Source organism: Akebia trifoliata, chromosome 7 (genome assembly GCF_017979445.1).
Source record: "Akebia trifoliata isolate Shusen 1 chromosome 7, ASM1797944v1, whole genome shotgun sequence".
NCBI classification, from domain to species: Eukaryota; Viridiplantae; Streptophyta; class Magnoliopsida; order Ranunculales; family Lardizabalaceae; genus Akebia; species Akebia trifoliata.
In genome coordinates this window covers 10,465,570-10,537,658 of record NC_141381.1, presented here as the reverse complement: position 1 = coordinate 10,537,658, position 72,089 = coordinate 10,465,570, and the positions used below count along the sequence as shown (strand labels likewise).

The 72,089-nt window shown below is 36.4% G+C and overlaps 2 protein-coding genes and 1 pseudogene across 12 annotated transcripts; all 3 read left to right on the top strand.

The window, feature by feature from the left end:
* Positions 1 to 12,644: 12,644 nt before the first annotated feature.
* OEP16-3 (Mitochondrial import inner membrane translocase subunit Tim17/Tim22/Tim23 family protein) lies at positions 12,645 to 24,167 on the top strand. 3 transcript variants are annotated; one of them, XM_086447370.1, is made up of 3 exons: positions 12,645 to 12,803; positions 22,431 to 22,770; positions 23,757 to 24,167. In XM_086447370.1, the coding sequence occupies exons 2-3, from the start codon at positions 22,440 to 22,442 to the stop codon at positions 23,900 to 23,902; spliced, it is 477 nt and encodes a 158-aa protein (XP_086303496.1). In that variant the 5' UTR covers positions 12,645 to 12,803; positions 22,431 to 22,439; the 3' UTR covers positions 23,903 to 24,167. The 3 variants fall into 3 exon arrangements, with proteins under 3 accessions (XP_086303496.1, XP_086303498.1, XP_086303497.1); XM_086447372.1 differs by having other exon boundaries at positions 12,652 to 12,803; positions 22,453 to 22,770; XM_086447371.1 differs by having other exon boundaries at positions 12,664 to 12,803; positions 22,390 to 22,770.
* On the top strand, positions 12,810 to 22,382 carry LOC147398210 (UDP-glycosyltransferase 92A1-like; annotated as a pseudogene).
* A 2,606-nt stretch (positions 24,168 to 26,773) lies between the features above and the next one.
* Positions 26,774 to 38,603, top strand: LOC147398208 (FAM133-like protein). Of its 9 annotated transcripts, none has more exons than XM_086447365.1 (5): positions 26,774 to 26,936; positions 35,478 to 35,619; positions 35,756 to 35,847; positions 36,174 to 36,332; positions 37,622 to 38,603. In XM_086447365.1, the coding sequence occupies exon 5, from the start codon at positions 37,650 to 37,652 to the stop codon at positions 38,433 to 38,435; it is 786 nt and encodes a 261-aa protein (XP_086303491.1). In that variant the 5' UTR covers positions 26,774 to 26,936; positions 35,478 to 35,619; positions 35,756 to 35,847; positions 36,174 to 36,332; positions 37,622 to 37,649; the 3' UTR covers positions 38,436 to 38,603. The 9 variants fall into 9 exon arrangements, with proteins under 9 accessions (XP_086303491.1, XP_086303493.1, XP_086303495.1 ...); XM_086447367.1 differs by having other exon boundaries at positions 35,478 to 35,632; XM_086447369.1 differs by lacking the exon at positions 35,478 to 35,619.
* The last annotated feature ends 33,486 nt before the right edge of the window (positions 38,604 to 72,089 follow it).

The following is a 72,089-nucleotide window of genomic DNA, read 5'->3' as shown; positions in this document are numbered from 1 at the left end:
TCCAGATTCTTTTCAGATCCGATCATTCTTGGAATCGATCATTTCTCTTCCAGATTCATTATCTTCCAGATTTATTCATTCTCCGGTTCGTTCTAATCAGTTTTCTCCAAATTCGTTCATTCTTTCCCAAAATTCATTCATTCCTCTGCCAGTTTTGCTCAATTTTCGCCAAGGGTTATCTTGGATTTTGCTCAGTTGCCGCCAAGGGTTATCTTGGATTTTGCTCAGTTGCCGCCAAGGGTTATCTTGGATTTTGCTTAATTGCCGCCAATGGTTATCTTGGATTTTGCTCAGTTTCCGCCAAGGGTTATCTTGGATTTTGCTTAGTTACCGCCAAGGGTTAACTTGGATTTTGCTCAGTTGCCGCCAAGGGTTATCTTGGATTTTGCTCAGTTTCCGCCAAGGGTTATCTTGGATTTTGCTCAGTTGCCACCAAGGGTTATCTTGGATTTTGCTCAGTTACCGCCAAAGGTTAACTTGGATTTTGCTCAGTTGCCGCCAAGGGTTATCTTGGATTTTGCTCAGTTACCGCCAAGGGTTTTCTTGGAATTATGCTCAGATGCCGCCAAGGGTTTTCTTGGAATTATGCTCAGATGCCGCCGAGGGTTTTCTCAGAACTATGCTCAGATGCTGCCGAGGGTTTTCTCGGAACTATGCTCAGTTACCGCCGAGGGTTTTCTCGGAACTATGCTCAGTTACCGCCGAGGGTTTTCTTGGAACTATGCTCAGATGCTGCCGAGGGTTTTCTCGGAACTATGCTCAGATGCCGCCAAGGGTTTTCTCGGAACTATGCTCAGATGCCGCCGAGGGTTTTCTCTGAACTATGCTCAGATGTCGCCGAGGGTTTTCTCGGAACTATGTTCCAGATACCGCCGAGGGTTTTCTCGGAACTATGCTCAGTTACCGCCGAGGGTTTTCTCGGAACTATGCTCAGATGCCGCCGAGGGTTTTCTCAGAATTATGCTCAGTTTATGCTCAGATTATATTCAAATTATGCTTAGTTTATATTCAAATTATGCTCAGTTTATACTCAGATTTTACTCAAATTTATCTCGGATTTTAAATCACACACTTGCACAGTTGTTATATCAGTCAAGGATAATTTTTTAAATTCAAGGATCTGACACTGCCAGTGAGAGCTCACGCTCAAGGACCTGACAACCTTTTAATTCGGGGAGAGCTTTACCCTCAAGGATCCGAACACCCCGACGGATTGCTAAATCAGGCTGCAAAATGAACTGTCACTAGCTTTGGCATTCAGATATCGCACTATCTACCAAAATAGATTTGCTATCTAGTTTGCTTCAACCCTCTGCCAAAGAGGGGCATCTGTAGACACCCCATTTTTGCATCCGCCTGATTAATCAACTTGTCAACCCGATCGCAATGATTCCCAATGATGGATGTGTATTCCATTGCTTTATTTTGTTACCAGATGTGTTTCAGAAATCCGGATGAGGTATCTCGAACTGACAAAACCTTAGAAACCACGCTACACTAGGAAAATACGATCCTAGAAACATAGAAATCATCATCTTGCAAACAAAAAGAAGCTTTACGATAAAAATCACTAAAAATTGACCAAATTACCAAAAACCCCTAACCTCAAAACAATCCTAGAGCCTACGTTACGCTTAGGTAAACTCTCTCGAACACATAAAATAACAAATCGAAACCAAATAAATCATTTCACCAATTTTAACAGAATTTGACAAAATTACGAAAATGCCCCTCATAAAGTTTACGACCATTTCACAGAAAAAATTTCATAAATGATACAAACTAATATTTTCATTGAATTTCTTACGAAAAACTGATTCTAAAACATCCTAGAACATTAAAAACCGACTTAAAACGTGAAAAGTCCTCTCCGGGGGTAAAACGATAATTTCACAATTTTCATAATTAAAAATTTTGAAATTAATAAATAAAACATTAAATAATTAAAGTGAAACATTAATGAAATTAATTTAAAATTTTGAACCGAAGAAATCGATCAATCGGGCTTTCAAGTAAAATTGTTGAGGGTTCGTAAGATATTTCTTTAAGGACCCCTCCATTTGGGGGTCCAGAGAATTAAAGAAATAATAGAGGGGGTTCTCAGACTGAAGTCAAGGTATTAAAGTCAATCAAGTGAGACTGAAGTCAAAATTAAAGTCAATTAAGCAAGACTGAAGTCAAGATATTAAAAGTCAATCAATTAAGACTAAAGTCAAAACATTAAAAGTCAATCAAATAAGACCAAAAGTCATAATAGAGTTCTAATTAAATAATAACTCAATCAAATAGAGTTCTAACTAAAAAACAATTCTACCTAAAACAATTCTAATTAAAATACAATTCTACCTAAAATAAGTCTAACTAAAACATAACTCTAAATTAAAAGAACTCTAATCAAATACTAACTCTATCCAAATCAACCCCTAAAAGCATCTATAAATAGAGGTGCTCACACCCTATTTTCATATCAAATCATAAACCCTAAGAGAAGTAGGTCTAGAAGCCCCCATAGCATCCCATAAACCCTAGTTTTGGAGCCCCAACTCCTTACCTAACATCCCTCCTTCAATTTTAGCCTAGAAAACACCTAAAAGTCTTCCAAAAATATCCCAAAATCCACAACAAACTTGAAGAGTTTAAATCCAAAAATAAGGAGATACCTTGCCTCGGAGATCCGAAATCAAATCCGGAGACAAAAGAAGCAAGAGAGTACGGTACAAGGAGTTGTTTTTGTCAGATCTGAGGGAACAAAATCCTTGTTATCGGAAAGGTATAAAAAATTTTATTTTTATTTTTATCTAGGTTTTTAGCAATGTGATTTATTTGGGAAGTTAGTAGAGACCGGCTTTGACCGGGCGGGGTTGGTGCCTAACACCTTCCAACCCCGTAACGTGATCCCCGGACTCTTTTTCTCTTTCGTAGATTAGTTTGCCTTTTTTAGAGTCAGTTTGGTTCCTAGACCTTAACAACTTGGTGGCGACTCCCAAACCTCAAGGGTCAAAAGCGGATCCGCGCACCCCGCGGATCGAGGGCGCTTTCAACTATCTGAGTAAAATCCAAGAAAGCCCTCGGTGGTAACTGGCTGAGCATAATCCAAGAAAGCCCTCGGTGGCAACTGACTGAGCATAATCCGAGAAACCCCATGGCGGTAACTAGTTGAGCATAATCCGATAAAACCATCGGTGGCAACTGACTAAGTAAAATTCGAGAAAACCCTCGACGTTAACTGGCTGAGCATAATCCGAGAAAATCCTCGGTGGCTACTAGCTGAGCATAATCCGGAAAAGCCCTTAGCAGCATCTGAGCAAAATCCAAGAAACCCTCAGCGGTATCTGAGCAAAATCCGAGATAGCCCTCGGCGGTATCTGAGCAGAACTGAGTAAGATTCAAAAAAACCCTCGACGGTATCTGAGTAAAATTTGAGATAAACCTCGGTGAAAACTGAATAAAATCAGAGATAACCATCGGTGGCATTTGAGCAAAATCCAAGATATCCCTCGACGGCATCTGAGTAAAATCCGAGATAACCCTCGGTGACAACTGAATAAAATCAGAGATAACCATCGGTGGCATTTGAGCAAAATCCAAGAAAAGCCTTGGCGACAACTGAGCAAAATTCAAAATAACCCTCGACGACATCTGAGTAAAATCCGAAATAATCCTTGGCAACAACTAAGCAAAATCTGAGAAAACCCTCGGTGGCATCTGAGCAAAATCCGAGATAACCCTCGGCGGCATCTGAGCAAAATCAAAGAAAAACCTTAGCGACAACTGAGCAAAATCCGAGAAACCCTCGGCGGTATCTAAGCAAAATTCAAGATAACCCTCGGCGACATCTGAGCAAAATCTGAGAAACACTCAGTGGTATCTGAGCAAAATCCGAGAAACTCTCGGCGGTATCTGAGCAAAATCCAAGATAGCCCTCGGAGGCATCTAAACAAAATCCGAGACAACCCTCGACGGTATTTGAGCAAAATCCGAAAAACCCTCGACGACATCTGAGCAAAATCTAAGAAAGTCCTTGACGGCATCTGAGCAAAATCCGAGATAACCCTCGGCGGTATCTGAGAAAGAATGAGTAAATCTAGGAAAGAATAGATGAATCTAAAAAAGAATGAATAAATCTAAGAAATAATGGATGAATCTGAGAAAGAATGAATAAATTTGGAAAAGAATGGATGAATCTTGGGAAAGAATGAATGAATCTGGGAGAGAAAGAATGCCCTATCTATGGTTCTAGGTGAAAGAGTAATGAGCTATTCTCTGGGCAAAACCAAATATGAGATCAGAAACGCTTTTGTTTGAACCTTAAGATTTTTTTAAAAATTTTAGGAATTTTTTTACTTCTTTGTACCTCAAGGATTTTCAAAAAACTGCTATCAAGAGGGTAACCTTAAATTCGGGATTCCCATTATCCTTTAGGATTAACATTGATCAAGCTTGAGAACAAAATATCCCTAGTTTGATAGGAAGCACTACATTGAAGATAATTGAACACAATTTTTTTTTTAAAGAATGCCCCTAGTGTAAAGGGAAAAATTACACGCTATAGAAAAAAAAGAGAAGTGCTCGTTGTTTTGAAGATTTGAAATCTTTGATTACTGCAAGCGCAATAATGATTTAACTTTTAACTTTGACTTTTTATATTGAGGATTTTGAGTCTGGCTCAACAAAATATTTTCTTTTAAGATTCATCATAGAATTCACCCTTCTTCCTTTTATTTCATTTGGGAAAGCAAAAATTTTCAGATCAATCGTAGACAAGATACTTGTGGCATCTGAGTCATTGTCTAGCTTAAGCTAAGTGTTGAACTTGATCATTCGAACTTTAAATGTTTCGGCTCAGATTGCCTTTTAGCTTTTCAACTCTATGGAGATTTTCTTCCATTTTTCTTTGTTGCTCTAACTTTTGCCTAGATTGTCCTTTCAAATTTTCAAACTAGCGAGTGGAATCGCCTCGACCCGTTTTCACTAAATAGTGGATAGGGGTTCGATTTATTAAATGGGGGGTTTTGAAATAAAGGAGTCGCCACCTAGTTTAGGTCTAGGAACCATAAATAACTCCAAACGGATATGGATCGGTCCACGGATCAAATATATGGGTAAGGGGTCAGATTACGGGTTTTGGAAGGTATTAGGCATCGAACCTGCCCGATCAACATGATCAGTCTCTACTACGATCTAAAATCATCCTATGGTCAACATACAAAGACTACAGTCAAGGTCACAGTCCAATCATCATCATCAATTTATGTTGGGTTTGCCAAACAAATCCTATGGCTAAAATTGTCACAATTATTACATGATCATTCTTTGAATTCCATAAAATATGGAAAGGTTTGAAAAAGTCCTGATTAGCTCCATGATTTAAAATCAATTAAGAAATTCCACCTGCAAGTATTTCTCAAATTGTCCAAAATAGAAATTGTCAAATTAGAGCTTAGGACCTCCAAGTTGGAATCTGAAGTTTCCCAAATTAGAATTCAAAAAAAATATGTGTTAAATTTCCAAATTAGAAATTTCAAAAGATACATTTTCCAAAATAAAAAATTTCAAAAAATGTAAATTTCTGAATTAGAAACTCCAAACTTTCCATAAATGTAAACCTTCTAAATATAAGGATGCAGAACCTTCTAAATTAAGAAATTGATAAAATATGAAATTCCTAAAATGGAAATTTATAAGTATGTGTATTTCCCAAAATAGAAAATTATGCAACCTCCTATTAGAAGGTTTCCAAATATGAATTTTCCAATAAACTGCAAATAATTTCTAAAAGGAGAATTGTATGAAAATGAATTCCCAAATTGGAAAGTTATGGATTTGCTAAGAATCACCAAATTGAAAAATTGCCAAAAACAAAGAATTCAAGTTATCACTTTTACCAAATTGGAGATTGATACATATCATTGCATAAAATTTCCAAATTTGGAAGAAAAACCCACATTCAACCAATTCTCAACATAATCAAATGGGCATGCATTCATGATTTTCGATTCTTCCAAAACAACTATTATTCAACGACATGCATGTTTATCAAGTCAAGAAATACCCTAACCACATGGAATAGCCTTAAAATAATGCGAGGATCTTGAACATCATCATAAGTCATACCAATTTAATTTGAGCATCATGATTGTGACATTTTAACATAAAAATTCCCTAATCCTATCAACATGCAAAAATAAATGTAAAGAAACTCCTAATCCTATCAATATACAAAAATGAATAAAACACCTAGAAACTTACATAAAACAAACTAAAGGATAAAAACATTCTCCTAGCCCTATCGGCATGCAAAAAGAAAATAAAAAATATATACAAAATAAATATTTTCCCACCCTATTGATATGCAAAAACAAAGGAAAACGTGAAGAACACCTAACCATTCTTTTAATCCTAAAACATACCGAAAACAAATAAAATAAAAAATGGAAAAACTATAGAAAACGATATAATACACCTATCAACATGCAAAATAGATTATAAAAAAAAAACACGTAAAAACTCCCTTCTAAGCTCATCGATATGCCACAATATACAAATACGAAAAAAATTCATCTTGACTCTACCCATACACTAAAAAGCATGCCACGAAAAATGAGAAGAAAGCGCGAACGAAAATAAAAACGAACCCAAGATAAACTCACCTATAGAAAAAATAAAAATAAAAAAATGACGAGAGTCGATTCCTTCAGATATGCAAGTACTTGCGTGCACTGTGGTAGTGGAGATGTGAGTGCTGGAGAGAGGAGTTGTTACGGCTTCCTAAGGAGAGAAAAGGTGTTGGAAAATAAGACTCAAAGCTGTCGTTGTAAGAGCTGCTGGAGCTGGGCTGTTGAAAGCAGTTGCAGCAGTGAATTTAGGATGATGGGTTGATGTAGAAAACGTGACAGAGAGGGCCGGAACGTTGTGCTACTGATCCAAGATTGAGTTGGGCAGAGACGTGGGCTGAGAATAATGTGAGCTAGCTACAGCAAGGTTGGAGGCTGGTAGAGGTTACTGTCTTAGATGGATCACGTTGGCTGCAATGGAATGAAGGAGATAGAGTGGGGCAGCAAGATGCCTTTTTTCTTTCTTCTCCTTCTCCCTCTTCTTTTGTTGCTGTCCAAAACAAAGAAAGGAGAAATCGGAGAGAAAAATTGTAGAGAGACATTGGGGAGAGGGCTGGTTGAAGGGAGATGAAGATTGAGAAAGGGCTGGGAGATGCAAAGGTTGTTAGAGTAATAAGTTGAAGAGGGCAGTAAGGACGTGAGTGGCAGATTTAATAAGGAAGAAGAAGTGGAGAAATGCCATATTTTTAAGAGAGGAAACCCCTTATCATGTTTGAGTAACAAAGGTTGGTTGTTTTGCAGAACGTGAGGGGTGAGAGTTGGGGCATTAATGGAGTGGGCTGTGTTACAAGTAAGTGGAGAGGATGAAGTGCAGTGGAAGGGATGGAGTGCAGCAAAGAGAGAGGCTGTGAGGAGAAGACATGGAGACTTCACAAGGAGGAGAGTGATCAGCCTGTAGAGGAGAGAGCCATTGGAAAAGAAGATGTAGCAAGGAGAGAGACGTGCACAGAGCCAAAGGACGTTCGAGAGAGGAACCGGAAGAAGGAAACGTCCTTCTTCTATATACAACCCAAAACCTTCTAATTTTCCTTTCTTTTTTAACGTGTTTTTTTCTTTCTTTTTTGCTTTGAATTCCTTTGGGAGAATAATGGAGGGGCGATCCCCCGCTACTCGTAACGCATTAGTAGTCCCCTATGGTCGATTGGTTTTAGCTTTGATTTTTTATTTCTTGTTGATTGGATTCGTTTTGCACGATCGGTTGGATTTTTATTCGTTTTGATTGGTCAATTATTTAAGAATTTTGGTTTTGAATTTTGAGTTTTTTTAATTTGATTTTTCATTTTAGTGTGTTATGTAATTTTTAATTTAAGTTGATTTGATTTTGGTTTTCTTGGTTGATCGATTAAATTTGGTTACTTAAATTTTTATTATTTGATTTAATTTCAATTGCTTGATTTTAAATTTGAATTTAATTTTTTTATTTCATTAGATTTTAAATTTTAATTGTTTAATTTTTACTTTGATTTTTATTAGGTTAAATTTTAATTGTTTAATTTTGAATTTGATTTTTATTAGACTTTAAATTTTAATTGTTTAATTTTGAATCAGATTTTAATTGTTTAATTTTAAGTTTTAATTGTTTAATTTTTTAATTTTATTTAAATTTTTATTATATTTTCCTAAGGATCGAGATCTCTAAGTTGAGTTTGGAGGTCGATGGGCATTTCGGTCATTTTTACGACTTTTCTTAAATTTCTCTGTTTTTATCGATTTGGGTCTCGTTAGGCTTGAAATCATGTTCTGAGTGCAATGGAGGTACTTTCGAGGTCTTTCGAAGGTCCAAAATTTATAAAGAGTATTTTTGTCATTTTATCGATTTTTGTGAATTTTTACGAATTCTAACGTGGGATTTCTTTCAGTTCCAATGTGATTATTTCTATGTTTCAAAGTCGTATTTTCCTAGTGTGGCGAGGTCTCTAGGTTATCGAACTGTATAGCAAACCTAAGTGTACGTGCTTGCTAAATCGAGTATAACGTGTGGCGATCCTAAGCGTGCGTAAATTTCTATGTTGAGTCGTAACGAGTAGGGGAGATGAAAAGAGTGGAAACGGAGGAAATCAGGGACAATACTCACAAGCCTTCGAGTTCTTTACGATCATCATTAGGAATTCACGATAACCGGAAGATGAATTGTCGAATTAGGTAGATGCAAAAATAGGGTGTCTACAGCGAGCATGCTCTAGCTTTTGCTTAGATCGCCTTTTCAGGTTTTTGATCTAGCGTGCTTTCTTTTCTTTTTTTTCTTTTCTCTGATTGTTGTCAAGGCCGCCGTCTTTTCGGATTTTCAACCTCGTGAGCTTGCCTTAATTTTTGCCTAAGTCGCCCTTTCAGGTTTTCAACTTAGCAGGCTTTTTTCTTTACTCTAATTGTTGCCAAGACCGTCCTTTCGGATTTTCAACCTTGCGAGCTTGCCTTAATTTTTGCCTAAGTCACCCTTTCAGATTTTCAATTTAGTAGGCTTCTTTTCTTTTTGAACTTTTGGAGTTACTATCTGATCATGCTTTACTACCTTCCTTGACTTTTCCACACAGTACTTAGGAGGACTTTCATGGGTAAGCTTAGGATTGGGTATAAAAGAAAGTGAATTCTAAGGCTTAAAAACCCAAATGCCCCTTGTGTGGCATTTCTCTTAAATTTTCTATTTTTCTTTGAATTTTCTTCCCTATTTTAAAGATATTTCTTTTTTACCTTTTTTTGTGTGGAGGAATATATATATTTTTTTATTTTAATGTGGTTGGGCCTAAAGTAATTTCTCAAGTTGCCTACGTACCCCAACATTTTGGGATCAGACCAAAACGTAGTTCGAATTTTTCCCTCCCCTGGGTTGGGTGATCGAGCTGAGAAAGAAAAAAATTTATTTATTTTTTCAAAAAAAGGCTACAAAGGGTTGACAAAGAAGATATTAAACTGGGTATACTTGACTGTTGAAGAGCCAATTCATAAGGATGAGTATTATGAAGAGGCCCATGAGGAAAAACATATTGATTAGTAGCAACCTCCTTCAATTGGAGATGCATGAAAGTTTTGTGATATTTTTGTCTTCTATTTTAAGAGACCTATGTCAGGGCATTTCATGTCGTTGTATTCAATGCTATTTAATTAGTATGTCATTTATGTTAGTCTAATGATGTTGGATCATGGTTGTTTAAATTTTTTTCCACTCCATTATAATTTTTGAACATAAATTGTCTCTATTATTATATATTATCATGGGTTGGGGTAGATTATCATGTCTTGAGGTCTAATAGAGAAATCTTTGGGATTCATGTTGGATCAACAAGGCGTGACATTTTCCATTGGTTTATAAGAGAAGACCTTAAGTCAATGAGGTATATCATCAATTTCAAAACACAAGTGGTATCTCAAATATTTATTAAATTGTTAAGGGGCATGTGAAAAACTATTTAAAAATTGGACCAGTCATTTCACAAACCCGGCCATGTAATTGGTTAAACCAGTTGAATCGATAGAATAAAATGGACCAATTAATTTTTCTAAAATTTGATTTTTTTTTCCAGTTGTGTTGACCCGTAGAAGCTAGCGGTTCTTGTCCAACCACTATCTACTCCACTTTCTCTCATTATAATAGTAAACATAAAGGTAATGGAAAATTACTTAAAGGACTCTAGAAGAGAGATTTATTTCTAAATAGTCCATAAGTTTTTGTACGATAGCTTGATATGACATTTACTAAACTTTTTATTTCTTAATGGTCCTTCATTATTGGTGAACTCACCACTTTTTTTATTTATTGTCGAATTCGACGCTTTTTTTTTATTTAGTGTTAAGTTCAAAATCTTTACTATCAAACTCACCACTATTTACAGTCGAATTCACAACTTTTTATTTCTTGTTGCATGACGTGAAAAAAGCCCATATTTGATGACCCAAGGCCATTGAATTTCATAAATTTGACTGACCAAGGCATTGAATTTTTTATTTAGAATTTTTTTTCAATGAGTCGAAATCGTCAAATTAATGGAGGATGTTTAGAAATTTGATGGCTCTAAGCCATCGAATTGGGGAACATTAAAAGTGTCAACGACCTTTGGCCGTCAAAATTCGGTTTGTACGTCGAATTTTCTGGTCAAATTTTCCAATTTTCATGTAGTGTTGAACTCAACGTTTTTTATTTACTGGCAAATTCACCACTTTAAAAATAAAAAGTAATGAACTCAACACTAGTAAAATACATCCATTTTCAATTTTTGAGGTATTTTTTTTACTAAAATACATGAAAAGATTGACTAAAAACTTGAGATAACGACTTGTTTAGATGATTTCAACCCAAAAGAATCATTCTTGGTCGATTTTCATAATAAATAAAAAAACTAAAAAAAGGATGAAAAACTCTTAGGGTATGTTTGATTGCATGGAAAGTCACTTTCCATGGATTTTGAAATCCATGGAAAATTAGTTGTGGAAAATAGGTAGGATTGGAAAATCAAATTCCATTGTTTGATTTCACTTGGATAAAATCATGGAAAAATATGAGAAAAAAGAAGAAGAAGAGAAGGAGGAAGAAGATGAGAGGAGGGGGAGAGGAAGAAGAAGATGACGAGGAAGAGGGAGGGGGGAGGATGTGGTGACGGTGGCGACGGCGATGGCAACGGTGGCGGCGACAGCGACGGCAACGGTGGCAGCTGTGACGATGGCGACGGTGACGGCGGCGATGATGGTGACGACGGAGGTAAGTGAGGAAGATGGGGGGAGAATGTAGTGGTAGTGGTGGCGGAGGAGGTGAGGGATGGAGAAGAAGAAAAAGAGAGAAGGTGGTCGGAGAGGGAGCCAACGGCGACGACGATGGTGACGACGACGATGACAACGACGGCGAGGTAAGTGTAATGGTGGTGGTGGTGATGGTGGTGGTGGTAGTAGTGGTGGTAGGGAAGAATTGAGGATGGAAAATATGGGTGGATTTCATTTTCCCACCCATATGGGTGGGAAAGTGAAATCCATGATTTAGTGGACTTTTTGAATGGGGTGGAAAATGAATTTCCATTTCCATGTGCAATCAAACACTTGAAAAATGTCATTTTCCATGGAAATTGATTTTCCACCCTATTTTCCATGTGCAATCAAACATACCCTTAGTTTTTTACATAATCTTGAAAATGACTTCTTACTTCTTAAATCCTTTTTGACAGGTTGGAGTATCTAAAACTTGATTCAGATGTCAAAAATCCAATTTTTTTGGATGAGAATGATGAGTTCGAACGGTTAGGACATTCAATCGTGAGAAATGTGAGAGATGAGGCCAGGTAGGTTAAGAAAAGAAAAGTTTAACTAAATGGACTATTAAGAGACGACATAAAACTTAGGGACAACGTAAAAAAAATTTCCCAAGTCAAACTCGATTTAGTACAAGTCAACGACGTTACTAATTTTGACTTCTGAGAGTAAATCACTCGGTGGCTTAACGTCCATTTCAACTCCCCCGAGTCGTCACTAGGTTTCACAACTATAATTCTAGAAGAATCAGAGCGCGCATCAAGCACATGGTTTTAAAACTCGTCTGAGACTGAGATGTATCGCCTAAGTTAACTCAGTATCAGGGTTGAATGATACCAACTCACAAACTTATTTGATACATCCACGTATCGTAAGATAAGCAAGACGTCTCAAACGGGATTTTTCAAAATCTCGTCCGTGACAAACGATACCTAACAACAATAAATAAATTGCGAGACAAATGATATGTATTAGACAAGATTTTCAAAATCTTGTCCGAGTTAAACGAGACAAACGAGTTAAAAGTTTTCACCTTTATATTCTTTCATCAAAATCAATTTTTTTCATCTTTTAAACCAAGTGAACAAAAAAAGTAAGATTTTAGGGGGAAACTTCATCTTCTTCATCCAATTTAATAGGGAATCATTTTTGAATTTTTTCAGAAATTTTCAGATTTTTTAAATGGTTAAAAACCATTGTCTCAGTATCGAATGAGACAAGACGTATCGTCCGAGTTAACTCGGTATCTGGGCTGAACGAGACGAGACGCGAAACCGAGTTTAAAAATCATTCAAGCATTCCATTTATCTCTCGTATTTAAGTCGAGAAGAAAGAGAGGGGAAACTAGGGAACCACCCCAAGTCCCCAACACGAGACAGAAGAGGAGAAAGTAAGGTCAAAAGAGTGATCTGTTCCAGCCCCTCATAATATATCTCTCTCGATTTCTTACGCACACAGGTAGATCTATTCTTCTAACCTTCTTTCAGAATTTTCATTTCGAAATTTGATCTCGTCTTTCTTGTTTTTTATACTATTTCAATCTATCTATCTAAGGTTTCATTTTCATAGTTTGAATTTCGAGTTTCTTTTAATTAAATTTTGTTCGTCTCCTTGTTTTCTTGGCTGAAAGTTCGCGTTTTGAAGTTCTAATTCATGGTCTTTTTCTTTAAATCTAGGGTTTCCTTTTTCATAGCTTGAATAAAAAGTTTCTTTTAATGAAATTTTGTTCATTGCCTTGTTTCTGTTGTGTGTCTTGCTACTTTCAGCAATTTGGAAATAAAAAGATGGTTACTTCGAGGGTAACCTGCCTCCTTAGATAGATTTTACTCTGGAGAAAAACAACTTGCTTTTTTACATTCACAGAAACAGATTAAATACACCATTCCTGCACTTCCTACTAACAACTAAACCAACATTACAACCCACTAACTACATAACTCCTAGACCACAACCTATGCAACTGACCACTAATTTCTCTACAGAAACCCACAACCTTTAACTACCTAACTGAATAAAACCGTCACATTTCCATACACCCTGAAGCACCAGATCCAACTTGCATGTAACATGCCTTACCCCTCGGAAAAAAAAACCCTGTCCTCAAGGTTTATGTCAGGGAATTGTTCACACAACTTGTAGTAGGACTCCCATGTGGCATCGTCTTCCTCCAATCCTTGCCACTTGATCAAGACTTCAGTAGCAGCTTGGTTCCCCCTTTTTATCATACGCCGGTCTAAAATCTTATCTGGTTTAGGCTGAACGATTCCATCATCATTTACAATGGGTAGAGTCGGTTGTACTTGGACATTGTTTCCCAAATTTCTCTTCAAACACGAGATATGGAATATGGGAAGAATCTTTGCTACTTCGGGAAGCTTCAAATGATAGGCCACCAGTCCTATTTCTCTAATAATTTGGAAGGGCCCAAAGTGCCTTGGTGATTATTTAAGAGTCTTTTGTAAAGCTAGGGATCGTTGGCGATAAGGTTGGAGGCAGAGGAAGACCCAATCACCTATTTCAAAGGAGCGCTCTGTTCGATGCCTATCCGCCAATTGTTTCATCTTCTGTTGAGCTTTTTGAAGGTTCTCCTTGAGGATTTATAGGATCTGATCCCTGCTTTTCAGGACCTGCTCCACAACCTGCACCTTAGTGGTACCTCTGATATAAGATAGTAAACGGGGAGGAGGCACCCCATATCTTGCCTCAAATGGTGTTAGACCTGTGGCTAAATGTGTATTGGTGTTATATTAATACTCAGCTAAGGAAACCCATCGATACCACTCATTGGGTCGTGTGCTACAGAAACTCCTTGAGTAGTTCTCAAGACACTTGTTTTCAACTACTAACATCATAACTTCAAACCCTTTTGAATCCACCTCACGGGAGTTCATGAACACATTAAGAGCTCGAAAATTGGGTAAGTTGTATGTGCAACCCATTTGTGAAATTGAGCATCCGATTATTAGAATTCTTCACAATTGGCATGGTTATTAGGATTCTACTCTTAATTTAGATGATTTTTCACAATTAGAATAATTTTTTTGTTTTCCATTAGGATTATTTATTTGAAATTATATAACAATTTAAGTGGCTCTAGGAAGCCCAAGCAACTTCTATGAAATATAGCATATCCCAAGGAGGTTGTTTGACTCACCTACTAAGTGAGTCAACCTGTTTATTTGCTTCTTTGATCCCTGAACCTATCAACTGATCCCATTTCATCTCAAGTTGTTACCCTAACACTAAAACCTTAATTGATTCTTCGATAGAAAATAGCTAATAAATTTTGAATCAAAGAACACTTTTGCAACTAAAACACGAAATCCTAAGGCATTAACAACTTAAATAGTAAAAATCACCAACGATCAAAACAAGAAGAAGTCTTAAAAAGAAAAATAGATTAAATTTTTTTAAAAAAATCCATAAACTTACAGAGAAAACCAGAAGATCGAAAAGAGAGCGCTTTTGAAGGATTTGGGGGAAAAAAGGGCTTTGGCCACTACAAGAGATGAGAGCTCGATCTATTGAGAATTTTGCTTGATAGATGTGTTAAGAACCCAATTGGGTCTAACCTGATTCAAGCAGTTGTTCTCAAGGCCGGAGCCAAGGGTGTAGAGCTGATAATGGGCCGGGTGTGGGTCGGAGGAAGCTATATCCATATCCTTATCCAACTCTATATCCGGTTATCCGCATCCAACTTTTTACCCACTTTTGCTAAGGATATCCATATTCGACTATTTATCTAATTTTTTAAAGGATATCCGTATTTAATTTGTACTCAAATTTCAAATGGATATTCAAGTCGGGTATATATGCCTCATTGTGAAGATGATGGAAAAAACCTTAATTATGGGTTATACATATATTTTATTATGAATTTATCGTATTAAATTCAGATACAGGATAAGACACATTGCTATCTGACCTTAAAAATATCTGGATAAAATAATTACAGATAAATTTATCCGAATTTATAATCGTATAAAAAAATTGTACGTATGCTTGAATAACTTTGGTAGGATGAGTTGATTAAGTTGATATTATCCAACCCATTGCTAGCCCTACAAATGTAGGCGAGACTCAAGAGGGGACAACTCGGTCGAAAAATCTAGAGTGATCCCTCAATAGTTTGATGAATATTAAAGAACCCCCTTTGTTTTAATTTCAAATTAATAATATGCCCCTCTGGCCAATTTCATCAAAAAAATCCAAAGTTGTAAAGATACCTTTCAAATTTGGATCATTTAAAGATATTTTTGTGTTTACAAACTGATGACATGCCTCACCTATTCCAATTAAATTTTCTCAATTTTTTAAAGATACCCTTTCACATTTTGATCAATATTACATATACCTCATGTACTTTGAAACTGATGACATGCCCCCTTATTCTTAGGATTGCAACCTCAGTGGGTTGGAGGGTAAACCCTGGCTCAACCTAAGTAGTAGAATCCACAACCCAAGCTCAACTCAAACCCTGGTGATGATCTAAAAGCACTCTTCATTCTCTGAAAAAAAATAAAAAAAATAAAAAAAATAAAAAAAAACGGTGTTCTAACATAGAAATCTCAAATGGAGATGCTCTTACAATGACACCATCCAATCCATATTTCTTTTCTTTTATTTGGATACACACTTTTCTTATTGAGGAAAATTCCTTAACCTCATCTTCACATGGCTTCCAAAAAAACAAAAAAACAAAAAACAAAAAACAAAAAAAAAAAAAAAAAAAAGAAAACAAAAAACAAAAAACAAAAAACCATAATAGGATAAATATAAATTAAAAATGATTTTTTTTTTTTACCATTCAAATTTAATTTTAAAGTCTTGGATTAAAAAAAAAGGTACTTTTTTCTAATCTGAGCTAGACCAAGAAACATAGAGGGTTGTGGTCTTACTTGGCCGATATAGAAAGTGAAACACTTACCTTATTAACAGTGTAAGATTTTAAGCCTTACTAAGGGTTGTTTTGCTCAAATGAATTATCACATCAACAATCCTACAATATAGTCCTCTAAATTTCATCAAACAACTCAAATAAAAAAAATAAAAATCCTTTAAAGGTTGATTCAAGGTTTCGAAAACGGACGAGTACCGAACTTCCACATTACTTTCAAACTTAAAATTAAAATTCATAAAATTTTGTCCTTTACAACCTTGAAGCATCAGATTATGTTGTCAACAACAAATTTCATGATCTACCTCGAGATACAAGAAACAAGATTGAAAATAATTTTTATTGATTTGATAAAAATAGGAGTACAAATCTCAGTACATTTGTTTTAGAGAGCGTTTTCCTCTTATTAACAATCAAATACAAAAATATGTTGTAGATTTCTTATCTTTAGACTTTACGATTGATCAACTAAGAAGTAGACTTTTTGATTTGCAGAAGAATGGTTGGGATGTTTGATTTCTGTCGAGGTTTTCTATAGATTTCCTTCTATTTGGGTTCTGCGCTTGATCGACTGAGAATGATTTCTTGACTTTCGGGAAAGGACTTTAGGACTTGATCTTCTCTTTAATTAGAGTCTAAGTATCTCTTGAAGAACCTTATTTTATCTCTAGAGGAGGATTTGAGAACTTATAGAGAGAGAGCTTTTATCTTCTAAGATAAAGTGATCTCGGTCTCTTACCAATGAGGGAGACTTTGGTATTTATAGACTTGTGATAATTTAATTTTTCAACTATACCTCGACTTAATGAGTTTTGATTAGTTGGTATAAAGGTTAACTTCGTCCAATTTTAATTTTGAGGACTCTATGGATTATTGATGGGTCAAAGTCATTTATTTAAGTTTAAGGCCCAATATTTAATGTGGATCACCTAGATTTGTTTAGATCATGAGTTTTATTTGTGATAGTCCAAGTCCAAATCATATGAGGTCCATCCCAATCAATGGGTCCCCATTTTAGATGTGTAGGCCAAACTTTGATTTTAGGCGCTTTCGGATATAGTCATGCTAGAGTGTCCTCAAGCTAGAACCTCATATTGCACTTCATAACATGAAGGTGTATAGGAACCGTAGATACTTTTCATCAAAATATGCGTGGAAAAGCATCTATGGTTCCTATCCACTTTCACGTCATGAATTGCGATATGAGGTTCTAGCTTGAGGTCACTTCAATTATTCTTTAATTTAGAAAATTGTAAGGTCTCCGACATTTATTTTAATTTTAATTTTTATACGCCAAGGTGAGTCCAAGAATTCTTAGTAAAGATGAAATCCTTACTAACTTAGTAAGGCTAATTGGACTTCACCCATACTAAAGGTGAGAGCGTGACTCACTTGGCCCTTTATAGGCAGACAATGTGGGCCCCAATTCGGCACAAATTACAAATTCCAGTTCAACCCCGCTCATCTATTTCGTCATCGTGCCCTAACTACTCCCTCTTTTAAACCCTCACAACCCATCGAAACATCGATGTATGATAAACAAAAGTCAGATGGAGAAGCCTAAAGTAGTGGTTCTCTTTCTATTCATGGCGCAAGGCCACACCAACCCTTTCCTTGACCTTACCCGATTCTTGGCGTAAAGAACCCTATCACTATCGTGAGCACCCTCGTTAACATCTTTAACCTACGCCCATGTTTCATCTCCTACTCCACCATTAATTTTGCACAACTCCCTTTCCTGGAAACTATACAAAACATCGACACCCTTACAAACCAATCAACAATCTCAACCTTCTATCATAACTCAGAGGCCCACCTCAAACCTTCTTTCCACTGTTTGATCTCTCAGATCACTCAATCTAACGGTGGATGTCCTCCCATCTGTATTATATCCGATATGTTCTTAGGTTTCACAGTTGATGTCACACAGCTTTGGATCACGACACATGCCTCTTTACAGTTTTGGACCTTACGCTATGTCCATCTACAACTCCATTTGGACTCATTTCCTACATAAGCTAACATGCGCCGATGTGTTAACTTTACCTGATCTCCCAAACGTCACAAATCATCGATTCCAACTGTCCAGCAATATGAAAGCTTCAAACCCAAACAATCCATCATCTCTGTTTGTTAAACAAGCTTTGTACTATAAACAGTCCGACGGTAGTCTCTGGAACATAGTCGAAGTGATCGAAAAATTGGGAGAAATTTTTTGGAAAATCTGTTTGCGCAATTGGGCCTTTGCTTCCAGTTTCAGCTCAAGAGTACTATAGAGGAGGGTAGGAACCTGGGTTGTCACCGCTAACGTGCACCGAATGGCTTAACCTAAACCCATCAAAATCGTTTCTTTACGTCTCATTTGGATCTTAGAACAACATCCCAATCGCACAAATGAAGGAATTAGCAAAAAAGTTACAGCAAAGTGGGAAGAGTTTCATATGGATTCTTCGAAATCCAATTGGATTCGATTTTAAAGAGGAATTTAAATTTGAATGGCTGCCAGATGGGTTCTTGGAATCAAAGTTTTATTTAGGTTTTGATTCTGGGATAAACTTGAAGATGACGGATTTCTAGGATAATCTTGTCTTCAATCATAAGGTTTTATCTTTAACAACCTTCAAATCTTAAGAAGATATGATTTAGGAGAAGTAGAAAAATGGATTTTTGTGTTAAAAAAACAAAGATTTACTACAAGACATTGAATATGATGGTTTGAAGATAAGATTGAATAGTTTAAAATTTGTTTTGAATAATTTATCTTAGAAATTAACAACTTGGAAATGCCAGATTTTGTGGGAGAAAAATCATGAGGTTTTGAATAGATGTTAAAGACATGGACATTTAGGTCATTTTATGTGAATCTCTCATATAAAACCTACCTTTGTAGGGCTAGCAATGGGTTAGATAATATCCATTTAACTGACTCATCCTACCAGAGTTATTCAGGTATGGGTACTATTTTTTTTATTCGAGTATGAATTCGTATAAATTTATCTGGATATTTTTAGGGTCAGATAGTGATGTGTTCTATCCGGTATTTGAATTTAATACGGTAAATTCATTATAAAATATATGTATAATCCATAATTAAGGTTTTTTCTATCATCTTCACAATGAGGCATATATACCCGACTTGGATATCCATTTGAAATTTGGGCACAAATCAGAAACGGATATCCTTTAAAAAATTAGATAAATAGTTGGATATGGATATCCTTAGCAAAAGTGGGTAAAAAGTTGGATGCGGATAACCAGATATAGAGTTGGATAATGATATAGATATAGCTTCATCCGACCCACACCCGACCCATTGTCAGCCCTATACCCTTGGCTCCGGCCCCGAGTCCAACCGTTTGAATCGGGTTGGACTCGATCTGATTCTTAACACATCTACCGGGCCAAATTCTCAATAGATTGAGCTCTCATCTCTTGCAGTGGCCGAAGCCCCTTTTTTTCCCCAAATCCTTCAAAGAGGGATGAGATGGGATCCAAAGTTATTCCTGAAGTCTATGGTAAACTCCAAGCCTATATTAAAGATGATGCATATGGGAGGACTTCCTTTTGGTCTGTTGATATGGGAGATTGTATAATATAAAGAGGTTGGAAGTGGGTCTCGGAGGCACGTTAGAAGTTAGAGATGGTGGATTGGGTGGTGAAGGCATTTGTTCAAACCTAACCAATTCACCAAAAGCATCTATGTGTAGCAACATTACTGACTCCCATCTAAAAGTATAATTCTTGAAGAAAAGATATCAGAATTCTTTGAAAAATCTTGGACCAGAAGAACATGAGAACTTTAATAATGACAAAATAACATGAAGAAAAAAAAAATGAACCTATAGCTAAGTTACTTCCAATGGTGTTGTATTTGTCGCAAACAAGTTCAAATTCTACAAAATACTCCCCTTAAAGTCGTGGGTTGCCTAAAATAATGATCAGAAGTGGACGGATACTGAAGAAATTGGACCATACCAGGGATGTTAGATGGCAATGAATGAGGAGGTGATTAACTGGTTCACTACTTGTTTACATTGCGAGGTCTAACATGGTCAATCATCCATCTTCTTTGTCAATTTGGGCTTGAAAAAGTAATTATTTAGGGGAATTCAGGATTGGTTTCTTGGTGCATAACATATAAAAATCTATGAAATTTCCCAAACTATTAGTGGAGTGCAACGAAATGTAGACCTCAACCTTGGGATGGCAAATGAAATTTAAAGAGTCTGGAGTGAACTTTTCAGATTGGATTGCTAGGAAAGATGTATTTGAAGAGTTCTTTTTTGTAACATCTATTATCCCCACCATCTGATATAGTTAATATTTTGTATGGTGTTTTTTTTGGAGGGTAATTGGGGGTTTAAGTGGACCTCTAACCGACTAAATTAATAAGATAAAGCATTACAGTCTAACATAGCTTTGCCCCTGGCATCCTCTCTAATGATACTATTTAGTATGTTGTGTAAGAGAACTGCGACCCTGCATTCTTCCTAATAAAAAAATAGAAAGAAAAAAGAAAGAAAGAGAAGCAAGAGCAAAAATTGGGTACTACATAGCCTATCAAAAAAAGAAAAAAAGAGGTTTATTTTTTATGAGTATAAATTTAATTGAAACCAAAACAGGAGGATGAAAGGTCCTCCAAGAATACAAGAAAGCAAAATAGAGATAAAACAAAAGAAAAAACAGAGGCAGAAAACACTGCCAACCACAAGGAGTGAAGCTCAAGCCATATAAGCACAAAATCCTTGAAGAACAACAGTTCATACTCTATGTTCAATTTGCACCAATAGAAAAGAAGCTCCAGAATCTCCAAAATCGATAGTGTGGATCAAAATTCAAATTTAAATTTTGATTGTGTTGTCGTAGTTAGACTAAATTTTAGTAATGTAAGGTCCTGCAGGGAGTGTTTGTACTAGCAATTGTAACCAAATTATTCAACTTATTGGAAATTTATGACTAGATTGCGACTTTCTTTCTTCACTGATTTCATCACTGCTTTTTCAATAAGTCACGATTTTTACGAGTGACTAAATCACAAATTTTACTATTAAATCAGGAAAAGAAAATTTTTACCTTGGTGACCATTTTATCGATGAAGCATCAGATAATTAGGATGCATTGATTTTGATGATTATAACCAATTGTTGAACCCTAACTTGGACTCATGATTGTAATCTCTTTATACTTCAGGCAATATGAACCTTGAATACGCTGTAGGCCGTGGTTACTTCTTGTTGATGCATAGATGATATTAATATGGGGTTTGGTGATTTCATACTGTAATTTAACATGAGATTTGATGATATAATATGAGAACACCACTTAGTAGGAACAGTTGTATGGCCCTAATTCTAGCTCAATTTTTTTTTTTTTCCTTTTTTTCCTCAATATTTTTCGGATTTTACCAAATTTGCCCTTTCTGACTTATTATAAAATCCCAACTTGGTGACTGATTGACTATTATGCATACTAGAGAACGCTTGGTCAGAGTTTCATTTGAGATTTCTTGTTGTAACTTTTAAGTAACCATTCAAAATTTTCATAGCTATAAAATATGCAGAAATTCGTCTTTCGATTCAGTATGCTGATGTTATCTTTGCTCCAGTTATGGTTAATGAATGAATTTTTTTCATGTTATGTGTTTCACCAGATTCATTGGTGTCTGATTACTAGGAATTTTATTGATATTGGTATTCATTGGATAGTTTTGAATAAAGACCCTTGGATTCTTTTAGTTTTGTGTTTACTTTGTTCGCAATATGTCACCACTTGTGCATTATATGTTGAAAAACTGGATCGAGGGCCGTATCAGGTTGATGGCCAGTGTAAAATGATGTTAAATCTTTAAATTGATCTGAAATTGTTGATTTGGCAGAGTAGTATGTTGGGTAGGATTGAATTCATGTTCTGACTGCAACATTTGTTGACCTGTGTAAATTTTTTTTGCTGGTGTTTAATTTAAGGGAGAAAGTTTCTAGTGTGTCCCTCCAGAGCTCTTCACTTAATCTATTTTTAGTTTCAATGCTTACTTATGAAAAAAAATTTAGTTTCAATCAATTTCCCAAATTGACTGTAATTATTTATTTGGCTAGTTTTACTCATTTTCCTTAATTTGATTTTAAATTTATTTCTACCTTGCAAATAAAGATTCTATTCATATGGTTATACTTTGATCACTTTGAAATTAGTCGAGAACCATGGATCCTTCAGAGCTCAGATATTTGGAGAATGATGATACCCCGGCCATGAAAACATTCAAGGGTGCTACTATGGGTTTGGCTGTTGGGACTATTTGGGGCACAGTTCTTGCCACTTGGTATGATGTGCCTCGTGTGGAGAGAAATGTTGCTCTTCCGGGTCTTCTAAGGACCTTAAAGATGATGGGTAATCATGGGCTGACCTTCGCCGCAATTGGAGGGGTTTATATAGGTGTGGAGCAGTTGATGCAGAACTACAGGATGAAGAGAGACTTCTTCAATGGTGCTGTTGGCGGTTTTGTTGCTGGGGCTTCTGTTTTGGGTTTCAAAGGTATGGACTTCTGGTTTCTATGTTTTTCTTTAATAATTCTTCTAACTACTTAAACAGGTTTTTTGTTTGCTTCCCCCCCCTCTAGTTAATAATTATTGTGCTTGTGGTTCAAAATATTGGAATGTATCGGTATAGGCCAAGACCGATATGAAACATTGACCCTGAAACATGGAATGTTTCGGAATAGGCTGACACCTTATCAGTTTTTTTATTAACCGAAACATTCAATTGATACGATATTTTAAACCAGATTGTGCTTTTAATTGTCAAATTTTTTTAGGAAAATGTTTGGATAAGTTTCGATAACACTGGATATCATGACAACTGCTTTGTCTATTGACCCATATGCGTTTCTCTCTTAAATTCGTTCAGCCTTCTTTTGTGAATTATTCCTGATAAAAGAGGTTTTGGCAATTATTTGGCCCGGGGGGGGGGGGGGGTTCAGCTCAGTTTAACTCTCAGAAGAATTAGAGAAGTTTCAAACAAACAAGAAAAATTAAAAGTAAGGGATTTTTTTTGGGGATTATACGAATGATATTTTTGGGTTCCTCCCCCAGAACCCATCGACTTCAATCTCTCTAAACACAATGTCTTGTTCTTGTTCTGGATTAGTAGCGTCTCATTGTATTTAATGTGTGTTTGGGAGTAGATTAATCAGAAAATGTCTTATCCTAACTTGACAAGTACCGTAGGATATCGTATTTAATGTGCAGATCTCTAACAAAAGGAGAGTTCAGATCAACTTTAATGTCTTGTCTTATTATGCAATCCTCTTAGACCGAGCTGGAATCTTGAGGTTGGGGGGATTCGTTGGCTAATCCTTTCCCTTATTCGGATTCTAGAAATGAATTTGTTAGACACACCAAAATCATGTCGTTGAAATTCATTATCTTGGTTTGTATTGCCTTCCAGATATTGTTTCTTAAAATCACAAATTTTTGTAGTCAAATATATTGAATTTGGGTTTTGGCCAATTTTTTTTACAGCAAGGAGCATTCCGATGGCAATCGCAGCTGGAGCCTCTTTGGCCGTCACTTCTGCAGCTTTGGACATCGGTGGTCAGACAACGAGAATGGACAACGGCAAAGAGTACTACCCTTACACCATGGAGAAAAGGCCCTCTGTTAAATAACTTGCTTTAAAAAAGATTTTTGAGGGGATGTCTTTTAGGAGAACTATCGGCGTGCTTGTGAGCTACCGTTCTCTTCCTGTTCAGAGATTTAAGGATACTGTTTTCTCTTGTTAATGTGTTTTCTTTCCTGTTTTCACAGCCTGAAAGGAAAGGTAGAATGAAATCTGGTTTCTCATTTGAAATTATTTCTTGAACACGGTTGTACTAATTCGAATGTTTCTGTAGTTTATTCGCATAAAGGATGGAGAAGCGTGAAGTTGATTTATGAGCTGCTTGATTAAAAACAAGGGTGATTTTGCCAAAATGGTAAAGATCGTAAAATTGCTGCACCAGTCTGATTTTCCAAAAAAAACAAAAAAAACAAAAAAAATTACCAAAATTGTAAATGATTTTTTTTTTTGTTTCTTCTAAAATGTTAAGGTTTCTAAAGCCGAATAAGTCAAAATTGTAAATAATTCACCCGATGTCCATGCTGACCCAATCTGGTTTGGTTCGGTCAATTTTTATTATTGCCCAAACCCTAGCTAATTGTGCCCAAACTTAACCCAAGTTCGGGTTGAAACCAAGAGGTTCGGGTTTGGTCTTCCCAAGTTGCAACCCTAATAAAATCGATTATACGTAAAGACTTACTCTCATTCAAGGCCCTTTAAAACAGGGAAGCAGATCCCAGATCCCCTGTGATGCTTTTCTCCTGTAGTTCATGTGTAATTTCAACTTTGCCCCGAAATCACTTTTAAGACATTTTAAAATTTCAAAGTTTTCTCAGTTTCTTGACCAGTTTTTCCTGCAGAAAAAAATAAATAAAAAGCGGGTTTGATCATTAAAAAAATAGAATCCCCCAATCAGATGTGACGTTGACAATTATTAGAGGGTATTTTTGGGATCCTCATCTTTCAACACTCGTGGCAATATCTTATTCACAAATGAAAAATAGAACAATGAATCTTCAAAGCAAAACAATGGACTCTCATACAGCTGTGATTTCTCCATCCAAGAAAAAGGGTCCAACTTTGAAGCCGACATTCCGTTTCAAATTTTGAAGAAACCTCTTTGTTATAAGACAGGTGGGGGGCGTTTTCAATTTATTCCATGCATTTCTGTCAAAATTTGAAACACCTTGAAATGTCACGTGTAATTAGGGGTGTTAATGGATACCCATTTAATCGAATTCGAACTGGAATTGGAATCGAAAATCCTGAATCCAAATCCCTTTTTATTAGAATCGATTAGAGCATAATCTAAAATGAAATTGAACCGATAGAAATTGAAATCGGAATTGAAGTCAAATTACGGTTATTCAGAACCGATTTATTTTGTCATTTATTTACATACTACATAATATTTAAGGTATTTTTATTTTAAAATAAATGCATGTTATATATAATTTTTCAATTTTCGTATAAATTATCGATTGAAACTTAAAATGAGTCAATCTTCTAAAAAATTATTACTTTTAACAAAGATAAATTTTTTTTACTTTTGAAATAAATTATAAATTTATATATTTAATATAGTAAATTACAATTAAGTTAATAATTTTGTTGATAATATATTAATTTTTTGAAGGAATTTTTTTTGTTATAATGGTTTGAAATATATATTTTTTCTCATTTGATTTTGAAAATCGGAATCGATGTGTATTTGTGATTTTTTCTGGTTTCGGTTCTGATTTCGATTTCATTTATTTTAAAATCGGACCCAGAATTGACAAGAAACCGACTAATATTAATAGTTAAGATTTTAAATTTCTTAGGAATCAAACCGGAACCGCCCATTGACAACCTTACGTGGAATCAGAGAGGGTTTCTTCAAAATTTTGAAGCGGACTGGAGGCTTCAAAGTTTTTTCCCTAAAGAAGCTAGGCCAGGCCACAACAGTACAGTACGAGAGAGAACTCAACAACTTTAGGCTGCTTTTTAAAGTAAGACTTAATGGTCTACTTAGTACAGCAAAATTTGATCCACCACTTACCACACAAATTCCACGTGGCTCAAAAATTGATTATTTATCCAAATGAAGTATTCTTCATCTTGGGCTTGGAACATACCTAGGAGTCTCACTAAACCCATCATTTTGGAGAAAATTACTTAATCAATCCCAATTTATGATTTCTTTCTAAATGACCCCTATACTCTATTTAGGTAACTAGATAGTCCATTTAATAAGTTTTTTTTTTTAATTTCTTAACGTCTACTCACTAACCCCTTTCGTGTGTTAATGATTGTCGAGAAGGATAATTCAAATTTTTGATATTAACTATGATCCAATCGTCTAGATAAACCTTTGCATCAAAATCAGTGATTATAAATCATTTGAATATGAATCATTGAGATGATGATTCAAATTGTTAAGATCAATAATTCAATTTTTGGAGATCGATGATTTGAATGATTGATCTTGATAATTTGTATTTGACATTTTATCAAGTAAGGAATATTTTGAGATCATCCATTTTATGTAAATCACTTTCGACAAGATTACAATTTTTGGATTGAGATGATTTTGGGTGAGGATTATTTTCTCATAAATTTTTTGGATTGAGCTGATTTTTGATGGTGATGATCTCTTCGTCATAGACATCATCCTCACCAAAATCAGTTTAATCCAAATAATTTATTCCGCATAGAACAAAACACGTTATAGATATTTGAGTAGATGTATGTGTACACAGGTACTGATCCAGTATTTAAGTCAAGAAGAAAGAGTAGGCCCCACTCGGTTTAGAACAGTCAACGACGTTACTGATTCTGACTTCTGAGCGTAAACTCCACTCGGCGGCTCCGCGTCCGTTTCGACTCTCCCGAGTCGTCACCGGGTTTCACATAAATAATTCTAGAAGAATCGGAACGCGCATCAAGCATTCCATTTATTTCTCCTACTTAAGTCGAGAAGAAAGAGAGGGGAAACTAGAGAAGAAAGCAAACCCCAACACGAAACAGAAGAGGAGAAAGTAGGGCAAAAGAGAGTCTTCGAAGAACAGATCTGCCCTTGCAGCCCCTCATAATATATCTCTCTCGATTTCTTACGCACACAGGTAGATCTATTCTTCTAACCTTCTTTCAGAATTTTCATTTCGAAATTTGATCTCGTCTTTCTTGTTTTTTTTATACTATTTCAATCTATCTATCTAGGGTTTCATTTTCATAGTTTGAATTTCGAGTTTCTTTTAATTAAATATTGTCCATCTCCTTGTTTTCTTGGCTGAAAGTTAGCGCTTTGCAGTTCTAATTCACAGTCTTTTTCTTTAAATCTAGGGTTTCCTTTTTCATAGTTTGAATTAAAAGTTCCTTTTAATGGAATTTTGTTCATTGCCTTGTTTTCTGTTGTGTGCCTTGTTACTTTCAGCAATTTGGAAATAAAAAGATGGTTACTTCGAGGGTAACCTGCCTCCTTAGATAGATTTGACTCTGGAGAAAAACAGCTTGCATTTTTTACATTCACAGAAACAGATTAAATACACCCCTTCCTCCACTTCCTACTAGCAACTAAACCCACATTACAACCCACTAACTACATAACTCCTACACCACAACCTACACAACTGACCACTAATTTCTCTACAGAAACCCACAACCTATAACTACCTAACTGAATAAAACCATCACATTTCCATACACCCTGAAGCACCAGATCCAACTTGCACGTAACATGCATTACCCCTCGGAAAAAAAAACCCTGTCTTCAAGTTTTATGTCAGGGAATTGTTCACACAACTTGTAGTAGGATTCCCATGTGGCATCCTCCTCTAATCCTTGCCACTTGATCAGGACTTCAGTAGCAGCTTGGTTCCCCCTTTTTACCATACACCGGTTTAAAATCATTTTTGGTTTAGGCTGAACGATTCCATCATCATTTACAATGGGTAGAGTCGGTTGTACCTGGACATTGTTTCCCAAATTTCTCTTCAAACACGAGACATGGAATATGAAATGAATCTTTGCTCATTCGGGAAGTTTCAAATTATAGGCCACCAGTCCTATTTCTCTAATAATTTGGAAGGGCCCAAAGTACCTTGGTGATAATTTAAGAGTCTTTCGTAAAGCTAGGGACTGTTGCTGATAAGGTTGGAGGCGGAGGAAGACCCAATCACCTATTTCAAAGGAGTGCTCTGTTCGATGCCTATCCGCCAATTGTTTCATCCTCTGTTGAGCTTTCCGTCAATTATTAGGGACTGTTGGTGATAAGGTTGGAGGCGGAGGAAGACCCAATCACCTATTTCAAAGGAGCGCTCTGTTCGATGCCTATCCGCGTCAATTGTTTCATCCTCTGTTGAGCTTCTTGAAGGTTCTCCTTGAGGATTTGTAGGATCTGATCCTTGCTTTTCAAGACCTACTTCACAACCTGCACCTTAGTGGTACCTCTAATATAAGATAGTAAACAGGGGAGGAGGCACCCCATATATTGCTTCAAATGGTGTCAGACTTGTGGCTAAATGTGTAGTAGTGTTATACCAATACTTAGCTAAGGAAACCCATTGATACCACTGCCTGGGTCGTGTGCTACAGAAGTTTCTTAAGTAGTTCTCAAGACATTTGTTAACAATCTCCGTCTGACCATCGGTTTGGGGATGGTAAGCTGAACTCATATTCAAATCACTACCTTGCAATTTGAAGAATTCCTGTTAAAATGTACTCGTAAAAGTCAGATCTCGATCGCTAACAATTGATGCGGGTATGTCATGTAACTTAAAGACATGGTTGAGGAAGAGTTTATCCACCATCGCTGCAGTATAAGGATGTGAGAGAGGAATAAAATGCACGTACTTTGATAGTCGATCAACCACTACCATGATGACGTTCATGCTATGAGATGAAGGCAAGCCATCAATGAAGTCCATTGAGATATCTGTCCAGATACGAGAAGGGATAGGAAGGGGCTGAAGTAAACCTGTAGGTGCACATTTTCAGCCTTGTGACGCTAGCAATTGTCACATTCTTGTACATGTCTTCTCACATCACCCTTCAATCCAGGCCAATAAAAATCAGCCTTCATCCGTTGTAAGGTCTTGTGAAATCTCGACTATCCCTCAATTGGACTGTTATGTAGTTTGTTAAGGAGTTTTTCTTTAAGAGATGAATGAGGACTTAGATAGAGTCTACCTTTGTAGCATAGAAGTCCGTTATGTTCCGTAAAACTAGTGGGGTCCAATGATCCTTGTTTTAGTTGTTGCGGCCCTTCTTGAATATCAGAATTTTTAGTATATTCAGCCTTTAGTTCATCCAACCAGGTGGCAATGGGGATGGAAATAACCTTAATCTCACCATCTTCGTCCCTACGGTATAGTGCATTAGCAACCTTATCGAGATGACCACTTCGGTACTCTTCAATGAAGTCATACCCAATGAGCTTAGATACCTATTGTTGTTGTGAAGGTGTTCCCATTCGCTGTTCTAAGAGGTACTTGAGGCTTTGATGATCTGTTTTTATTATAAATCTCCTTTCGAATAAGTAAGGTCTCCATTTTTTGACTGCCATCACCAAAGCTAATAGTTCCTTTTCGTAAGTTGAGAAAAATGAATATTTCCCCTTCAATGCTTGGTTGTAGAATGCAATAGGCCTTCTTTTTGCATGAGTACAACATCAATACCTGAACCTGACGCGTCACACTCAATGATAAAGGTCTTATTGAAGTTTGGAAGTGCCAAAACAGGTGGGCAAGTTACTGCTTCTTGGAGCCTTGCAAAAGCTTCTTGGGACTTCGGAGTCTAATGAAAAGAGTTCTTTAGCATGTCTCGGTGAGAGGCTTGGCAATTTTTCCATAAACCCTCACAAATTTTTTGTAATAGCCCGTGAGATCCAAAAAACCCCTTAAAAGACTTGAGAGATGAGGGTAACGACCATTCCAACATGGCAGATATTTTACTAGGGTCCAATGCTACACCACACTTAGAAATTATGTGACCAAGTAATTGATTTCTTCACATCCAAACCTGCACTTAGATTCCTTGGCAAATTGATGGTGAGAATGAACACCCCCAACATTACGTCGAGGTGCGTTAAATGATCATTCCATGAGTGGCTATAAATTAGACTTTGAAAGGTGGAAGGCGTGTTTGTGAGGCCGGAAGGCATTACAAGAAACTCATAATGTCCTTCATGAGTTTTGAATGTTGTTTTTTGGAATGTCGTCTGGGTGTACCTTGATTTGGTGATAGCCTGAATGCAAATCCAATTTTGAGAACACCTCTGCTCCATGCAATTCATCTAACAATTCGTCAATGATCGGAATAGGAAACTTGTCTTTGATTATTGATTGGTTTAGTGCATGGTAATCCATGCATAAACACCACGTACCATCGTTCTTCCTTACCAACAACACAAGGGAGGAAAATGGACTATGGCTGGGGTGTATTATGCTTAAATGCAACATCTCGTGAACCATTTTTTCAATTTCCCCCTTTTGATAATGGGGATATCGATAGGGTCTAACGCTTATGGGCTTACTTCCTTCTTTTAGCAAAATTTTGTGGTCTTGCGAACGTTGTGGTGGTAACCTAGTTGGTTCACCGAAAACATCTTTGAATTTGTCAAGGATGGCTTGGATACACGTGTCTAGAGGAACACTCAGACTAATCTTCGTCATGCAGCAGATTTGAAGAAGCAAACTATACTTCCCTTCCTTGTTAACCTTTTGCAAGTTCCCTTCATCTAAGAACTCCATATCTTTAGTAGATTCACCCTTTAACTTACATTACTTCCCACCATAGTTGAACTCCATTGTTAGAAGCAAGACATCCCAAGTTATGGGGCCAAGTGTTTGAAGCCATTGTGCTCTCAATGCCGCTTCACAGCCCCCCAACCATAAAAAATAGAATTCAGCCTCTATCGAGACACGCTGCAAAGCTAATCCCACGCCCATACATCTGTCTTCACAAGGAAGTTTCTCACCATTGGCAATTACCACCTTCAAAATTGCCACCTTTTATTATGTTTAGCCCTGCCTTGTGGGCTGCCATTGTATCTAAAAAATTGTGAGTGCTACCCGAATCGATTAAAACCACTACCTCCCTTTTTCCAACCCGTCCCCTAATTTTCATAGTTTGTGGAGCGTATGAACCTGCAATGGCATGCAAGTAAATCCCCGGTTGGCTGTTGGGCTCCTCACCTTCTCTGTTATCTCCCATCTCCACACATTCCTCCATCTTATCTCTGGCCAACTTACTTCGAGAAGGAAAAGCTTTTGAACCTTGCATTTATGGCCAGGAGTGAACTTTTCATTGCAATTGTAGCATAATCCACGATCTCTGCGCTCCTTCATTTCCATTGGTGCGAGTCGCTTGAGAGGAATTGTAGAAGACTTGTTAACACCTCCCGGGAAGGCAACTATGTTAATGTTGTTTGGGGGTCTGATTTTTATCGTCGAGCTAGCGAGCCCAATAGCATCAGAGAGGGATGTGGGTCGGAGCATTTGAACACGCAATCTTACATCCTCTCTTAACCTTCCTATGAAGCAACTAACCATGAAGGCTTTTTTCAAACCCTCTGTCATGTTAGCCAACTCCTCAAATTGTGTTTGATATTGCTCCACCGAAGACGTTTGTCGCAGTTTAGACAACATAGCCGTTGGATCCTCGTATGGTGAAGGGCTGAATTTAATTTGCAAATCTGAGGCAAAGGACTTCCAAGTTGAAATCACTTCCGACCGTTCCATCCAACGAAACCATTGGAGTGCCTTCCCTTCCATGTGAAAGGAGGCTATAAGCAGCCTTTGCGTGGAGGGTGTCTATTGGTGTAAGAAGAATTGCTCTGTCCTATAAAGCCAACCATCTGAATCCACCTCAGTAAACCTTGGAAATACTAAGCGTACTGTTTGAGTCTGAATTCCCTTGTCAACATCAGATTGATGAGGTTCATCTGGTTCGTTAACGGTTTTGCAGGAACTCTCCCCTATCTCCTTGTCTTGTTCTTTAGAGAAGTGCTCAAATTTGGTGTACATGCTCGAAACCTTCACCATTAGCTCATTAAACATCTTCCAATGGATCTTTGTGGTTTCCTTCAAGAGACCCATCATCTCATCAAGTTTGGCATTTTGTGTTCTTTCCGCCATTCCAGAATCAACCTGGCTCTGATACCAATGTTGTGTGCCTTGTTACTTTCAGCAATTTGGAAATAAAAAGATGGTTACTTTGAGGGTAACCTGTCTCCTTAGATAGATTTTACTTTGGAGAAAAACAACTTGCTTTTTTACATTCACAGAAACAAATTATAACCCACTAACTACGTAACTCCTACACCACAACCTACACAACTGACCACTAATTTCTCTACAAATACCCACAACCTATAACTACCTAACTGAATAAAACCATCACATTTCCATACACCATGAAGCACCACATCCAACTTCAGGCACGTAACATTTTCTTGGCTGAAAGTTTAGGTTTTGTAGTTTTAGTTCATGGACTTTCTTATCATTCTTCTTTAAATCTATGGTTTTGTAGCTTTCTAATGGAAGTTTTGGTGTAAATGTTTTTCTTATAATTTCTTTATTATTTTTTCCCAATTGAAGGTTTTAGAGATTATACGACTAAATTTTTCTAGGAGTTATATTAAAAATTATGCTTACTCCTATTTATTTATCTGAAAAAAAATGCTTACTGCTATGGTCTTTTTTCCACAGAAACATATATATAGATATAGGGTCAGGCTCGTCAGCCAATGAAAAAAACCGACATTTGGAGCCAACGTTTTGTCCTATTTGGTTAGAAGTTTCAGAATGACCATTAGAGATCATCCTCACAAAAAATCAGCCCATTGTGAAACCTCTAACCCCATCAAACGTGGTTTACAAAAATCAGCCCATTCTTCAACTTGTAAACCACTTTTGATGGGGATAGAAGTTTCAGAATGGACTGATTTTTTGTGAGGATGATCTCTATGGTGAGGAGACCTTTCTCACTAAAAGTCAGTCCATTTTGAAACTTCTAGCCCCTATATTGCCTTATTTTTAGGTGATTTATTTGATAAAATATCAATTTAGGTTTTCTTCACCATTTGGGCTTGCTCTCCAGAGTCATGAGATCGAGTCATCTTCCTTGTGGTTATACTTGATAAAACAATTTGTGGTGGTTGAGTGTATCTGGAGGAACTAGTCATACTTCCAAAGGGGGTGGGGACACCATACATCATAAAAAAAAGGGTTATTAAAAAAATGGGAAATTTTAGATAATATTGCTCGGTTGAAAAGGAAGATAAAGAGCCCTTATCTACGGAAGAGAAAGCCAACGATCAAATTTGAAGCATAATTCTAAAAAGTTGTATAGTTTGATGAACATAAGTGGAGACCAAACTAGGATGAGATGGATGAAAGAATGGGATAGTAACACATTGTGTTACCCCGATGATCAAGTCAAACCAATATTTTTACCTATCAATCGAGCCCGATTGCTTTTATCTTGTAGCCTATACTTGATAATTTTTCGAGATCTATCTATTGGTGTAGCTTGATTCTTCAAAAAATGGCTACTCGACATGTTTTTCTATATTTTTTTTTATCCAAGTTCGTATTGAACGTGCTTACAATCTAAACTATGTTTCTCAGTGCCTTTGAATCTAATAACTAGGTGTGTTTATCCAATAGATTTTTCTATCAAAATTTGACTATAGATTTTGTCAAGATTCTTATCGAACTTTTCAAGTCATTACAGAGCCACCTATTGGGCCATACCTAAAATTTTATCTTCAATGCTTAAGGTGGTTATTTCATTTTTGATTGGTCTTGAGCATGGTGCTTTTATTAGGTGTAGACAGATCTTAAATGGTGTTCTGATTACAAAGGAGTGTGTCAATTTCGTACTTAGATTGCGCAAACCTTGTGTTTGCATGATCAATTTTGAAAAGGTCATGAATCAAGATAACTAGGTTTTTTGGAATATATGTTGTGGCATATAGGATGCATTTCCACCATGCACTTCTACATCTTGGTGAATTGTAGCCCAATTAGTTTATTTAAGAGATCTAGGGATCCAAGGCTAGATAGACGTCTTCTTGCCTCTTTGCTTTTCGATATTGTGAACAAGTCCTTTTTTTTTTTTGTGGGGGGGGGGGGGGGGTTTAATTTCAAGGGTGATAGTTATTAGAAATGTTATTGGCTATAATGAGGTTCAAGAAGGGACTAGGAGGAGTCCCTTCAATTTGACGCCTTGGTTTTAACATACATCTCCTTTCCGATCTTAGTTTCCTTAGAGGGTTCTTTTGTTATCGTGAGTACTACTTTCTCGAAAGCAAAGTTTAGGGGTTGGGAATGCTCCTAATCTTAAGTCCTTAGTGAGTATCCTATAGGTTTTTGAGCTGGGTTTTTTTCCTACAAGATATATCTGTCTCCCTCCCAACGTTGATTACTGGAGTAAGTCTAATCTGGGATCCAATGCTGAATGACATGGCTAAGTGTCTAGGTTCTTGGAAGTATATACTTGTATCTAGAGGTGGTATGTTGACTCTAAACAAGAGCAATATGTAAAAGTATTCATGTGTACATACTTTTCGTTCTCGATCCATAGGACAATCAAGAATCAATTTGACCAATAATCTTGTTAATTGGAATATGGTCTGTTACCCAGAAAATGGAGTTGGATTTGGGGTACACAGTATCAAGAAATGAACATTGGAGATCTGGCATGGACCATAACTAATGTTGGCAGAAATTTAGTAAGGCCAAGTATGGTGAGGTCATAGTTGGGGTGGGAGAGTTGTGAGGTTAGATCGTCTTACATTTTGTAGTGTGGAGGGGTGTGTGTCGCTTGAGTTTATGAAAGTCAGATTTTAAAATAGGCAAAGGTGATGTGATTCACATTTGGGAAAACATTTTACATTTGCGGATTGGACTCAGATTGAAATTATAGATCTGATAAATTTTTCAGATCGGATTGGATCAACACCGACCCAATCCAATAAAACCCGATCCGAATGTAATTTTACATTCAAGAATAATAATAAGCCTCTTCATTTCTCAACTTTAGGGTTTTCAATTGTTAATTTCTTTCTCTCTCCATCGCAAAAGAAAAGGTTTTGGTTTTATCATGCCTAAAGGTGGTTTCGAAGATATCTTCGTCTTTAAACCTCAATCAGATCTGAGGTCTACCAAAGCCTCGCTGAAGGTGAATCTGTAGAGTTTCAGATCGAAATAGGAAACAATGGGAGGAAGAAGGCTAAGGATGCGAATCTGTGGCAGTGCTGGCTGCTCAGCTGTAGGCAAGAAAAAAAATAATCCATGGGCTTTCTTCATTAATTAATGAATTCAAGCAGTTGAGATTTTTCTTCTAAAATTAACAAAACTTTCAAAGTTTCTTTCCTGTTTTTTTCCTTCCATCTTTTACTTCTTTCCTTTGTTTCTCTTTTTGTCAGGCTTTTTCACTCTTGAACAAGACATATTTAAAAGCGAGAGAAAAAAAAAGGGGGTTGAATAGGATGAAACTAAGCTGGAGATCTTATTTTTCAGGGGTTTTTTTTTTTAAATTTTTATTTTGATTAATTTGTATTGGTTTTCTGATGTGGGAGTTGATGATCAGGTAGCTATGATTCTGTTAAAGTTAGGATTTTATTATTTATTATTGATATTATTTTTATGATTTCATAGGTTCAGTCCAGATCGGATCAGATCGATTCGGATTGAAGAATTATGTAATCGGACCAGATTCGGATTATACCATAAAAAAATCGGATTGGTGTTGTTCCTGTACCAATCTGAACCATTGCCAACCCTACTCCTATCAAATAAAGTAGGTGCTTAGAGTAAGGGCAGCGTATCCAATTGCTCTCCTTTAACAACCTTTGGCCCATCCCATATCAATAGTTTTGACTTCTAGTTACTTGTTCTCTTCTATAGTTTTTAAGTGAATTTGATCTTTCGTCCAGATTTCAAAAGGGGGAGAAAGGAGAAAAGCAGTCTCTGGAGGGTGGGCTTTCAGGCAGGTCTGTGGCGTTCAAATTCCAGGCCTTTGCACGCGGTAAGAAAGTTGAAAAGATTCTCTTTCTGTACCTGTTAAATATATTTTTTTTGTTCACTTATCAGAAAAATATACAGTCTGTTATTCCTTTAACTAAAGAAAATCTGGTTTTGAAATTTCTGTAAATTGTGATTTACTTCCCTTTGATGTTAATTGTTTAGAAGAGGATGACATCATTTTTTTTTTGTTTGTTATTTTTTAATATTTATGTTATTATTATTATTATTTTTTCTTGCAACAATAATGTTTGTAGTGACCAATTCTGGTGAAGCAAAGATCCAAATCATGCACAAAAAGTTTTATAAAGTTTAAAAATATTTTTCCAGGGACCTCTGGTATTAGAGACTGCTCCGTTAGTGTTTAGTGGGTTTTTACTGCTACTTTCAGCCCTTGGAGGTTTGCATATGTGGTTAGTCCACATGAGGGTGCTAGTGAGAGGTTGGTCTTCTACTGCCTCTCTTCCACTGTGGGGCGTGAGTAATGTGGTAGGCTCTTTTCGTGACAGACGTTGTCATTAAAGATATGTTTTATTATAGGAATTCTCCTATACTTCTATTTGAAAATAATACAAATCTTTCCTTTAAAAAAAGTTTATCCAATGCATATGTGTGCTGCACATGAGTGTGTGCTCCAATGCTTTATCGTCACAGAGGTTAGAGTGAGAAAGAAGTTAAATATTCACAAATGATGATGTTATAACGTTAAAAGAATCTAATATGCTCGTTATGCAATTATTCACAAATATGAAACAACAATGTACGTTTCTGCAGACAATTTGAATACGCATTGATAGGGTTCAGATGACACAGTTTGGGGTTTACTACTACAATCTCACAAATACATGACTCATCATCATAATAGTGGAGGGACTAAATAAGAATCCTATTTTTCCATGTGTATCTTCGTTTCCTTTCTTATTATCTCCATGCACACCATTTCATACTTTTCTCTCATTCTTTTAGAGACTTAACGTATGTCACAAAATAATAATCATTATTTAAAAAAAGACATATTTTCACACCAATATTTCTTATAACACGAACTTAGAACTAATGATTTTCAAAGGTGTGGAGTTACTTTTTTTTTTTTAATCCGCCCAAGACTTTATCTTTGTTGATCTCTCCTTCAAGCTCCACATGAATCTTTCATCATTCTTGGAAATCTTAGAGAGAGAGAGAGAGAGAGAGAGAGAGAGAGAGAGAGAGAGAGAGAGATGTCGTCTGTGTGTGTTGGAACAGGAGGTTAGGGTGGCAAACTTTATTAGAGTTTTGTCATCCTCCCTCCCTTTTATCAGCCTTTACCTCAATTGGTATTTCATTCTGATTTCCTGAAATGTATCCAAATTTTCCTTTACGTAACATTTTGAATGCATAAGAGATATATATTAGAGATTTTTGAAAATTTACAAGCCAAATTGATATAACCTTGTATTTTCCTCAAGGACTTCTTGTCCTCTTTCAATAAAATTAAGCTTTATCATCAAAAAAAAAAAAAAAAGTATAAGAAATACATTTGAAGCAATTAAAAGCATTTTTTCCTACTGATAAAAAAAGAAAGCATTTTTTCCAGTTTGTCTGTAATTGTCTTGCCATCTTTCCGTTATCTTGTTAATGTCTCTATTTTCATCTTGAGAATTTGTCTTGCTTTTCACTTTGACAAAGACAAATCTCTCAGATGAGATTTTAAACCAGGCAGGTCATGATGATGGAAGAACTCACATTGTTTTTTCTCTTCTGTGAGATGCACTTCTGGTCATCATCTCACAAAAATGCAGGTATTGAGCTGTTTTTTATTTCCGAAGAATGGATTGCAAAAAGTTCATGCAGATGGTTGAGGAGAAAAAGAAGAGAGCTCTCGAGAAGAAAGAAGCCCCCTTGAAATGGGAACAAAAGCTCGAAGCTGCTGCAAAGGCAAAAGCTGATGCTGAAGCTGAAGCTGCCAAGGAGAGGAAGCTGAGAGCTGCAAAGCATAAAAGGAAATCTGTTTCTGATTCGGATAACAGTGAAAGTAGGGCCCACAAGAAGCACAGGAAGCATAGTCACTCTGATTCTTCAGATGACAGTGAGAAGAGGAAGGATAAGAAATCCAAGCGAAGATCAAAGAAATGGTCTTCACTCTTGAGTGATGAGAGCAGCAGTGATGGATTTGAAAGTGGCTCAGAGGAGGAACGGAGTAAGAAGCGGTCACACAAGAGGAAGCATAGGCGTCATGTTTCAAGATCATATTCTTCTTCGTCTTATTCAAGTGATGATGATGTGGCACCTAGGAAAAGCCATGGAGTGAGGCACCACAAGCACCATCATCGATCGAGTGCTAATGACTTAACCTCTTTAGATCCCGATTATGATAAGCATGGGAGGAGGCATTTCTTGGGGAAGTCCATGGATGACAACCGTGACGAATCTGGCAAGGAGAGAAAGCATAAGAGATGCCAACACCAACACAGTCACCACCACTTGCACAACCATCAGCATCAGCACCAACACATGGATGATTGGAGTAATAGTCAACACCGGCACTCAGGGGAACCAAATGGGAAGCCCAACAAGATGAATTTGGGTGTTAACGAGAATGGTGATGACAATTAAAAAGGTGTGTTCAGGAGGGCATACTGACAATTAATGGATGAAAATTCTTTGCGGTACTCAATTGTCTTTTTTCTTTTTATTGTTTCTTGTTGGGATATCTGACAAACTGTGGATCAAATTGGTCAGTTACTGAAAAATATTTAAAGGAACTTCATTAATTTGCTTGCATTTTTGTGTTCTCTTTGTTCAAAATTGCATGGGGACTAATAGCACTGTCCTTGGATTGAGAAATGGAGAGAAGATAAGAGAAAATAAAAGAGTTTCTTTATTGTTAAGTGGGGACAGAGGAGAAGAATTGGAGAGAACAGGAGTGAAAAAAAGGTGGGTTTATTTATTTATTTCCATCCAAAAGGGGTGAGAAATGAAGAGAAATCCTTCTAAAATATTTTATAATTTCAACATTTTATAATTTCAACTCTGCCCTTTGACCGTTTTTTAAGATATTTTTAAATTTCAAAGTGTTTCTCTTCTGTCAATCCAAACATGGTGGAGAAATTATATTTCTCCTCTCTCTCCATGTCTCTCAATCCAAACGAAGCCTAAGAGTGTTGGGTGCTCATCCATGCTATAGAGTAAAATTCTTCACCCTTTTAAAATTATTGTTAAGTTTAGGATAGTTTTGTAATTAATGGACGTATCTCTAATAATTAATGTTATTTGTTTTTTTTATATTGCTGAAGTGGCCTCAAGATTCGACCTCACAGCGGGCATCCTCACATGTTTGGGAACTATAGATGCTTTTTCATTGAGATACGGGTGAAAAAGCTTCTATGGTTCTTATCCACTTTCACTTCAAGATGTGCGCTATGAAGTATAATTTTTGAGGTCACTCTAGCACAGACTCTTTTTTTTCTCTTAAATGTCAATTTCCTATTTTGCAAATTGTGTGAAAAAGACAAGGAAAAAAAAAAAACTAGAAAATTATTTGAGATATCTTATGTAATTCTTCTGAAATATCTTCTATGATTCTTCTAGTAGATCTCTCAAAATGTTGAAGGTCAAAAATCAAAATGCTCAAACATTAATATTGTAGAATACTTCATGTTATAAGAGTATTTTGGGTAATTGTGGTATTATGATAATTAATCCATATTCTTGATAGATATCTAATATAATAGAGGGAGAGAGAGTGTGTTCTCACACAACTCACTTTTTTCAATTCTTCTTCTACAAATCCTAACCCTAAAAGACTAAAACAACAACAAACAACTTGATATCAAAACTATTTTTGGATCTCAAATATCATCAAAATCATTTAGAAAAGAGAGAGGGGTATAGAGAGGATAACAACTACCACGTCTGATGATGTCAGCACATACGATTACTTTGACACATCATCATAACTTGACTTTGATGAATAATTTTGAAAGGTACTAATTTTAGGGAATTTTTGGAACTGATTTTAAAGTGATTTGGAGTAGATTTGAGTGAGTTATGAAGGTTTTGGTGAAAAATCGATTTTTTTTTTTTTTTTTGTTGAAAATTCCAAATTTGAAGTTTTCTCACACTCAAATCCAATCGGCTAGTTTTTTATGGAAGTGGTCTTGCATGATTTGGATCTAGATTGAAGACTAGTGCTTTTCAACCTTACATTTGACGATTTTAGGTCGTTTTTTCTTTTTTGCTATTTTATGATTTTTTTCTTAAATTTTTCATGGATTATTTCTATGAAACTCTAAGAAATAATTGTTTAAGTGTTATTGGGGCTTTAACAATGGCTTTTTGAGATTGAAATCATTCTCTCTGGGTTATATGAAGAGCTTGTTTTTTAGTTTTTGAATGTGCAGTCCTTGATTAATGTATTATTTGATCCGTGGAGGTCAAAAGTGAAGTTATAATGTCTAATTTGTGTAGATCAAGTGTTGTTTCTGTGGACATGAGATTCTCGTTTTCAAATATCTATTACACTTTGGGTTTTAGAGTCGCCACCATTCTTTTTGTAAAAGGGTGTGAATGGTCACTCAGGAAGTAATTTTTGAAAAATCATTTTTTATTATTGACTCTTGTACGGATAAGGTCCATTGGTCTACCTTGGATCTAGGTAAGGGGGTCCATATTAGGGAGTAGGGAAGTTGTTAGGCACTCTATTTCCTCCACCGTTGGTGGTAACCTCGGATTTGGTCGATTTGAGATATAAAAAGAAAAATCGGAAAGATCCGATTTATGCCCTTGAGTGTGAGGGACTTTGATATTGATTTAAACCATTGGGGGCTTCCTTATTAAAAAATGGGCCCTTCTATGACTCAAACCTTTTGTGGTGTATGCATAAGTATAGAGAAAAGGGAGAAATAAAAGATGGAAAGTTTGAGAGAAGTGAAAAGGGGGAAGAAGAATATTTCTCTTCTTATTAGTCCATGTCCTACTTTGTTCTTAAGTTGATCTTCTTTGACTTGTCTTGGTTTACTGAGAGTGAATAAAGGGTTGAAAGTAAATAGTGAGTTGAGAGTAGAGAGAGTTCAAGTATTTTTTCTTGTGGGTATTTTTTCATTGGGGGGGAATTATGTTGAGAATAAGAGGATTTTATAGGAGTTTTGAGGTTATTTTTAGGGTAGAGCTCGATGAAATAATGAAAATAAGTAAAATGGTTTGAGGTTTGCGAAAGGGGGGTGTGTGAATTAAGGGTGGTGGAAAGGGTTTAAGTGGATCATTTATGACTCAAATGGGTTGAATCCTTCTACCCATTTGGGTTGAGTGTTAGGTGGGGGAATATAAGTGGTGTTTAGTTGAGAGAATAAGGGTGTAAGAGGGTAGGTGAGTTGAATAAAGTGAGTTTAATTTTAGAATAATGGGTTGTATAAGGGATTAGATGATTAGGTTTTGGGAGGGTGAAGGATGTGGTGACATATGTCCAAAATGAGTGGAGATGGAGTGTTTAGATGAGTTGATTAGAGAGAAAGGGTGTAGGTTTGACTTGTAAAGATGAGTTTGTAGAAAATGATGAGGGTAGGTTAGAGAAAGGTATGGGTTGAGATGTAGGTAGATGATTTTTTAGAGAAAAATGATGGGGTAGGTAGTTGAATGAGGGAGGTAGGTTGAGGTGGTGACATGTGTCCCACTTTGATGATCTTTGGGACTTGGATAGGATGATTGGGCTTGGGTAGTGGGTTGAATAGGTATGGTGATGGGTTGTGTTTAATGGGCTTAGGTGGTAGGTTGGGCTTGGGTATACTAATGGGTTGAGTTGAATTGGGTTATGGTTGGGTTGAGTTGAGAAGTGTAGAGTAGTGGTGAGGAGTCTTCGGTCCATAGGCCATATGGAAAGGGCCTTAGGTATTTATTAAAAGAAAAAGAAAATTTTGAAGGTTTGGGCTTTGAGGGCTCATTCCAATTTTTATAATTTTGGGACACTTTGCATCGAGGCCCCAGTCAAATTTGGGTGTCTACAACTATTTCTCTTTGTAAGAATTGCATGCAAAGAACTGTAAAGAATAGACGAAACCCTTATTTGTACAAGCAAGAGGATTTTGCTTGGATAAATTTTGAAAACACTGATTTAGTTTGACAAATTTGATAGCAAGAAGTGGCTACTCAAACACGGGATCTAACAAGGTGAGCCTTTTGATTTTGGTGAAAAAAACTTTAAAACGAGAGTTTTCTAATGAGTCTTACGCACTTTGAATTCGATTTTTTCAAAAATGCTATTCCCCTTTTTTTTGTTTATTATTATTATTATTATTATTATTATTATTATTATTTTTTTAACGTTTTGAATTTTGAAACATGTGGTTTGAATTGACTCTCATTTTTGTGTAGCTTTGGTTATTTGATCAGTTGGTTTTGACTGCAACCATTAGTCGTCTTTTCAAGGCCCATGCCGATCTAATGGTTTTGATGAATAAGAGAGAGCTCCCTGTCCGTTCTGGTGGCAAATTGAATTGGTTCGAAGGTTTGCAAGATATGCCTGAGGACGAGGTACGTTGGTTAGACACCTTCTAGCCTTCAGTTTTACTGGTTCTTTCTTTTTTACGGAGTTGCTTTTCCATATTGATCGGTTTGACTGGGGCTACTCACTATATCCATCTTTGTGCGTTGAGGCAATTTGGTGAAGAACATGACATAGTGACCCATGGAGATTTTTGTGAGTTGGTTGGGTCATTTTATCCTTTGTCCCACTCATAGTAATTGCGTGATCAACTAGAGAAAGCTTGGAAGAACGTGGTGGTTCTATATCATCCCGTATTTCTTGGGTATTTTTTTTTTGAATTATTGGCTTTGGATACAACAACAGATTGCTGAGAGGGCATGTGTTAAGCCTTCGATTCAAGTGAGGTCTTCTTGTTTTCGTTTCTTCGACCACCGTGATCCACTGGAGGAGATGAGGATGTCTCGTAAGCGAATTGAGATGCTTTGACCGCGTTTTGAGAATAACCTGATGACCTAAGTAGCCCAGCTTGAGTCTTTGAGGAGCGAGGAGTTTTCCATCTTGATGGCTGAGATTGATGATTTACGGGAGAGGCTTGCTCAGGGTTCCTGCTTCGATGCTTTCACATCTTACCTAGTGAGTCATGATACTTTAGACGCTGAGGTGGTGATGGTGGGGCAAGCTGCCCGAATTCGTGTTTTGGAAGAGAAACTTAATTTTTTCTTCATTTCTCGTCGAGACGTGTGATTGGCACCATATAATTTTTTTTTTTGTATTTTCTTTTTGTTAGCAAAAAAAGTAATGTGAAACTTTTTGAAATAAAAATAAAATAGGATTTTTTACTTACTTGGTCTTAGGTGTATTTATTGCTTTGAAAACATAAAGTTTGAATAAGTCCTAGATTTTTCATCATCGGCCAGAATAGTAGTTTTGAAAACATTTAAATTTTTGTGATTTGTCTTTGTCGAATAAATATTGTAGATACAGAATATGAAAACTTTTAAAAAACCTTTGTTACTCGATGATGTCTGTGCTTTTGCCAACTATTGAGGATATAGATGTCGGTAGTTTTTTGACTCTTTTAGAGTCATCTCCAATACCCCAGTAGTGGGCAAATATCGATTAAGTGTGAGACTTGGGATTTCGAGAAGTTTTTCATCGTTTACAATTTATGTTCATACGGGCTAGGAGTTCATCATTATCATTTTTTTTTGTTCTTTATTTTATTTTATTTATTTTCCTTTATTACCCCTGGTGTCAGTTACATTTTTATCAGCTCGGTTTCCACATTTTTACGCAATCGATGCTCTTTTGGATTTTCATCGTGCCAGTGGTTTTGATCTTGCCATAGTCTAATTTTTTTTTTATTCATAGCGTCTTTTCAAGTTTTTTACTATGCATTTTTAGACTATACTTGTATTTTTTTAGATTTTCACATTACAATTCTCGCGTGGAGTTTCTGTGTCTTTGTGGCTTGGTGACTCAAGTTGAGTTGTGAGATCAACGACTCCACTCTTGTAGTAGCATTCTTTCTTGAGTAATCGATATTGATTCTCCTCTCGAGTTTTGCTGATGACTTCTCATGGTTCAGTAACTCAAGTTGAGCTGCGAGATCGGTAATTCTACGCTTTAAGACACTTTTTTTTTGAATATCCGATCTGGATTCTCCTATCGAGTCTTCCAATGACTAATAAGACTTGAGGTCCAATTAAAATTATAAGATTATTGGTGTTGCCATTGTCATTGTGATGCCTTAGAACATTTCCTGATCCAAAAGAACTTTTAGTGGGATTAAATGTTGGCTTAAGTTCAGGATAGTGAAAAGATACAAAAATGTTGAGGCCTGGGTCTGTCTAAAGTGGATTAGACATGGGGTTTGTCTATTTTTGTTTCGAAAAGATAATCTATGTCTCCTACCAATGTCTCTCGAACTTATTTAGGCTGGAGATTTGAGTCAAGCTTAAGATCAAATGTCTGAGTTTTTGACTTTTTTTTATTTTTTTGTATTTTAGCCATTCATAATTTATCCTCACGCGGGCCTGAAGTACTTTGATGCTTTGGTTTTCCATTTTTTTTATCTTGTAATGTTGACTTGGGTCTTCGGTTAAGAAATGAACATGATGACTCAAAAGGGCGGACTAGGATTGGATAGTTATTTTTAGGATAACAAAGATAATCTTTCGTCATCTCAGGGTTAGATTTCAGGCATAGTATTTCTTGATAGTGTTAGCATTGATCGGTTAAGGGAAGACTTGTCTATCCATTTCTTTAAGGATCAGAACTCCTCTTGTCATTACCTTTTGCATGATGAATGGTCCCTCATAGTTTGGTCTGAATTTTCCTCTAACATCTTCTTGGATCGATAAATTTTTTTTCAAGACAAGGTTTCCTAGTGAGAAATTTCGAAGTTTGACCTTCTTGTTTTAAACACGTGCGATTCGCTGTTGGTAAATTTTCTTATGACAGATAGCTGCAAGACTTTTCTCCTCTATCAGATTTAGTTGATCGAACTGAGCTTGAACCTATTCTGTTTTATCCAATTTTGCTTCCTTTAGGATCCGGAGGGAGGGACTCTCAACCTTGACGGGTAAGACTACTTCCATTTCATATACCAATGAGTACGGAGTTGCCCCAATTAAGGTTTGGAATAAAATCCAATAGGCGTAGAGGGCGAAAGGCAACATGTAGGGCCAATCCTTGTAGGTGCTGCCATCTACTCAATGATTCTTTTGATGTTCTTGTTAGCAGCCTCAACTGTTCCATTCATTTTGAGTCTGTAAGGTACTCAGTTGTGATGAGTGATCTGAAAGTCTTCGCATATTTTTGTCATGTCTTTGTTCTTAAGATTTTTAACGTTACCGATTATTATTCCACTAGGAAGACCATACCGACAGATGATATTGTTCTTAACAAATTTCAACACGTTGGTCTTTGTAACATTGGTGTAAGAGGCTACTTCTACCCATTTTGTAAGATATTCAATAGCGGCTAGGATGAAACGATGTCCATTTGAAGCTTTTGGCAAAATTTTTCCAATGACGTCCATGCCCTAGAGTGAGAAGGGCCAAAGGATAGTCATGTGCAATTCTGAAGGTGGAACGTTGATCTTATTGGCATAGATCTGACAGAGATGGCATTTATGAACGTAGTGATAGCAATCACTTTCCATTGTCATATAGTAATATCTTATTCTCATAATCTTCTTGGCGAGCATGTGACCATTCATGTGAGGTCCATAGATTTCACCATGTATAGTCTCGACCAGTCGTTTAACCTCTACTTCTACGACGCAACGGAAGAGAATCTCATGATGCAATTTTTTGAATAGAGTCCCGTTACTTAAAAAGAACTGACCTGCCAATCTTTGGATAGTTCTTCGTTTATTTCCTTTCATATTTAACAGGAAGGTTCGATCTTCTAAGTATGTCTTGATGTCCAAGTACCACAGTTTTTCCTCGGGTTCTACTATATCCACTGGTAAGCAGTAAACTGGTTCATCCTGGATGCCGATTTTGATAGGATAGATGACCAGGTCTTCTGAGATACTGATCATAGAAGCAAGCGTAGCTAGTGCATCTACAAACTGATTCTTGGTTCGATGCATGTAGGTGAATGAGATCCTAGTAAAGTTCAAGCTCAGTTCTTCAAGGTATTCATGGTAAGAGACTAATCTTTATTTTCGAGACTTCCATTCCCCAGTTGTTTGATAGACTACTAGATTTGAATCCCAGAATACATCAATTTCATCTACCTCCAGGTCAATTGTTACTTTCAATCCTGCGATATATGCTTCGTACTCTGCCTTATTATTAGAACATTAGAATTTTAGTCGGATGGTGATTGGGACATGAGACCCGTCTAGTTTGATCAAAACTGCCCCTATTCTGTTTCCTTTCTGGTTTACAACTCCGTCGAAGTACATTTTCCAACCTTGTTTTTCATTATTGTCTTCAATTTCAATCTACAAGATGGCTTCGTTTGGGAAATTCGCCTTTGATGGCTCATAATCGGGTAATGGATGCTAAGTTAGGTGGTCTGCGATAACTTACCCTTTAATGGCCTTTTGAGTGACACAGGTGATGTCAAACTTAGATAACAGCAATTGCTACTTTGTAATGTGACCTATTAGTGCTGACTTATCAAAAAAGATATTTGAGAGGATCCATTCGAGCAATAAGCATAGTTGAATAGTTGAGGAGTTAATGGTGCAGTCGTTGAGATGTCCAGACCAATGTGCAACAAGTCTTTTCGAGTGCTGAGTACTTTAGCTCATAATCGGTTAACTTCTTATTGAGATAGTAAATGGCTTGTTCTTTTTGACCTGGCTTGTCATGTTGCTCTAGTACACAACCCATAAAGTTTTCTTGCACCAAGATATACATTAGTAAGGGTCGCCCTGATGTAGAAGAAACCAAGACTGACAAATTGACTAAATATTTTTTATCTTATTAAAGGTTTCCTGACAGTCCTCGTCCCATACTTTCTGTACATCTTTTCTAAGCAGCTTAAAGACTGGTTCGTAAATAGGTGTGAGTTGTGCAATAAATCTATTGATATACTATATTCTACCCAGAAATGCTTTAACGTCCCTTTCTGATACTGGTGATTTCATTTCGAGAATGTACTTGGTCTTTACTGGATCTATCTCAATGCCTCTTCTATTGACGATGAAGCCTCACAATTTGCCTGACGTTGCCCCAAAAATGCATTTTGCTCGGTTGAGCCTCATGCTGTACTTTCTTAGTCAATCAAATAACTTCCTCAAGTTTATCGAATGGTCTTTCTTCGAATTTGACTTAGCAATCATGTCATCAGCATAAACTTTCATTTATTTGTGGATCATGTCATGGAATAAGGTTGTCATTGCGCGTTGATAGGTTGCCCTAACGTTCATGAGCCTGAATGACATGACTTTGTAATGAAAAGTGCCCCGAGGTGTGATGAATGTCATTTATTCCTGATCTTCTTTTGCCATTCTTATCTGATTGTAACAAGAGAAACCATCTATGAATGAGAACATGTCATGTCCCTGTTGTGCTATTGACTAGAGTGTCGATGTGAGGTAGTAGAAAATCATCCTTAGGACTGGCTTTGTTCAAATCCTTATAGTCAACACACATTCGTACTTTTCCATCCTTCTTCGATATCGAAACAACATTGGCTAGTCATTCAGGATACATGGAGACTACGAGAAATGCTGTTTGGAACTGTTTTAGTACTTCATCTTTAACCTTAAGTGTCTATTCTAACTTGAGTTTTTTCCATCTTTGTTTGATCGACTTGTTTCTAGGAGCGATTGATAGTTTGTGAATGATGAGATCTGTGTTTAGGCTAGGTATATCTTTGTAAGACCATGCGAAGATGTCTTGATAGTCATGCAGTAGTTTGATCATTACTTCTTTCCGTTGAGGTGTTAACAAAGCTTCGATTTTTAGAACATGTGGGTCATCTTTAGTGCCGAGATTAATCGAGTTTATATCCTCAATGTTTGGCTGAATACTTTTTTATGCCGTTCTAGAAGGTCTTTAATTTCTTTGGAAGGGTACTCTACTTTGTCTTCAAACTCTTCCTTGATTCCCATGAGATCATAGTTGAGTTCAAGATCAAAGTCGTACTCATCCCTTTCATATTCTATTATGTCCAAAGTTTCATTCGATTGAGATAAATCCCTTAAATTATGAGAAAACTCTTTTTTAATTTAGAAAAATATCTACTTTTTTGAGATTTTGAAGGCTTTTTTTATTTTTTATTTTTAAATTTTTTTTATTTTTTTATTATTTTTGGGTGCTATTTTTCGGACGTCTAAAATAAGAAGAGCAACCATGCAAATTCATTAGTAAAGATAGGAAACCCTCAAAATAATATTTCCTCGAGGTCGAGGGCTTGCTATGATCCTTGGGCAAATTGGATTTGCTTAGCGACATTTTTTAGGCTTTAAAAGCCTCAAGAGTAATAGGGAATTTCTCCCAATTGTTTAGAGTCTCTCCATCCTTCATTGGATAGATAAGATAAGAAGGTGGTTGTTCGAATGGTTCTGAGATGACCATCAATTCTAAGTGACAGTTGTCAGGGCCGGGCTTAGCTCCCCTCAGGTTGGGTGGAATGATGATTGATGCCCAATTGATGCTGGTGGGGAAGGGTGAATCATTTTTCTTGCTCATGGCAACTTCTGCTTCAGTGGGATCTATTGTTGTCTCTTGTAAATTCTCGTCGGAATTCCCATCGAATAAAATATCAATGCCATCCACGAAGGAGGGCTGGGACTCAACAATCAAATATTTCTACACGTATTTTATTTTGAGACTTACAGTTTTTGGCTTCATTGTTGGCTTTAGTGGTAGTTGTTCAGATAAGCTGTCGGGTCTGGCTTACGACCTTGGAAAACTAACGTTGATATGAGGGTCCTTACTCAGGTTCCATACATTTGACTCTCGATTCTGTCTTCTTACTAATCGAAGTTCTCTTTTCTTGTCATTTATGTTAGTAATGTCTTTCTTTGTGGGTTTGATGTCGAGACTGAAGCAAGGGGTATGCTTACTTACGATGATCAGGGTACTTATCCGTCCAATCATCAGGTTCACCCTTGACAACTCTGCTCTTATCCTTTCCTTCCCTTTTTTGACTTGATTGACAATAGTGAACTGGTAAGAGTGATACATTGTCTTGTCTTTGGTCATTTCCACGTCTATGAATAACATGTTCGGAGTTCGATTAGATGGGATTAGGTTATCAACTATAACTAATATAATCTTTTGCCCCATTATGAATTTAACCTTCTGGTGTAGAGAAGATGGTACTACCCTTACAATATGAATGCATGGCCTCCCTAACAGAAAATTGAACATTGTTGGTATGTCCATGACCTCAAAGGTAACTTCAAAAGTACAAAGGCCGATAGTGACTGGCAAATCAATTTCTCCGAGAGAGTCTCTTATTAAGCTATTGAATCCTCGGACTACCTTGTTGTTAGGCTTGACGTGGAACCAATCTATATTCAACTTGCGGAAGGTCTTTAAAAGGTAGACATTCAAGGTCGAGTCATTATCGATTAGTACTCTAATGACCATCATGCCTTTACACATGACTATGATGTTTAGTGGTTCAATGTGTCTGGCTCCTTCTTGAATAAGTTTGCTTTCTGTGAAGACGATTGGGTTGGGGGCCATGATTTGTCCCACTATCTACTCTAGTTGTGCAAATAAAGTGGTTGCTGGTACATGCAACTCGTCTAAGACTTTTAAAGTGTCTATTGATGTTCGTCTGAGTTTTGTAGGAAACCTAAGATATTGATCGGTATTAGGGTCTTGTTTAGTTGTTCTACTATGTTGAACTCTCTTACGGATGAGTTTGATGAAATTTGTAGCCTTTTTGTTTGTTGTCTTTTCTACCTTTCCTTGTTCTGTTTTATCTTCCTAGACCATTTTACTTTTCCCTTTTTCTTTCTTCTTTTCTTCGACCATTTTTTTTTCTACCCTCACTATCTTTCTCGGTTTCCTGTGGCGTGCCCCAATCTTGGTCATGTGACCAATATTTGTTACCACAGCTTTCTTCATTATTTCGAATCCTGCTGAAGTAACAATGTTAGTCTCATAACTCCAAAGGACTGCCTGGTTGGAACTGTATGGGAAAGGTTTGGGGGAGTGTATGGTTATTGGGGATGGTTTAGGTTTTACATGGAGGATGAAGGGTGATGGTTCTAATGAAGGCGTGGCAGTAGTTTGAGTGGGATTTGAAAGGGTGTAAGGGATGACTATTGGTGGTCGCGAGGATGAAGCATATGATATGTGAAAAGGTAGGCGAAAGACTGAATTCTACGAGTTGGGGGATGTATATGAAATGATGAATGGAAGTCGGATAGTGGAGCTTGTGGGTTGGTTATTGGAATAGATGGTCGGGCCATATATCCTGACTAGTAATGGGTTGGTATTCACGATGTATTGGGGGAGAGCGTTAACAATTGGTATTATCGGCTTTTTTGTTGGGTAGACTCTGACTTTTGGTCCTATGGGAGCTATTAACGTTGAAGGGTTGAATTCAGATTCCTTTCTTACAATTATGTTCACTACAGGTCCATTTCCTCCCCCGTTATGAGTAAGCAGAGGGTTCTGATTGATGTTTTGTTGTGGAGTTTGATTTGCTGAATCATCCAGTATGATGGTCTTTTGATTATTCAGATTCTATACTTGGTGCTTAAACCGCCAATACTGATCAGTGGAATGCCTTGGTGCACCCATATGGAACTCATAGAAGAGATTGGGATTGTACCCTGGTCGTTTAGCAACTTCCAGGTTCTATGGTCGCTCAGTGAGGTACTCTCCCTGAAGTAATGTGGGAAACAGTTCCGATAATGTCATTGGTAGCCTGATGAATACCCTATTGATCCTGTTAGGTCTTGCTTGTTGGTTCTCATCGAACTATGGAGTTTTCTGTATTGACATAACTTGTAGAAGACTCATTTGGAAGGGATTATGTGGTGCTAGAACCTAGGTAGCTCGAGGTACTGGCGTCCAAGGAGCTTGAGGTGCATGTTGCCTCTAAACCGGTGTCTGAATAAATAGAGGTTGGCTAGGTTATACATTGTTGACTTGAGTCTTTTTTTTTTCTTGACTAAAGGTACTGATTTTTTCTATTTTGGTGTCCCTACTTCTGCACCTAGGGTAGTGAAGTCAAATATTAGATTGGTTCAGATCCTGTCTTCGACCCGATCTACTACTTGAACCAAATTGGAGAAAGTACCTGTGGTATGCCCCACTAGGTGGGTGTAGAATGAATGTCTCAATATAGAGATGAATGTTGTGTTCATTTCTTGTTCGGTCATGGTTGGCCTTATTTGGGAGGCTAACTCTCGCCATCTTTGGGTGTACTCCTTTACTGTTTCTCTCTATTTCCTTGTCATTCGTGTCATATCATTTCAGTCCAACCCCACGTCTGCGTTAAACCTGTAGTTGTGTCAAAACATTTCAACTAGATCCTACCAGTTCTTGATAATCGAGTGGTGCAATCCCAAGAACCATTTAAGAGCTGGCCCTATTAGACTTCTTTCAAGTAATTGTACCAGCAGTCTGTCGTCTTCGCTGTATTGGCACATCGATCCACAATACAATTTTAGGTGTGATAGAGGACACTCGACGCCATTATACTTATCAAATTCTGGGCATTTGAACTTAGCCGACAAAGATGCATTGGGATAGGAACAAAGGTCCTTGAATTTTGTCCCCCCTAAGATTTTTATACCCTTGATTCTTTTGATTTCCTTTTGAAGAGATTTGATTTGTTGGACTATTTTCTTGTCAGTAGTATTATTGGCTTTGGCAACCTTGAAGTCACATTCATCGTCTGGGATGATCACTGGAGGTGGTTGATTCTATAGGATACAAGTAGAGGGCCTTGATACACTAGCATAGCAGGAGGTAAGGTGGTTTGTTGTCCGGGCTGTTTTTGCTCGGGGAGTTGGAGTTCAGGATTTGATCCAGATGCTTAGTGTTGAGCAACTTGTGTTTGTAAAAAATTAGTACTACTCAAGACGACCATCAGCATTCTTTCCTGCCTTTCCGTTATTTTCAACAAAATTGTTATCTTTGTATTAGCCTCTGCTAGTTCAGTCACTACTGGTTATGGGTCTTCTGAGTTGCTCATGGTCGATGAGGATCGAAGAAAATATGTAGGCTTCTCGGGGTGCTTGTATTTTTTTCGTTTGCCCACCTGTAGATGTAAAGATCTCATGTTATTATATTTCAAAGGAGAATAAAATTTGTAGACACCCAAATTTGATCGGGCCCTTGACGCAAAATGCCCCAAAATTCATAAAAATTGGAATGGGCCCTCAAAGTCTAAACCTTCAAAAATCTCTATTTCTTTTAATAAATGGCCTAAAATCCTTCCCACATGACCCATGGGCCAAAGACTCCTCACCACTCCTCTCATCCCTCAACCCATCCCAACCCTAATCCATTACTATTAAACTCACAAACCATTACTATATCGAAACCCAACCTACCACTTAACCCCACTGACTTCTTAACCCAACACCATACCCATCCAACCTACTACCCGACCATCCTACCCAAGCCCGACCAATCTACCTAAGCCTAAAATCACAATCAATCAACTAAGATCATCAAAGTGGGACACATGTGACCACCTCAATTTACCACCCTCATCTAACAACCTACCCTATCACCTATTCCTAAAAACTCATCCACCCACATTTCAACCCAAACCTTTCTTTAGCATATCCTCATCATTCCCTACAAACCCATCCTTACAAACCAAACCTACACCCCTCATCTCTAATCAAACACTCATTTTCTCCAATCAACATACCAAAACACTCTATCCCTATACCTTTGGGACACATGTCACCACCTCCCTCACCCTTCCAAAACCTAATCACTATCCACCCCCATTATCGTAAGTCAAACACCACTTCTCTTCACCTCACCAAACACCATTAATTTCATTTCACTTAACACTCAACCCAAATGGGTTAAAGGATCCAACCCATTTGGGTTACAAATGATCCATTTAAACCCTCTTCCCCAAATACCTTTTCATCTCCCTTAATTAACACACACTTTTCTCACAAACCTCATACCATTCTACCACTTCTCATCATTTCACCAACTCTACCCCTAAGAATAACCCCCAAACTACTATAAAATCCCCCTACCCTCAACACAATTCCTCATTCATGTTTGAACTCTCAAGACTAAAAAATCACTCTCTCTCAATACTCATACTCAACCCTCTATTCTCAACTCAAAAAAATCACAACTCACTCTCAACTTTCTACCATTTTTCAAGTAAATCAAGACAAGTCAAAGAAGACTCATCTTTTGAAGATCAAAGAAGATCAACTTAAGAACAAGGTAGGACATAGACTAAAAAAGAAGAGAAACACTCTTCCTCTTCTCCTTCTCTTCCCCTCAAAATTTTCTCATTCTACTTTTCCCTTTTTTTTCTATACCTATGCACATACTACGAAAGGTTTGAGCCATCGAAGGGCCTTTTTTTCATTAAGGGTGCCCTCAATGGTTTAAATAAACATCAAAGTCCCTCGCACTCGAGGGCACATATCTGATCTTTTCTATTTTCTTTTTTTTTGTTTTATTTTTAAAATGATCGAATCCAAGGTTATCACCAACGATGGAGGGAGTAGGGTGCTTAGCCTTCCCTATTCCCTAACATAGACCCCCTTACTTAGATCCAAGGTTAAACCAATGAGCCATATCCGTACGAGACTCACTAGATGCCAAAAAACATGATTTTTCAAAAAATACAATCCGAGTGACTATTCACATCCTTCTACAAAAAAAGATGGTAGCGACTCCAAACCCAAAGTGGGAGAGATATTCGAAACAAAAATTTTGTGCCCACAAAATGCATGATGTTTTATTAGGTCCAGTAATTATCAGGGATCGCATCCAAAAAGAATTTTAGTTAAATAAATTTAAAAGTGTGGCTCATCAACACAGAGTTGGCATCAACACGGGGTTGAATTACGTATTTTTTGAAAATAAAATTATATGAACACGGGGTTGGTGTCAACACGGAGTTGGCATCATCACAGAGTTGGCTTAGGTATTTTTTGAAAATAATGTCACATCAGTATGGGGCTAACATCAACGTGGAGTTGGTATTAGCACGGGAACTGGCATCAACACAAATCCAGCATCAATAAGGAACTAGATTACATGATTTTTGAAAATAATGTTACATCAGCACTGAGCTAGCATCAGTACTGAGCTAGCATCAATACGAAGTTGGCATCAACACATAGCTGGTATAATTTGGAAAAAAGAATTACATTAGCAAGTGGTGGCATCAACGTGAAGTTGGTAAAATTTGGAAAAAAGAATTACTTCAACACATGGCTGGCATCAACATGAAGTTGGTATAATTTGAAAAAAAAGAATTACATCAGCATGTGACTGGCATCAATTCGGAGTTGAAAAAATATTTTGTAAAATAGATTACTACAAATGAATCAAGCTGGAAAAATACCTTTTTTGTTAGCCCCTAATTTAATTCTCTAAAATCAAGATTGGCCAGTTTGATTCCTAGGAAAGAGGTAGGGTACAATGCTTTAGCAAGAACACTCTTAAGTCACCTCATTTCCTTGAATAGACGTATTTTATTTCCCTCGTATCAACAAGGCAACATTGTTCTTAGGCATCAACTTTGATCAAGAATTGCAATTGGTGCTTAAATTTTATTTTTCGATTTTAAATTTAACTTATTGAAAAATAATTGAATCTATTTGGGTTGATCAGCTGATTGTCGACTTTGTTGGATCACACATGGACCATGGATATGGTTCCAGCTGAAATTGAATAATAGACCTGGCTTGGATTTATTGTGAATCATGGGCCCGATTTCGGTCAAAAATGGATCATGGATTTAGTTTTGGTCGAATTTGGATCGTGGACCCGATTCGAAATGGATATGGGTTGAGGACCCAGTTTAAAATTGATATGGGTCGTGGACCCAATTTGGATTGGATACGGGTCGTAGACCCAATTCAAGATGGATATGGGTTGTAGATCCTATTTGGATTGGATATGGGTCGTGGACCTCGATTTGAAGTTGATATAGGTCATGGACCCCATTTGGATTAGATATGGGTCGTGGACTTGATTTGGATTGGATACGGGTCATTGACCTGATTTAGATTGGATTTGGGTCATGGACCCAATTTGGATTGATTATCAATGATGGATGATAGTCAGTTTGATTATAACCGAGGTCGATAGTGCATTACGTTGGGTGAGATCAATTTTGATCAATAGGTGACAATAACTTTTATATTAGTCCGTACTTTGAATACATATCAAAACCTTAATTTTTCGGCAAATTTTTTTTTTGGGTGCCCTCACACTGGTCCGTGCTTTATGCACTGAGCTAAGAAACTTCTCAAGTTCGTACATGAAGCAAGGACTAAGCATTATTTCTTATTTAGGTGCATGAAGCACGGACCAGAACCTTTTTTGGATGACCAAAATTATTTCTGCTCTCTGTTTTGGTCCCCAAATTTTTGGGTTTTAGAGGACATTGCCTTTGGTTTTTGACTTGGGCCAAAAAAAATTATATATATATTTTTTTATGATGCAAAGCATAAAGAAAAATAAAATTTTCCATTTACCTAGGAGAACGTGCAAAGAACACAAAGGAAAAGTGGCATATAATCTATAAAACTTGCCTTCGTGGGCTTTCGAACTTACATCACATAAGCATAAGATGGATACACATTTGATTTTGAAGACTTTAGTGTCCTAAGTTTATTAATTGTGTTTTGATACATGCGGATTTATGGGTGGTTTTTGACTACCCATTCTTCAAACCTTGATGTACACCGACATGTCCATATCTTAGGTTGATGAATAGGGTGGATGATTTCCTCCCCGCCACCCAAAATAACGATCTCGTTAGCTTGAGAGTATTGGCATTTAGGGCTAAGATTTTAACAAAGGAGAGGGGTGGTTGTGCATTGGGCTATGAAGCGTATGTGCATGTGCATTTTTTGAGAAAAAAAGTGTATCCATCTTTACACGTAATTTGTCCAATAATAAACTAAAAAATAAAAAACATAAAGTAAGTAAATATTACATCCATTCTCTCAGGACAATGGAAAAAAACATTACAAATGGAAACACATATTTTTATTTTGAAACAATGACCAAATCGAAAAAAAGTTGGGTCCGCTAGTATACTCCCCAATAGAGTCACCAAGCTATGGACATAAGATTCTCGTTTTCGAATATCTCCCCCACTTTGGGTTTTGGAGTCCTTGCCATTCTTTTGTAAAAGATTGAATGGTCACCCGGGAAGTAGTTTTTGAAAAATCATTTTTTATTAGTGACTCGTACGGATAAGACCCATTGGCTCACCTTTGATCTAGGTAAGGAAGTCCATATTAGGGAGTAAGGAAGCTGTTAGGCACCTACTCCCTCCACCATTGGTGGTAATCTCAGATTTGATTGATTTGAAATATAAAAAGAAAAGTAAAAAACATTCGAATTGTGTCCTCGAGTGTGAGGGACTTTGATATTGGTTTAAACCGTTAGGGGCTTCTTTATTAAAAAAAGGGGCCCTTCTATAGTTCAAACCTTTTGCAGTGTGTGCATAAGTGTAGAGAAATGAAAGAAATAGATGAGAAGAAATTGGAGGGAAGAGAAGGGGGAGAGGAAGAGTATTTCTCTTTTCCTTAGTCCATATCCTACCTTATTTTTAAGTTGCCCTTATTTGATCTTCAAAGGATGAGTCTTCTTTCACTTGTCTTGGTTTACTTGGAAGTGAGTAAAGGGTTGAGAGTGAGTAGTGAGTTGAGAGTAGATAGTGTTCAAGTATTTTTTCTTATGGGTATTTTTTGCATGGGGAGGTATTTTTCATTGGGGAGAATTGTGTTGAGAATGGGAGGATTTAATAGGAATTTGGAGGTTATTTTTAGGGGTAGAGTTAGGTAAAATAATGAAAATGAGTAGAATGGTTTGAGATTTGTGAGAGGGGGTGTGTGTGAATTAAGAGTGGTGGAAGGGAGTTTTAGTAGATCATTTGTGACCCAAATAGGTTGGATCCTTCAACCCATTTGGGTTGAGTGTTAAGTGAAGGAATATGAGTGGTGTTTGATTGAAAAAATGGGAGTGTAAGAGGGTAGTTTGTTGATTGAGTGTTAAGTAAGCTGAATGTAGTGCGTTTAGTTTTAAAAGAATGGGTTATGTAAGGAATTATGTGATTATGCTTTACGAAGCTGAAGGATTTGGTGACATGAGTCCAAAAAGAGTGGAGATAGAGTGTTTAGATAAGTTAATTGGAGAAAAGGGGTATGGGTTTGACTTGTGAAGATGGGTTTGTAGAAAATGATGAGGGTAGGTTAGATAAAAGCATGGGTTGATATGTGGTAGATGATTTTTTTTAGAGAAATGTGATGGGGGTAAGTAGTTAAATGAGGGATGTGATGAGTGTCTCGAAATACTGAATTATACGCATATTTCCCAGATATTTATCTTGATTTTGTTCATATTTTTCCGTATTAAGGTAATAATCATGATAAGTCTCGAAAGATCATGTTGCATGTTAATTAGGCTTAATTATACATAAATAAATTCATTCACTAGATAAATCTAATTACGTGTGTTTCTTATGCAGAAAATCAACATTTTGGAATCAAAATCTTGAGGCAAAAGTATTTGGGCCCACTTTGGAATGTCCTAATTCTTAACTCATGTTTTCATCTTTTGTATTTTTGTGCAAAGAAAAGTGAAGGCTACTTTTGGACTCTTCTACACACATTTTTCTCTATAAATAGAGCTTTAATCTCAAGAGAAACACTCCCTCTTGGTTCTCTTATCCAAAACTTCTTTAATCTAAGGCTCTTAGCCTCTTCTCTTATATTTTTGTACTTTTATCTTCTAGTTATTTTCTTTTTTGCTAAATAGTCTTGTAAGTAGAAGAAGAAAAATTTGTAAGTTTTTACATGAAATAAAGAAAAGTTCTTTCATCTCTTATCTTCTCTATCTTGTAATGACATTAGGCTAAGTTTCCCTCCATTGGAGAGTGGAAAAGCCTAGAGCAAGTTCTTGTGTTGTTTCTAGTTTCATGCTTTTCTTCTATCTAAAATGCTCATGAGTTTTCTTTAAGATTTCTTGCACATTTTATTTTTAATACAGATACTTTATGCTTAGATTAGAACAAGATAACGTATGCTTAAACTAGATAATTGGTAGTAGGAAGTTCAAGGAATTCTACTTTGATTATGTTCCCTCATTTGATTTCATTTGTTAAACTTTTCGATCTAAGGAGCTAACACCAAGCCCCTACGATTAAGTTAGAAAAATGCTAGAAACTAAGAATTGCTCATCAACATGTTCTAGGTAGATCTACCTTCAATGGTGCTTTAATTTCATAAGTTTACTTGCTTTTAACTTCATTTACTTTGGTTCATTTTCTAGCAACTTTAAATCTTCTTGATAAGTTCAAAAATACAAAGAGAAATAATTTTAATTCTTTTTGGTTAATTCAAATTTTATCCTCTTAGCTTAAATTTACTCCTCATTTCTCTTGGGTTCGATCTCCTACTTGTCCCACAGGTAAGGTAAAAGTAAAATTAATATTAACTTCGGTAGGAAGAATAATGATAGTCCCACCAGAATTTTGGCGTTGCTACCGGAAAAAGATAAAGGTAGTAATGGTAAGTTTTGATTTAAAAATTAATTTATTTTAATTTTTTTTAAATTTTTTTTCTTTTGATTTCTTTCTATAAGTTCAAGTGTTCTTGAGGGTTTAAGAGAGAAAAGAGAAGAAAAAAAATTGAGAAAAAAAGCATTCTTATTTTTTTTTTCACTCTAGACAGCAGAACTTAAACTGACTGTAACTTTCTGCTCCGATCTCCGATTAACTATTATAGTATATCGATTTGGGGTATAAAGAAATTTTCTATAAAATGAGACAAGGTCAGCAAGATTTTGATAAGTTATAATCTATTTTTTAATCCGTTTACTATCATTTCTGCTAATATTTCTGTTTTGCTCATTGTAGGTGTATATATATATATATATATATATATATATATATATATATATATTTTTTTTTTTTTTCTTTCAATTTCTTTTAATCTTTTGTTAGGTTTATTTTTCTATTTTAGAAGCTCTTGTATAGGATTCTTTGTAATTTTTTTTAATCATCCAAGAAGGCTTGGATTGTAATAGACTAAGGAAGGACGACGGGTGGACAATACCGTTACGGCTTCTTAGGTTCGCACACCAAAATTGGAATTGGTGGCCTAAGTCGATTCAAACCGTTTTCTCCCCGTCTAGCACGGGAGACAATCCCGAAACACTCATGCCTATCTATGCTAGTGGGTTACTCCTTACCTATGTGTGTTATTTTTTCAATTTACACACACTTGGAATAGTTAATTAAGTAGTAAAGAGCACTCCTCTGCTAGGGATGGCATGGTAATTGAAGTCATTACCAATTCCTTATTCTAATTAGGATAATCAATGCACTAGTCATCCAATCAAATTAATTAAAATTGGTTAGACTTGACTTTAGGCCCCATCGAGCTCAATAGGCAAAGCTAATCTAAGTTGCACAAATTGCACTTCTTGGTCGAAAATAGTGCCTAAGCGCAATCCTGCCCCGCTGTACCTTGTGTACTAGGGGGATAGACGACGTCTAATCTAGATGAAGGTGATTTAAGAGTGCCTTTGCTCAGCATCGTGCGTCACCTCTCAACTGGGTATTAAACTGACTGTTTGTGGTTTCAGAGATTTGGATTGGAAGCTAAGATTACCACTTTGAAACAGTTAGGAGCTGTCCAGTCGTAAGAACCCAATATCACATGTGAATTTCTCCCTCTCTTGTGTATAAATCAATAGTGTATAGATATAAAAACTCAAGCAAATTTTACATCGTCATGGAGTTTGTAGACACCCCGATTTGAATGGGCCCTCACTTGAAAGGGCCCAAAAACAACTTTTTCAATGAATTTGGCCAACGGGCCTCGAAGGCTCGAAGCATTGAAATCATCGATTTTCGCCAAAATCAAGGCCTCTAACACCTCTCAATGGGTTAGTAGGTCCACTAAAAGGATTCTACCTCGGCTCATTTGAAATACCAATTTTCCAACAAAATAGGCCAACGGGCCTCAAGGGCCCAAAACGTTAAAAATGGCAATTTTGAATAAATCAATGCCCTAAGACCTCCCCATGGTCTAAGGGGCCCACAAGAAGGGGTGTGACCCATCCCACATGTGTCCAACATCACCGCTCCACGCTCACATCCAAAAAAAAATCGATAAATTCCCCAACGGGCCCAAATTGCCAAACACGTGGCATTTTTAATCAAATCAATAACTTCAAGAAAAATACAAAAAAAATTTTAAAAAAAATTTAAAAAGGCGAGACTTGGGAGATCTACCCTTCATCTATCATCCACCACTCCGCCTCGAAATCCGTAAAAACCCTAAAACCACCTAAGGCCCACAAGGCCTCAACTCTTTCCTAAACCCATTTCCCAACCCTATCCTTGACCCAAAATCAACTCCACACTACCTAAACCTAAAACCAACCTACCTTCAAAATCCCAATCCAAAATAAACCCTATCCAAGTCAATATAACCTACAACCTCCTAGACTCAAGCCCAACACTTAAAAGCCCACTAATTATTACCCATACCCAACTCATTATCTAAACCATAACCTTAACCCATTACTCATTACCCACATCAACCAATCAACCCCTCAATATCAAAAGATGACACATGTCATCACCACCTTTCACCTCCATCATCTAATCACCCACCTCCATCACCATTCTCTAAAAATCAACCAAACACATCACCTTCTCTCCAAAATCACCTCAACCCATACCCTACTCTAACCTAATCTATCATCATTCTCTAACCACCAACATCACAACCCATACTCAACATACCCTAACACACCATCACTCTCTAACATCAACAACCACCCACATCACAACCCATATCCACACCCATCCTTTTCCTTAAAACACTCCAATGAAATCAACTCAGCTCATACTTCATTCATCATCAATCAACTAACACATTTCTCTCTCTCTAATCAAACAACCCCATCAACCAATCAACCAATTTCATTCCTCACCCCCTCATCATGATTGCCACATGGCATCATCTCCTTTATTCTCCCAAAAACCAACCAACCAATCTCTTACACTACCCATCCCTCCACCTTACCCTTTTCATCAACCTAACACTCATTCCCTAAACAACTCTCTTACACCTCCACTCCTCCCATCAACCATCACTCATCTCATCCTACCCAACACTCTACCAAAATGGATTTGGGTAGGATCCAAACCATTTGGGTTGAAATACAATCCATTTTCATTCTTTACAAAACTACCCCTAAATTCACTCCAAATTTCATACTCTCATCTTCTAAAAACCATGCCATTCTCTATTTCTCTCAACTCTTCACCCCATTATACCCCCAAACCCCCTCCAAACATCTATAAATACCTCCCCTCTCATCCCAAAAATGGTTACCAAGTCTTCTTAAAAAAAAAAAATCTACTCACTCCTCTTCTACTCTACTACTCTCTCATACCACCTTCTAAAAAGTAACTTCATTCATATACTTCACTAAGGACCTAAGAAGATCTAGAAGAAGAAGAAAGAAGAGGAAAGAAGCTTCAAGGTGGGTTCAAGACTTCCCCCTCCCCTCTCTCTCTCTAACCTTCTCCTCTTCCCATTTCTAACATCCCCCTCTTCTATTTTATTTTACCTTTGTAATGATTGGACCCCAAGGCTAAAGGTTCATAAGGGTCATTTTCATCAATGAAATGACCCTATGATCAAGCTGAAATTAAATCCCTACTTAGGGAACAAATGCACCCACATGGCACACTTTTCACTTTCTTTTAAAAACCAAAATGACCGAGTTATTTGAAGTTACTGCCACGTGGCGGGGAGAAAGGGGTGCCTAACACCTTCCCTTTTCTCCAATCGAGCCGCTTACCCGAATCTCAAGGTTTGACCACCCCTTATCCATTGTGAGTCACTAAAATGTCAAAAATATCATTTTTTGAAAAATGTACCTCGGGTGACCATTCACACCCATTTACAATTTGAATGGTGGCGACTCCAAATCGTAGTACACGTGGTCATCATAAAGATGGAAAACACGTAGCTACAGAGTTTATGAGAGAATTGTGGATCCCGTGCATTCTATTTGATAACTACGGTTATTCTCCCGAGCATTGTCCAAGTCTACCCATGCTTCGTGCTATGCAGGCCAATATGCATCATTCTCAAAATTCTTATTGGATGCCTATACTTAGTTCGTTTGACCAACCATACTACATAAATAATTGGTTTTCCTCGGATACTGAAAGTGCCCTCGATCCGCGGGGTGTGCGGATCCACTTTTGACCTTTGAGGTTTGGGAGTCGCCACCTAGTTATTACGGTCTAGGAGTCGAATTTTGACTCTAAAAGGCAAATAAACTAATCTGCGAAAGAAAAATACGGGTTCGGAGATCACGTTACGGGGTTGGAAGGTGTTAGGCACCAACCCCGCCCGACAAACGCCGGTCTCTATTAATTTCCCAAATAAGTTACATTGCTAAAAAAACCTAAATAATAAAAAAAAGTGAGAAATTATACATTTTCGATAGCAAAGACCTTGTTCCCTCAGATCCAACAAAAATTGCTCCTTGTACTGTACTCCTTGCTTCGTTCTGTCTCCAGATTTGATTTCTGATCTCCTAGGTAAGGTATCTCTTTTCTGATCTGGATTTTTCGAGTTTGTTATAGGTTTTGGGGTGTTTTTGAAGGGTTTTTAGGTATTTTTTAGGCTAAAATTGAAGAATGGGTATTAAGTAAGGAGTTGGGACTCCAAAACTAGGGTTTATAGGAGGTTAGGGGGGCTTTTTAACCTACTTCTCTTAGGGTTCATGATTTGATATGAAAATAGGGTGTGAGGACCTCTTTTTATAGATTTTTTTAAGGGTTGATTTAGATAGAATTAGTGTTTGATTATAATTCTTTTAGTTAGAGTTGTATTTTAGTTAGAATTATTTTAGGTAGAGTTGTATTTTAATTAGAATTATTTTAGGTAAAGTTATATTTTAGTTAGAACTCTATTAAATAGAGTTATTATTTAATTGGAAATCTATTACGATTTTGACTTTTGATCTTATTTGATTGACTTTAATATTTTGACTTTAGTCTTAATTGATTGACTTTAGTCTTAATTAATTGACTTTAATTTTGACTTTAGTCTTACTTAATTGACTTTAATTTTGAATTTAGTCTTGTTTGGTTGACTTTAATTTTTTTGAGAACCCCCATCTATTATATCTTTAATTCTTTGGACCCCCAAATGGAGGGGTCCTTGAAGAAATATCTTGCGAACCCTCAACAATTTTGCCTAAGAGTCCGATTGATCGATTTTTTTAGTTCCAATTTTTAAATTAATTTCATTAACGTTTCCCTTTAATTATGTAAATTGTGAAATTATCGTTTTACCCCCGGAGATGACTTTTCACGTTTTAAGTCGATTTTTTATGTTCTAGGATGTTTTAGAATCGATTTTTCGTAAGAAATTCAATGAAAATATTGGTTTGTGTCGTTTATGAAATTTTTTGTGTGAAATGGTTGTGAACTTTATGAGGGGCATTTTCATAATTTTGTTAAATTCTGTTAAAATTGGTGAAATGATTTATTTGGTTTCGATTTGTTATTTTATGTGTTTGAATGGATTTTCCTAATCGTAACGTAGGCCTTAGGGTTGTTTTGATGTTAGGGATATTTTGGTAATTTGGTCAATTTTTAGTGATTTTTATCGTGAAGCTTCTTTTTGGGTCTGCAAGATGATGATTTCTATGTTTCTGGAGTCGTATTTTCCTAGCGTAGCGTGGTTTCTAAGTTTTGTCAGTTCGAGATACCTCATCCGGATTTCTGAAACATATCTGGTAACAAAATAAAGTAATATAAATAACATCTATCATTGGGAATCATTGCGATCGGGTTGACGAGTTGATTAATCAGGCGGATGCAAAAATGGGGTGTCTACAGATACCATACCTAATCAGAACGAATTTACTCAGGGTAGTCATTTTGGTAACCATGAGGATTTTTATATGCACAACACCTTGATGATTAATCCAACCATAATTCCCCTACAATCCTATGATTCTCAACATTTCTTCTAATATAGAGTTGTAGAGCCAGAGTCAACATTCAATGACTCATTTTTGTCATTCCTCCAACTTCATCATTAGAATTCTTGATGACTGAGTGGTTAAATCAACAACAACAGTTCATCCAACAACAATAGCTCCATCAACAACAGGACATAGGTCAAGCCTTAGCTAGCATAGGAACTCAATTGAGTCACCTAGCGCTATCTTTAGAAGAAGGAAATTTTGATAAATTCGAAAATGAGGATATCTCCAACCTAGAAAATCAACCATTCTTTCAAAATAACCTTAGTAACCAGTTATACTTTTTTGAAGATTTCGAAGATTGTCCATCAATAATTGATAATCTCGTCTCAATAGAAGTTTAAATTTAAACCAATGAGGTTATAGTTCCAATCGAAACAATGATGGAAGTTCAACTAGGTCAGTTTATTGTGCCCTTACAAGAAAGAGAGAATGATCAATTTTCAAATGAGATAACCCCCGAGAGCAAACCAATGTTTTAAATTCCCAATGAGCTAACCAATTGTACAAATTTGGCTAAGGAAACTGATCCACTATCAGAGGAAACTGTTGTTTGGGAAGAACCAAGGATGAACTATAATTTATTAGTCACACCAATTCCGACCATTACTGATCTAACCTCGTACCCCATCCAGTCTATCCTTTCACGAGATTGTAAAGACCCTGCCTATCTTACAACTTCCATTCTCTTAGAAAATACGATGGTTGAGAACTATTTTGACAACGTGATGACACTAAGAACTGAGGATAAACGAGGGATGTTGATCATTTAAAAAAATCATTCTCATGTCCTAACAATGGTAAAAATCTATTTACCTATCATTTGGGGTGGGAAGTCGATCGTCGTGTCCTTAAAATTAAATGTTAGAAAATCCATGTGTCCGACTGAAGAATTTAAACTTAGTGCTGCTTGGGAGGCAACCCATGTGTTTTTGTTTTAATAAGTAGTGTAGTTGGAAACAACTTTCTCAAAAAAAAAAAAAACTAACCCTAATCTCTTTCTTATTCTCTTCCACTTCAAGACAATTCTCAACCAAACCAATCAATCAGCGCTACAAGGACTGCAGACTGATTAGTAACTGTTGATTGAGTAACAGAGATAGATGTTGGCCTATATTGAGCAGAAGAAGGCATAGGTCACTGAAAGTTCAGATTCAGATTAGGATTTCACTATTAGATTTGGACGTTTTAAAGTTGTTTCTTAATTCTTAGGTAGGATTTTATTTATGCAAAACTATTTTGAAAATTATAATTGTTATAACTTTCAATCTTTTCAAATCAGTTGTAGCGCCCCGCCAAACGCTAATACAAAACCCTATGTCAAATTTTGACATGGTCTCCTCTGTTTATGTTAGCATTCCAAGGCGTTCAACCTACACCTGATAAACGACATACATTATCCTGCATATATATAAAAAATATAATAATAGTGGAAGCCTATATATATCTAATAACGAACGATAGATTAGAGTGTAGAAGAAGAAATTTATAGACGGGATTATACAAAAATTCCTCACTCTAACAAAAGTCCTAGCGCTCAACACAAATCTATAACACTCTTGGATAAATCGAGTATGATCTCAATACTCACCAGGTGACGGACTCTGATTGTCTATCTGACCCACCAGATGATCCTTACATGTGCTCTATACCTGCCTCGCCACACTCTTAATCTGAATCTAAAAAGAATGGAGAAGGAAAGGGTGAGTAACAATGGTTACCCAGTAAGGAAGCAAATAATTTCTGTCAATAACATTTCCTAATATGAACGAATAAACATACTGAATCATTTTAAAATATACAAAATTTTACAGAAGAAACTACGATTAATTGGTACATATAGCCAGTGATTAGTGACTAAACATTTTAAAACTCACATTACATCGATCAACAGTACTTACTATAACATTATCTTTTTATACAAATCTAATTGATCAAATTAAAACAATAAACATGCATTTTTGTTTATATATCAAAATAAGGCAACATATACATAATACACAATGGTGGAGTAGTGGAATTAGAGAGTTGGGATTCACGACTGGATCGTTCCTAGTCGGGACATGAAGTTTCATAATAAGTCTTAGTTTCTGATTTTGTAACTGGTCGCAGTTTACCACACTTGCGGGACCATTTATCCAGCTCAGGCTGGCCGTTTGACGTGACCGTAACCAATGGGTCTCTTTTTGATGTGTCAGAACGTTTGACTACTATAGATTGTTAATGATCACTGACTAATTATCTTCGTCTATTCCTATCAGGCGTGCATGTGATTCCCAAATATACAAATCATTCGTATGATACCACCTTTACATTACATGTTCACTAATAAAGATAGAGAAGAATAACTCGAATTCCAGTTGTGACTCCACTCTCATACGTGTCCCATACTATGTATGAGCTTGGTGGTTCTTATCGTACATCCCAGGATAGTACACCACTCCGGATGATATGACGCATTATCCCTTCAAGCATTAACAAACTCTTTAACAGCTCACAAAATAACTACATATATATATATATATATATATATATATATATATATATATATTATTTTCATTTGAAAATAAAAGAGAAATTAATAATACAAAGTTGAGAATAGATATCTAGTTTCCTACCATGTAATTGTGGCCACCCGGCCTAAAATAAATAACAGAAAGGAAAAGTAAACAGCGCCTTGCGCTAAAAGAAAGTAAATAAATATGCAACCAGTAACATTATCCCTGGATATCCATTCACCAACCTACACACAACACAACAATGTAAAATGCAGACATCACCCCTCAGGTGTGACTAACATTTTACCGTTTCATACCCTTTTTTTTTTTTTTGATTTTTATCGTTTTCAATCTTTCAAACAAAATATCCACTTTCTGATATTCATCAACTCAATTTGAGTTCATTGAATATTAAATCATTTTTTCAATTATGAAATTCATTTTTATCAATAACATTGAAAAAGTACAAAATTTAGATCAAAACGGGGTCCGAACGGTGCACATGACCAATTGACGGAAATAACCTGTTGAAATATCCTACCCACATATAAGTTTTTACAAAATACAATTAGACATATCAAATATGCAAATTCTGACGTGAATTTGAAATAATCAATTAAATTCTAAATTTTTGAAAATACACCACAAATTTTTAATAAAATCCTAAATGCAATTTTCATAATCTACGATTACTAATAGAAATTGAGAGTTCCTTACAATGTCTATGCGAAAGAATTGAAAAACATGCACGAAAATCGAGGTGATTCAAACTTTAAGGATATTGAATTTTGAGTTTGACCCGATGGTTTCGAAGATCTCAACGCTATAATCTTTTCTCCCTTCTGCGACAAAGGACGGTTTGATCTCAAAACAGATGAAATCCGAGGTCAAAGTTTTGAAACTTCCGTATATAAATACGACTGATTTTTGACGATATGGAATGAAAAAGAAAGTGCAACGAAAAGATCTTGGGTGGGTTTCATAGATGTCGAGGCTGTGGATCTTTTTTCCTTCTACATCGATCATCAATGACGAACCGTAAGTCGTGGATCTAAGGTGGGAGATCAGTAAAAAAAAAAAAAAATTCGTTTCATATGTCGCAGCTGTTTGGACAAGTTGGGGAAGATGATGAGAAAAAAAATTAAAAAGTTTTATTTATATAAATTCTAGGATGAAATAGGTATTTTGCTTATTGTTACTATATTTCGTATAATTTTTCGTTTTGAATTTAATAGTGTGGTCAATTTTTATAAATTTTATCTCTAAAAAAATTTACATTTTTGGCCTGAGGTGACTCCTAAAATTAACGTCATTTTCGTTTTTGACGATAATTCGACTTTTTGTGCTTCAAAAATGACAAATAAATAGTCCATATTCAATAATTTTTTGTTACGAACCCAATGATATGATTGAATTTTAAAAAAAAAATTCTAAAAAAAGTCATTATTTTAGCCTGATCCGACTCGACAATTGAGGATTTTGACACTTTTCTGTTCGGATTTGCATTTGAACATCCTTATAGGCTAAATCATATTTTTCGACCATTTTGAATTCAATGGTGAGGTCAGAATCCATTAAAAATGATCAGAAACATCATAAAGTTTTACCCCTAAGTCCCACTTTCAAGATTTTCTTAAAATTTTACTATTTATTTTTCTCGAGATACGAATCAGAAATTCTGGGTTTTACATTCTCCCCCCCCCCCAATAAAAATTTCGTCATCAAAATTGAAATCATACCTTATCAAAATTTATCATCACCATACTAACACAACATGTATAATGAACAATACATAACCTTATGTCAATCATCTATTCTTGATTCCAAGTCAATCTCATTTATAATTCATAACCTTATGTAACCTATATTGCGTCAATCCAACACATTCATTAATTAATCACTTTGATTCAAACTCATACTCTAACAAATCCATTATTTGTAAAATCCTAAGATAATAATCAACTCACATTATCTCACTTTCCCACCAATATCTATCAACAGCAATCTTTTCACATCTTCTCTATTCTTTATCTTTATTTTTCTCCCCAATTACACCGTCTATTATGTCTTACTCATAATTGTCATGAATATTACTCCTCAATGCATAGATTTACTGCAAACACACCACTATCTTTATATTCAATTCAATATTCTACTTTTTATTTATTGTGATATGTTATTAAAACCTCTCTCATAATCTTTATAATTTAAAATCTTACTCGAGGGGATAAATCCTACATCACATCTTTTTACTCATCAACTCTAATTCAAGATATATATATATATACTTCCCATTTTACCTTACATCAACCAACTTACACTTCTTCTTTAAACACATCCAATAAATTGTCTTGCTAATTAATCACATGTGAAGGATCTGACAAATACTTTTTCAACATAGACACGTGGAACACCTTGAAGGCTAGCTCGACTTGCGGTGGTAGAATCATTTTGCAAGACACACATTTTCTTACTCTACCCCAAAATTATAACTTCTACTAGATACTACTTAGATATCATTGTAATATTGATTAAACCTTATTCATTTAACTTTATCTTGCCTACATCACACATATTTTCACTTGCAACATAGTCACTTCACTAGCCTTACAAATCACACTTGTTTTCTCAAACTTTACAATTATTCTAACACCTATGTTTTGCAAGTTCTTAAATGATCTTCCAAAAATCTCATTCTTTCTTCGTAAGGCCTCTTAATGGTATAGATAATTTCATTACTCGATCCGTGTCAGTAGTTTCTAGCTTTAGCAAGTGTGCAAACTCTCAGTAGAATTATATGATCTAGAAGAACTAGTGTTGAATATAACTCCACTTTTTAATATTATAATTAAAAATTGTACTTTCCAAAATTTTGTTGGAAACATGTACTTTCTCCTGGGTCACAACCCTTGCACGTGATTGTGATAGAGGATATTTTCTCCTGATATGTCCCACCTGACCACATACGTAACATGTCAATAACTTTGTCTTCGTGGATTTTGTGGGCAGTTGGTAAACTAGGTTCAGTAGGCTCTGAACCTTTCTTGTTGGTTTCTCTAGCCCTGTTGGCGTCATTGGAGCTCCAACTTCTCTATAACTCAATGATAGGGGACTCTACAACTTGGTAGTAGAGGAGTTCTATATTATGGATATACTGATCCGGGGGAGATTGGCCTCGAATCCATCAGTCTCTTGGCCAGATCTAATCTGGGAGAAAAAAAGTCTAAGGTCGACTAATTTGCCCCCTGGAGGTCTGTAACTCCATTTCCCCTCACTCTACCTTCTAAGTTCAACTCATCGTATCTCTATAATTGGTAATCTCAATCATCGACCTCTTGGCCCCTAGGTAGGGTTGTGGTCCTCTAAAGAATCTACGGGCCTTTTGCAAATCTGTCAGGTTAAGCTCAAACACATATCGTGACAACCTAGTGAACATCATACCATAGTCTGTAATCGATAGATTACCCTGCACTAATCCCAAAAATTCTTACTGTTTGATTTCTTAAGTAGTCTCGGATATAAATCTATCAACAAACATCCTCTCGAAGGCCACCCACTCAAACGATCCATCTCCCAATACATTCCTGTCAAAACGTTACTAATAACTGCCATCCTCGTCCAATTCGAATAAAGTCACCGTCACCCATTGATCTCTCGGGCACTACATGGCACTCAAAATATCTCAGGTCTTCCAAACCCACTCATTTACCTCAATCGGATTGGAAAAACCCTCAAATCTCTGTGGATGTAATCATTGAAAATTCTACAACCACATCCCTAGATTTACTTGTCCTTTAGACTGGAGAATTCTCTCATTCTTCAAAGGCACGACCTATGCTAGTGGTCCCTGAGGTGGAATAATATTTGTCTTTTGCGAAGAAATCCAACGCTCTCTCATTTCTTGGATTTAGTGGTGCGTCTTGCAATCGTGGTAAGTCTTGTACCATTTCTCACTTCCGATTGCTAGTCTTATCTGTTTGGGATGGCATGAGTACGTTATCAACTTTATTAAAATCTGGTGGCCTTATTATTTCCTGAATTGGCTTATCTAGCATCTTTTTGAGTCACGCATCCTTAATCGGTTGATGTCGACCCAAACATTGCTCTTCTTTATTTTTTAATTTGCCACATTCGTAATATATTACAAGTCATTCTCTCAATCGATTTAGTAGTATATGTTGTTGTTTCTTATGAAAGTTTTCCATCCATTTAGTTGGTATGTCTATAATATCACTCCTCACGTATAGTTATTTTTCCTATGAATTTGCTAGTTTCGTAATTGTTTGTCTCTTATTAGATACTAATTGGCTTCCTTCTACTTGGCTTTGAGATGGTGGTGGTTGTATTATTCATATTTTCTCTCTCAACTTGACATTAGACCTAGCCATCTATATTATAAATGACATTAACTGTGCTATCGGGTTAGTGGTCTGATCCAGAACTTGCCTTGTCTCTATTGGGTTTCAACCTCTACCTCGTCCACTCTTCTCGCTTGTGTTTATCCGTAACAAAGCACTTATCAGAATAAGGCCAAAATCGTACTTACGTAACTATGAATTGCTACCGTAGCATGAAACTTAGTAATAGACTCAATTTCCATTACTAATATAACAAACCTAAAATTCTATCCTAGGCTTACTGACACGGAAGAACTCCTCTCGCTTGTGTTTATTCGTAACCTAGACTTATTGACATGGAAGAACTCGTAATTCCAATACGAAACTACGAATTAGCTCGAAAATCAAATACCTAGTGACACTCTATGATTATTGCTCTAATGTTTGTGGTATCAGCCTATTGTCCAAAACACAACAGATCTATATCACATACGGATCTAATGTTATATTCTGATACCATCTGTGGCACCTCACCAAACGCTAACACAAAACCCCCATGTCAGATTTCGAGGCACTAGGTGGCACCTCAAAATTTTGGCATATTCTTCTCTATTTATGTTAGCATTCCAAGGCGTTCAACCTGCACCTGATAAACGACATACATTATCCTGCACATATATAAAAAATATAATAACAACGGAAGCCTATACATATATATATATATATATATATATATATATATATATATATATATATATATATATATAGATAGATCAGAGTGAGGAAGAAGAAATTTAAATACGGGAGAATACAAAAATTCCTCACTCTAACAAAAATGCTAACGCTCAACACAAATCTATAACATTCTTGGATAAATCAAGTATAATCCCAAAATTCACCAGGTGACGAACTCTAGTTGTCTATCTGACCCACCAGATGATCATCACTTGTGCTCTATACCTGCCTCGTCACGCTCTGAATCTAAAACTAAAAAAAATGGAGAAAGAAAGGGTGAGTAACAATGGTTACCTAGTAGGAAAGCAAATAATTTCTGCCAATAACCTCTCCTAACATGAACGAATAAACATACTGAATCATTTTAAAATATACAAAATTTTACAGAAGAAACTACGATTACCTGGTACATATAGCCTGGGATTAGCGACTAAACATTTTAAAACTCACATTAGTTCGATCAGTAGTACTCACTATAACATTCTCTTTTTATACAAATCTAATTGATCAAATTA

Coding starts and splice junctions, on each gene's coding strand:
- LOC147398208 (XM_086447368.1), top strand. CDS start 37,650: ATGGATTGCAAAAAGTTCATGCAGATGGTTGAGGAGAAAAAGAAGAGA.
- OEP16-3 (XM_086447370.1), top strand. CDS start 22,440: ATGGATCCTTCAGAGCTCAGATATTTGGAGAATGATGATACCCCGGCC. Junction 22,771..23,756: donor TTCTGTTTTGGGTTTCAAAG/GTATGGACTTCT, acceptor TTTTTTTTACAG/CAAGGAGCATTCCGATGGCA.